The sequence below is a fragment of the Balearica regulorum genome, chromosome 3 (genome assembly GCF_011004875.1).
Source record: "Balearica regulorum gibbericeps isolate bBalReg1 chromosome 3, bBalReg1.pri, whole genome shotgun sequence".
In the NCBI taxonomy this organism is placed as follows: Eukaryota; Metazoa; Chordata; class Aves; order Gruiformes; family Gruidae; genus Balearica; species Balearica regulorum.
In genome coordinates this window covers 25,648,186-25,720,274 of record NC_046186.1, presented here as the reverse complement: position 1 = coordinate 25,720,274, position 72,089 = coordinate 25,648,186, and positions in this window count along the sequence as shown.

The window sequence follows — 72,089 nt, the reverse complement described above, 5'->3', positions numbered from 1 at the left end:
TGTGTGTTTTACTTAGTTTCCCACAGTGTAGAAAAATATTCTAGTCCCTCTTCTTAGGGATTCCTAGCTCTCACCTTGTATGATTTCCAGTACTGTTTGTGGATACGGGTAAAAGAATACATATATTGATGAGCATCTGCTTTGATGAAAAAGGTACTTCAGAGTAACTGGGCCTTTGCAAAATGTGTTGCCTTCTTTCAATCAGAAGGCTTCCTTTAGGTAGAAATTTAAGATACAAAATTTATTTGAAGCCATAGAAGTTCATCTTTACACACTCTGCTCATCATGGCATTGGATATATTTTTGCTGGTCTGTTTGTCTAAAACAAGAATATGATCCATGCATCTCCTTCTAGTATTAATGAAAAGGTTAAGGGAATTGCAGTAACCTAGCAAATTGTGACCTTATGCTTTCAGAACTTCAAATTCATCCTTGCTGAGGAAGGCCATTTTCAGAGCATGTAGCTTGGGTGGTGGACAGTTAGCAGCTGAGATAAAGACAGTCTGTCCTCTAAGACTATTTTTACTGGATATTTGCATAGCTAGGTAAAATTAAGCTGAGATGTACAGTTTCATTAAGAAGTCCTAATCAATCTGTTGTTCAGATGTCCCAGTTGTCTTAGGAACCTGGAGATGGTTCAACTTCTCTTTGTTCCAAGTGTTCACAGATTATCTGTTCTTATCCCCTACAAAATTTTACCAGCTTTGTGTTTGATCCTGACAATACATCCACTTACCTCAGGGGTTACTTTTCCTTCTGAATTGCACTTCTTCCTTATGCCTTTCACTCTCATTTAGGTATCTTTTTTACACAATTTACCAAAGACTATGGATAAATATAGAAGGATATAAATGTGCCTGACACTTGCAGGCTGCTGCTGCCACCAGGAAAAGTAGCTGCAGAAAGGTTTTAGCAGGAGAGAGTAAATAATGACTAGAAAGATCCAAAAGAGGGGAAGAAAGAGGGAGGGCTCTGCCACAAATGTATTTGTATTGTACCAAAGCATTCAAGCAGTTCCGTTGCCCCCTGCTTTGTATTGAGGTGAAGAATATATTCAGAAAATGAAAAGATTTTGTATTAAAGACAGAAAATTTATTTTATATTTCTGTTTTTCTTTATAAATGAATGGAGAATCTATGATGGACAGCTTATTCTAAGCAAGGAACTGAAAGGCCTAATTTTTCCAGCAGTGCAGATCCCAGTGATCACACGATAAAAGTTTGGGAACAAAACTGCTGAAGATTAGTATGCCATGAGAGGAGTGAATAGCCCAAAAGGGTCAACTGAAATTCAAGCTGAAAGTAGCAATGATATTTAGCAGCAGCCTCAATACAATGTGTCAGATGGGAAGCCAGGTGGCTTAATTACAACACTACCTGTTCCCAATCTGAGCTGCTTTTGCCTCATTTTCTATCTATCTTCTCTACCTCTGAAGGCCTATTTTGCAATATCGACATTGGTTTTCACCTGCCAGTTGAACATCTGAAGTGATCTTTATTTCACATTCATGACTGAGTCTCAATTTCCAAATTCCATCTTCAAAAATATGGATGTGCTTGTCCCTGTGATGGAAATGTTACTCTCTAAATGCCTAGCTTTATAACTAGAACTAGTTCAGACTCTTAAAAAAAGGAAAAACAACCTTTTCTTTCAGGTTTTGAAAATGAGACCTGATCTGTCATTAGGTGGTGCGGATTTGGCATGCAGTTCAAGGCATTTTGTCACCTTCACTCACAAGAGCCCTGACTTCTTGTTATCTAGCATCCAATGTAGCCCTTCTCTGTTTCAGTGGCTTTCAGTCAAGTTTCATTATTCTTAGAAGTATATTCAGTCAGATCACCCATATCTCTTTTTATTCATCCCCTGAAGTTGCTGCAAGATGTAGGCTTTGAAAAGAAATATATTTTATTATTAAATACATACAAATAAGAGCATTCTCTCCCACAGTTTGTGTTCTAGTGAATTTTATACCATATGCATCAGTGCAGCTTGAAAAATCTCCTTCAGTCAGGTCTCATCACTGCAGTTAGTTTATTCAGCTGGATCACTCATGTGTGCCACTCAATTTTAGTGGCTTTAAAAGCTGCATGGATTAAAAGAATACTGTATTATGATATAGAGCTACATTGAGAGAGTTTGCTTTCAGCATCTGTTTTAGTATACTAAATTTAATCTATGTATCATGATTAGATAAATTTTATTTCCATGCTATGTTTTATAGTTGTTAGAAGCTGCAAATATTTGAGAGTCCTACAAAGTAATGAGATATTGTTTATATTTAGAAAAAAATTATATCCAAGGATGTCTCATTCAGACCTGAGTTTCAGTGTAAATAGGATCAACTAATATACTTAAGTTTTTAAATTTAAATTTAAATCAACTAATCCTTCCCAATCCCCTTTCCCAGCAAAATTGGATCTGTGGCCTGTTATCAGTTCTCCAGATCGGAAACATTTCATTAACAGATTACCAACAAATAATGAATAACCAGTACTATGGACCCAAAAAATTACTAAATTTTGCAATTTTGCATGTAGTAATCAAACATATTCCTGACAACTCTCAATACCCATTGATTAAAGGATGTACAAAGCAAAAATAAAAGAATACCTTTCTACTATGTACTTCAGAAGCAACAGAAGGGCAAAGAACTGGACCTAAAGAATCCTGGTTTTGAAAAAGTTAATTTACCACCAGATTACTTAGTCTGTTATATTAGAAAGCTAGTTTAATTTTCATTCACTTTTCATAGTGCAACTTCAAAGACGATGTAATTTGGGACAAAAAATATTTCAATACAAGGTATCATATTTAAAAATATTCCTTTATAATGCTCAAATATCAGGATGAAGATATTCTTGTTAGGTGAAGAGAAACATGGATGATATATATGGTATGTATGGTATATATAGATCTCTGCATACATGGGTATACATGGATCACAGGATTTTATAATCCAGTAAAATGCATGAACTACAATAGAAAGGAATATTACTAGAGGCTTCTGCCTTTCTAAAGAATGCATTTGTATAGATAAGTTTCTGCAAGACTTATAAAAAAGAAACTATTGGGAGCTATTTTATTAACATTTAAACTTCCCAGAGGTAGATTAGATAAAAATGCTACTAATAGTGATAGAGCCCATACATGATAGCCAGTTCCTAGATGTAATAACCAAAATATTTTTATCTGAAGTCATCAGAGTTAATATCATTTTAGATGTAATTTTATCAGTTTTAATTGACAGAAGATGTGGAATTGTAGGCAATAGCCTTAGATCAAAAGTTTATGTACATTAGAGGGTCATTTAAATAAAATTGCTCCATAAGGCAGAGGTTTTTTTGTAACAATTTTTGAGCTATTAAAGAAACCTAACTAGAGACATCAACAAAATTTACATGGCTAAGGATACTAAAAACTGTAATGGAAGATTTTCTGTTTCATCAAGGCAATGGGTAAAAATCCTGTATGGAAGGATTCCAGAGCTAGTTAAATGAATTATTAACTGGGAGGAATAAAGATATTAGGAGTAAAGAACTGGAAAAACATGGCAAAAAAACCAGATCAGCAAAGAACACTACATTTAGCAGGTCAAGAGATATAAGCATAGACAAGACCTGTCAAAGATCAAGCTGATTTCAGCCTTGGAAGAAAACTGAGATAGTAAATAAGAACTCTTTAGAGATATCAAGAAAGTAAAAACCCAGGGGAGTATGAAATAGAAATGCCTGAAGTACTCACCACGTGTTTTGTCTCATTGTTCATGGATAAGTTTGTTCTCAGACCTCTGTGCATAGCAGCATGATTTTGGAAAGAGATGGACAGCAGACTAGGAGTATCGACAAAAACTGGATATATTCAGATCTTTGGGGCCATGTGGGTTTCACCCAAGAATGATCACTGTCATTCTCTATGCAAAGTCATGGTGGTCAGGGGAGTTTCCTGATGATTGGCAACAAAAGGTTAATCTTATATGCACTTTTAAGAAAGACAAGAAGACAGAAGCGTGAAACAGCTTCATCTTAGGCTATAAACCAACAGCATATCCTATTAGAAACCATTTCCAAACATGTGAAGGACAAGGTGGCAATCAGGAACAGGAAACATGGATTTACGAGGGCCATATCATGTTTGATCAGCAGGATTGCTTTTTGAGATTAAATGCCTGGCTATGGGGATGAGAAAGAGGGGTGGATGTAATGTAACTTGCTTTAGTAAGGCTTTTAACACCATTTCCTACAGCTGTTTCGTTTGGAAGTTGAGGGACTAAAGGCTAATCCTGTTAGATGAGTTAAAAATTGACTGGACTGCCCAGCTCAAAGGAACGTAACCAATGGTTTGAAATACAGTGGGTGCACAGTGATACATGGAATATCCTTGTGGCTGAAACTGAAGCCAGAATTGTTCAATATCTTTGTCAATAACCTGGATGATGACACAGAACACATCCTTAGCAAATTTACAGGAAAATACTAAGTTGGATGGGACTGACACGGTGTTTAGTGAAACTAGCTCAGTTCAAGTTCAAAACAAGACTTACAAATGACAAGATCAAATTCCTCAGAACTCAAACACAGAAAGAATCATAGAATCATAGAACCATAGAATGGTTACAGTTGGAAGGGACCTCAAAGATCATCTAGTTCCAACCCCCCTGCCAAGGGCAGGGACACCCTCCCCTAGACCACGTTGCCCAAAGCCCCATCCAGCCTTGCCTTGAACATTTCCAGGGATGGGGCATTCACAACTTCTCTGGGCAACCTGTTCCAGTGCCTCACCACCCTCACAGTAAATAATTTCTTCCTTACATCTACTCTAAGTCTACCCTCTTCTAGTTTAAACCCATTACCCCTTGTCCTGTCACTACACTCCCTCATAAACAGTCCCTCACCATCTTTCTTGTAGGCCCCTTCAGGTACTGGTAAGCCGCAATTAGATCTCCCCGGAGCCTTCTCTTCTCCAGGCTGAACAATCCCAACTCGCTCAGCCTGTCCTCACAGGAGAGGTGCTCCAGCCCTCTGATCAGCTTCATGGCCCTTCTCTGGACTCGCTCCAACAGCCCCATGTCTCTCCTGTACTGGGGCCCCCAGAGCTGGACGCAGTACTCCAGGTGGGGTGTCACAAGAGCGGAGTAGAAGGGCAGGATCACCTCCCTCGACCTGCTGGTCACGCATCTTTTGATGCAGCCCAGGACACAGTTGGCTTTCTGGGCTGCAAGCGCACACTGCAGGCTCATGTTGAGCTTCTCATCAATCAATACCCCCAAGTTCTTCTCCTGAGGGCTGCTTTCAATCCGTTGCTCACCCAGCCTATAATTGTGCTTGGGATTGCACCGACCCATGTGCAGGACCTTGCACTTGGCCTTGTTGAACTTCATGTGGTTCGCATGGGCCCACCTCTCAAATGTATGCAAAGAACTTGCATATGAAATCACAAGTCCTGTCTCATGCCTTTAAATAAACCTACCAAGTTTTTCCCAAGGATGGGAAAGAAATAAGCATGTTGAAAAAGGAAGAAGTACTCTAAGCAAGTGCAGGAGCATTATTCAGACCAGAGTAGAATGTAAGATTAAAAAAAAAAAAAAGGAAAAAAGGACCAAAAAAAAGAGAAAACCAATAGCAGTTCATACAAATTTCACTGAAGATTGATTTTATCCAGCTGTATCTTTCTTTCTCAAGATAACTTATTTTAAAGGTGAAGAAATGCAGTAAGTTTGCCCTGTCTGGAATTTAGAAAGTACTTTGTATGGTTACATGGGAAATTACAAAAAAGAGGATGTTGAAGAAGATGAGGTTTATTAGAAGAACTGAAGTTGGGCTAGGAGCTGGTGAAAGGAAAGACAGTGGATTGTGCAAAAACTGGAGTTTTCAGGCAAAGTTTAAGTATTTCTAAATGACTGATCTTGGTAATGATCTTGTTTAATATTTTAATTAATAGTGTAAGCACAAAAAAGGAGATGTGCTACTGAACAACAGATGTTATTAAAAGCTAAAAAATATTGCTAATACACAGTAGGACTGATAATACCATACTGTAAAGTGAATGGCTTTGGGGAATGGAATAATAGCAATGTGTTAAGTTTTCAAAGCATAAAGTACAAGGTAATGTACACAGGGGATAGAAGATAAAATTTCTGATTGCTTGCCAGTTGGACAGACAAAAGAGGAGAAAGACATGGTTAAGTTAGTTGACTAACGTAAGGTTATGGAAAGACTACAAATGACTAACATACATTTCTGAAGAGGACAAAAGTATTTGTAAATTGTATTGTACTATATATTTCTAGTGAACATACAAAGTAGTTATAGATGTTAAGGCACAGTATCGTGGTGAGAACTAATTTTTAATGCTGTATACAGGTCTGATCACACATTTTAAAGAAAGATAGATTCAAGTAGGGATTTATAGAGCAGTGAGGAAATCAGGCTGATGGAGGTAAACCTCATAAAATTACTCTGGCAAAATGAAGGCTCTGCTTCTGTCTTATGAATACATCAAGGGTGGCAGTGGTGTAACAAATGCCAAAAAAGAAAGGGATCTGATCAAAGTAAGGGCCAAGATGAGAATGAATGCCTATAATATGGCAATGTCTAAATTTATTCCAGATATTCAGATTAAGGTTTACAGTCACAGGAAGAATGAGAATCAAAAGGAAGTTCCAGATAAAATCTCTGAATTTCAATGAGAATTATTTTCATGTTTTTAATTTGCTTTTCACTAAAGCTCGAAGTGAAATTTAAGGTGTTTGCCCACAGAGACACAAATTGAAGAGATTAACTGTTAAAGCAAATTTCTGCCATCTGCTCTAACAGTACACAAGCACAAATGAGTAGGAAAAGGGATAGGACATCCTTTCTGCTTGGAGTTGAAGCAAATATAGCCTATTTTTGGTGTGGGATAATATATACAGCAAACTTGGGCAATCTGGAGGTAGAGGTGGGATATGAGCTTTGTGCACAGAGCTGCCTTGGGATTCAGTTTATCTGTAAGAGTAGGGAGGAATTCAAGAATGTTCTGGAGCAGTCAAAAGAAATAATTTGCATATATTTTGTTGATGGAAGATGCTATTTTTTCAAATTATTGGTTGTAGGAATTGGATATTTTTAACTCAATAAGAAAAAATGTCAAATGGGCAGGAAAGGGACAAAATCTTGCTTATTAGGGAAATACCAGTGGAGACATAACTGGATTACTTGGGGACCATTTAAAAAGATGTATATTCCTTGTTCTATTTGATTCATCCCAGAAATTAAACTTACCCCTGCTTAGGTGAGTTTTCTGACCTATTGAACAGGATTTTGACTGTTGTAAAATTATGAACCTCTGAATATCTTCCAGAGATTTTTTTTTCAGTTTGCGCAAACAATTGTCAAATAGGCAGAGATTTGGGCTGGAATTTCCCAGATCCTGAATGTGGGCTAAATTCAGTCATTGAGGTCTTACTCTCACACTTTTTCACATTTGTAAGGTATCAGGTTTATCCTGAAAGAGCACAGGAAACTATTTTGATTCTGAAGACTTTTAAGCAGTGAAAAATGTGTTTTCTGCTAATTCCTTATGGAAGCTCCAATAAAGAGCTCAAGTGATGAATCATAAAACACAAATAAAAATCTCACTCCTTAATTCCTCATAGGCCTTTTATGTTTCAAACATTTGCTGTCAGCCTTGTAAGACACCTGGTGTGCTGATGTGTCATTGATGAACATTTGATATTTCATTTATACTGAGGAGATTATGAACGGTTTTCCCTTTGAGTGAGAAGTCATTGGGTTGAAAAGACTGAACTGTGGGTAGGTATTCAAATACCCCAAGGTTAGATACATAACCTAGCTAACCAGTTTTCCTAGGGTCCCTATATAAACAATGCAGAAAAACATAGTTTTTTCTTTGCAGTTTATTCAGAGCAGGACCTTGGTGTTTCAGGGGAGAACCCTGCCATGGTGATACTGATTATCTTGCAGTAGACGAGTGTCTGGATGCTGAAATTGGTATGTACATTCCCACTGCAGTATTTTAGTTTTGACAAATCAATGTTTTCCGTCAAAATTAGTTTGCTGAAAAATTCCCAGCCAGTGCCAGTTGGCATGTGTTTACAGCTAGTGAGTCAGCCACATACATTGTCCGTTGGCACACATAGCTGTTATTCAGACTGACACTATGATATGATGAGTATTTGGCAGGTTGGTCTTAGTGCAGTGGCAAAGACATGCCTCTGTCATCATCTGCTCCTTCAGCCCCCATCGTGGCCCTGTAGAAGTTACAAGTGTTCTGCATACAGCAGCAGCTCTGTGGATGCAAATGACTGTTGGAAGGACCTGGAAGAAAATGGTTTTTTGATTTAGATTTTTTATTTGACTGGAGAGATTGAGCAATGGTGACCTTCTGGTTAACACAGTGTAAATAATTACTTTTTCTTAGGAGAACAAACAAAACAAACTTTAAAAAATATTTAATCTACGATGAACACTTGCTTTACTTTAACTTGAAGTTTTTTCTTAAATTAATTCTGATAGTCTGTAAAGATTTTTGTCACAAGAAAAAATTGATTTTTGTTGTCAAAAAGAAAAATTGATTTTTCTAAGTTTTCCATTTTTCTTCAGCTTGAGAAACTTGCTATATTTGACCTAAATTCATGAATAATTACTCACTGCATACCACTTCCCTCCCCCATCAAATGACTTCTGGCCATCTGTAACAAAACTGAAGAGAAGACGACTCACTCAGAAAAGAGACATGAAAAACATATTAAATTCTGCGGTACTCCAGTTCCACAGAATCATGTGTATGGACCCACTGACTTCTGCAACACATCCTTGCAATGTATGGTTAGGTGTTGAGCTGATTCAGTGCCCTCTACTTTGCAGGATTTAACTCCAGCACTTCTCTCTGTGATGCAAGAATATTTCATTCAACAATACAAATCTTCCCATTTCTTCCACTTATCTGAAGGCAATGATTCCGCCTACATAACAACCACATTCTTTTTTCACACAGCTGTGCCTTTCACCTTAGTGTTAGTTCAATATTAGGTGGCTTGAGTTGTCTTTTTCTTGTCAAAACACTCTTTCTGAAATGAACCCCATTGCTACAGTCTCTGTCTCAATCACTACTAGCGTCTGTGCTGCTCTTCCTCAATTTGTTGAATGCGTCTTTCATAATTCTCCAAAACCTCCCCTTATTTTTACTGTGACATTTTCATAATGATATGTTGCATAATTCCACTTCTAACCCATCAACCTTATGATTTCCATTGTCTTCCAAGCTTTCCTTCCCAGTTTGCAAGGCATTTCTCTTCCAGAAAGTGCTGTCCCTCTTCCTCTTGCCTTTCCTTTCCAACTACACTTTCTCAAAACTATAGTACATTTGATCCTGTGTTACTAGTCGTGCTGCTTCTTCATGGAGAAAGATGTCTAAATTGTCAAGCACATGTCTTTCCATAAAGGAGGAATTTTCTGACACCTTCTCTGGCATGCAATTCATACATATATGTAGTTGTTAATCATAAGATCATAGAATCACAGAATAAATTGGGGTGGAAGGAATACCTGGAGGACATCTGGTTCAAACTCTAAATAATGCTATTGTTTATCAAAAACAGTAGGATCTATGATATTCCTGTTCGCTTCATGTTCTGCGACCAATAGTGAATAAAAGGGCAATTAAAACTATTTTTCAAATGTCACGCAATACACTTTGTATTCTTTGATGATAAATGCAGTCAACCTGAAGGAATTAAGCGTTTTGGATGTTCTAAGCTGTTTGATCTTGTTAAAAGGAGTGATTATAGGAAGATTTATCACAGTTAGGAGCCAAGTACCGTCACAGAGTATTAAAGACAGCCTATTATAACAGAGTTCTTCAAATGAGGGCAAGTGTGAGCTGCGTCATTTCAAAACTACCTTTAGTTTAGTTCATTTTTTATAATCTGGAATGGACTTTCTTTGAGAGGATCAACTGCCATTTTGGTTTGTAAATTGCTTGTGAGAAATGTATGATGTCTCATCTGGTTAATTGAAGGTTGTGCCAATCATAAGGTTAATGTGAAAATAAGGAAAAAAAAAAAAAAAAAAGGAAAGACTTAGTAATCCCAGTTAAAATGGGAAGTATCTGCGGTATGCCTAATTGTTACTATTTGAAAATTGATCTTAATTCTTTTTTGAAGCAACATTTTTGTTCTAAATTAAGGATAATAATACTTGTTAATATTCTTTTCTCATTGACTACATCAGAAATATAGAGACTTGTTTGATCTTTAGCATATTGCTATGAGATGGAGCTGGATTTGAGATATATGAGAGCCAGAGCAGACCAAAGAGAACTGCAGGGTAATTGCATCCTTGTTAAGGCTGAGGGAAATTTACATTTGACTTCACTTAGAACAGTTATATTACAGTTCAGACTGAATTACAGTCTGAATACAGTCTGAAGTCTTGTGTAGTAAATTGCTGGTGCATCTCAGCTGGGTAACACTTCTAAAATAAAGCAACATGAATTAAAAACTAAAATGACATGTTTTTGTAGCATAAATAGGAGCTATTAGACTCAAAATTTCCTCTTCTATTTCAATGGAAGGCTTGCACACAGTCTTCTGTAACTCTTTTCATGTTCCTTGGAGGTGGTGAGCATTTCTGATTCTGTGTATGCATAGATTTGTCCATGGTTATCTCATGGGACCTCTATATGTACTCTATACACTATAAAATTATTAGTAATATTTCAATAACAAAGTTCTTATGACACATTTGAAATCTATTAGGTCATCTTGTCCATCTCATGGTTAATGAAGAATTGTTTCCCCACTGCATTTTCAAATCCTTTGACCAAGCTATATTTAAATACTTCAGACCAAATGCACTTCTATTGTTCACACCGGGAGGCTTTCATTATTCCACATTACATTAATGTGTGTAATGTGTAGTACAAAAAAAGTCTGCTATTTCACTATTGCCATGAGTATGAGTTTGTTTTTATTGCTCAGCTATTCTTCTTTTATGTAGTATTCAAATTCATAAGAAGATAAGAAACTCAAGGACAGTCTTTTTTTTTGTCTTAAGTACTAAGAGCAAAATATCTAACTCTCATCTTGTCAGAAGGAAAACTTGCCCTGATGTTCCCAGGCTACTGGCACCAGCTTCAGAGTTTGGTAGCAATGCAACAGATGTTTCTAAATTCATTAAACAAGTTTGTGAATACAAAGTAACCCGTGTTTTTAATCTTACAGAGGCAGAGCATTTAATGAAATTTGCTTATATTGATCCAACAGCACAACATTAAAAAAAGATGTTATTCAAAATGAATGCAAGTCACCGGTTAAGAGCATGTGATCTTCTGTAGATCTTTAACCAGAGAACTGGGGAAAATGTACAGTGCTTACTCACCTACCAGGTTTCTGGAACTAGCTAGAGTTGTATGTGCTGTATCAGACAGACAATGGTAAAGCAGAACATTGACCTATATTGCTGAAGTTTATTCCCCTATACATGCTCTTGTAAAGCAGGAGAAGGTGTGGAATTTATGCATATTGTGAAGTGCACAGCAATGCTGCAGAGCTGTGCTTACAGGAGGAGGATCACAGAGGGAACAGTCTCAGCTCCTCCCGTAGCCTGTGGTGTGCCTCAGGCAGCCCTTTGTGACCAGATACTTAAAGGACCAAACCACTTGCTTCTTCAGTGGAGCCAGCAAGGGAAAGGGAGAGGGAAAAAAAAAACTCCAGGAAAATATGCAGGAAGGTTTATGTGTTGAAACTTGCAGAGATTTTCCACGTCAAAGGGTAATACTACTCAAAGGATAAAGAGTTCTGGCCTATAGTCTTTGATCAGACTCTAAATTAAAATTAAATGAAACTCTAGGTAGATGTTGAAATGTATTCCTCGGTGCTAATAAATTTCTAATAAGCTGGATATCAAACTATATAAATCATACATGTAGTCTTCCTGTGTAATAGCACAAAACAAAGATTGAATATAATTTTTAGCACAGTCTTAAGGAAGAGATTGTTCTTTGTAAGCTCAGTTAGGCAGTTTGTTATGCATGAATTCATTACTCCAGCAGACTGGTTCTCATGACTGAGCATATGCAATGGATTCAAGTGTCAGAGTAAAATAGTCTCACACCTAATGCTTACAGAGATTTCCAAAGCAACTGACATTTGCTGTTTTGAAATAATTTCACAGTAGTCGAAGACTCAGAGACAACATGAGCTTAAAAAAGTAATGGAAGGGTGAAGTACATTTCCATCCTGCTCAAAGGCACCACTGTAAACTGGGAAAGGAAGCCTGCACTACATCTCCTGAGTGACCACATTTTGTGTCCAAATATGTACCACTGAGCCCAGGAATCCCACAGCAGGGTGTACTGTCTCTGCCTTGTTTTGCTGTTTCAGAGATGGATGAAGGCATTCTGCTGTTTGCTGCTGGCCTTCAGGGAGGTCTTGTTTCTGCACTCCTGCACATTGCTGTACCGAGCCATGTATAACCCAGAAAGTGAGACAGTTATGAAGAGGTGCCCTTTGCAAGGGCCAGCAGAGAAAGAAAGAACATCTACAGCATTAGCAGGGATAATATTTAATCCCACTAGGCTAAGGTGATATTGTAGGTAAGGGATTAACCCAGAAAAGGATATTATTCTTTTAAAAATGGAGAAAGCAAAAGCTAATTAAAGTAAGTTGGAAAGGACTGTCTTAGTTCTGGAAAGCATTAGAAAATTAATTGCTGAAAGGTAAGTTCTTTAACTAAAAATAAGATGTTCAATTAATCAAAAATGTTTTACAATTACAGAATTTACCTTATGAAAATGCTTAGATTTTCTCATTCTCCCTCTTTCCTGATGGCAAGGTTGATCCTTTCATTCCTTTTTTCATCATCAAAGCAGATCTCTGCTGCATAGCATCATTAAAATGGCAGCTCCTACTGAGAGAAACAACTCTATTTGGTGAATGGAAATCCTGACGCAGTGACAGTGTGTCTAAAAATTTCATTGAATATTTTTGTCTTCTATGTGCATGATCAATTGAGTAAAAGCACACGTTTAGAAGTATGCATGTTTATCTAGAAAATATTGTCTGTGTTTAGTTCTGTAAACCCGTAAAAAAATTCACAGATCCTTTGTTTTCTGCACTATTCTCCTTATCATTAGATTGTCTATAGCATACCATGTCACATACGACAACCAAAACTAATTTCAAAGGACCCAGATGTGCTGCATTGAGGCAGACCAGCATTAGAGGTTATTCAGCAGCAGAGGCAGCTACCCTCCTCTCACTGTAGAACTGGTGGCCCTCTGACTTCTTTCAGCAAAGTAAGTAGGCAGCAGCACATCACACACAAGGTTTGTCAGAAAATAGGAGCTGCAAAGGCCGGGAGGAGGCACGTCTTCTTTACAACAGCAAGATTAGCATCTTGCATTCCCCAGAAGGTTTATCAAGACATGCATGGTCTTTCCCAGTTGACAGACCGGAATAAACTTGTCTTATTCCTGGCACTCACATCCCGGGCTCTGCACTAGGATGCTGCACATTACTTTCTCTGCCCCGGCTATGAGGGAGATTTCTTCTAGCAGAGGAACAGAGGAAAAAAACTGAGAAAGATCATGTCATAGTCTGCTTCAGGTACATTCAATCAGTTTATCGTTGCTCATATTACCCTGCACCTCCCCCAGGAGCTGCATCGAGCTCAATCTTTTCCAGAGTTGTGTCTGGAATTCTGCATCAGACACATTGGTTTATATTTTAGTGAACTTTAGTATATTGAGTACTTCTTGTTCCTTCTTAAATGCCCATTTTTATGCACGTGAAAAACTGAGCATCATCTGTAGAACATGGCCAAGAAGAACAGTTTTTAGGAGGTCATTCCAGATGCATTAAGCCATGCTATTATTTGGACTGTCCAGTACGAAAGGGGCCTTAACCTTGGGTAAAAAGGACAATTGTGTCATGAACTGCTATGTTAGGGAAGAACATGCAGTAGATTAATAGTTAAATATGTCAGACTTGAGGATGATATTACTAGATATTATCCTTCTTTTAAATAGAAATGCCTAGGCTGGAGGTCAGAAAAAAGTATATAATACCATTCATGTTCCTTTTTATTGATATACTTTTAAGAGCTACTTGAACCTGTCACATAGGGCTTCATCTGGTGTTCTTTGAAGTTAATGGAAATCACGGAATTGACTTAAGACCATAGTTCAGGCCTATAATTGATCTAAATGAGGTGCTAATTAGCTATGTATATTAATATCTCTACTTTGACTCCTCCATTTGCTGGCACTACCATTTTACTGTATCTTGTCTTAAGCTAAATTCATAACACTCTGGGAAAAATGACTATTTTCTTTGACAACAGAGCTAACTGGAAAACACACAAGTGAAACATGAAATTTGGAAAAAGGGGCAAAGACAATTTCAAATAATTAGAATTTGGTGGGATGTTTTATAAACTTGTCAACAAAACTAAGAAAAAGTAAAAATACCAGTTATGCAAACCATGAACATATAAACAAGGAGTTCTGGACACCTCAAAATATTTCTCTTTTTTGACCTGTCAGGCAGCAGAGACGAATAACGTGAAGCTGAATACCTCACACTACCAAATCCAATTTTACTGCAGATGATCAAATATTTCTGAAAGTTCCTGAGTTTCTCAATTAAAAACTATGTGACACATCAATGTTAATTTAATATTCCTTCATGTATTTTTTTTTTTCAAGATTTCATAACAATGACAAAGAAACCAAGATTTGAATGTAACTAATGGGCTGACATGCTATTGTTCAAAATGAAATTTTCTTGCTTCAACTAACATTTTTGGAAAGGGGATAAAAAAAAAAGTAAAATTTTAGATCTCTGCACAGATCGTCTCCACTAAATCCTGAACCAGAGTGTTGTATGTATTCTCACTAATTAACAAAATAATCAGCAGTTGTACAGCAGCAAGCGTCTTGTGGGAAGCATATGACCAGGATGGCCAGTTTTAGCAAAAGCAGGGCCTGTTTTAGCAAAAGAGGGGCTCAGCACATCCCTAGTCTGACAATACAACTGACGTGTTGCACAGGTACAGGAAATCTGTCCCTTCCCAGAAGAGCAGTCCCTTTGTGCATTCACAGCACTCGGAGCATTTCCATGGGAGCACTAGACCTGTGTCACCTGTATAGTTCCTCTGCCACCAGCCTGTGCCTGGCTGGAAGAAGAGCAACCCAGAAAAATGGTAGCTGGTGCAGGATGTCAGGCTGAATGCTCTTCAAAGTGGAAAGTCTTTTAAAATCTAGGTTTGGACAGGAGAAAAAGGTACATGGCAGAACAGCTGCAAAAGAAGAAAGACTTGTTCATAAATGCTTTAACTTTCTGCCTTTTCCATGGTATAGGTTTTGGTTGCAAGATAATCCTGATATAATGCAGCCATACTTTTTCTGCAACTTAACCGTCTCTTAATTTAAAGAACCTAAAACAGAAAGCAAATAACTTTGTCAAGTTTACTGTCACAGACTTATCAACCAAAGCTTTTTAGATTACAGCATGTCTGAAAAGAAAATATAAATAGACACTAATGTAATATGGGTTTGTGTTTTTGCTTTTTTTTTTTTTTTTTAAAGTGGAAAACAATACAGTTAATTAGTTAATGAATTATCCAAGTTTCACATGGTTGTATTATGGGCATCTGTTGTACTTAACATTAAACATTATCTAATATAGTCTGCTTTTTAGTTACCATCTGTCTATCTATTGATAAGACTTGAAAAATCTTGAAGGCCTTCACCTGTCCCAGCCCACATTTCACCACTGACTGGACATGCAACTTGTATCACAGCAACAGAGAACTGAGAAAATAAGTGTACACTCAGGGTTCGGATTCGTCAGGCTTTTCTACACGGGTGGATACCCTCAATGTTATAGAGGTCTATGGAGTTTAATGGGTGCCTGTGCAATTACAGGACTTACAGAAAGTTTGCCATCACTGTTTAAAATATCCAAATATCATTATAAAGCTGGATTTTCTCACATTTATTTGAGAAAATAGTAAGAGACATTATAAGAATATTAATAGTAATAGAAATTAATTCATTAATTTCATAGAATCATTTAGGTTGGAAAAAACTTTTAAGATCATCAAGTCCAACTATTAACCTAACACTGCCAATTCCACCACTAAACCAAGTCCCTAAGCAGCACATCTATGTGTCTTCTAAATACCTCCAGGGACAGTAACTTAACCACTTCCCTCAGCAGCCGGTTCCAATGATTGACACCTCTTTTACCTTTTATCCTAATATCCAACTTAAAGCTCCCCTAATGCAACTTAGAGGCCATTTCCTCTCATACTGTCACTCGTTCCTTGGGAGAAGAGACCAACACCCACCTGGCTACAACCTCCTTTCAGGCAGCTGGAGAGAGCGATGAGGTCTCCCCTCAGCCTCCTTTTCTCCAGGCTAAACAACCCCAGTTCCCTCAGCCGCTCCTCATAAGACTTGCTCTCAAGACCCTTCACCAGTTTCATTGCCCTTCTCTGGACATGCTCCAGCACCTCATTGTCTTTCTTGTAGTGAGGGGCCCAAGACTGAACACAGCACTCGAGGTGTGGCCTCACCATTGCCAAGTGCAGGAGGACGATCACTTCCCTAGTCCTGCTGGCCATGCTATTTCTGATACAAGCCAGGATGCTGTTGAGCTTCTTGGCCACCTGGGCACACTGCTGGCTCATATTCAGCTGGTTGTCAACCAACACCCCTGGGTCCTTTTCCACCAGGCAGATTTCCAGCCACTCTTCTCCAAGCCTGTAGTGTTGCATGGGGTTGTTGTGACCCAAGTGCAGGACACAGCACTTGACCTTCCTGAATCTCATACAGTTGGCCTTGGCCCATTGATCCAGCCTATTCTGATCCCTCTGTAGATTATAGATCAACACTCCCGCCCAACTTGGTGTCACCTGCAAGCTTACTGAGGGTGCACTTGATCCCCTTGTCCGGATCATTGATAAAGATATTAAACAGAACTGGCCCCAATACTGAGCCCTGGAAAACACCACTTGTGACTGGCCGCCAACTGGATTTAACTCCATTCACCACCACACTTTGGGCCCAGCCATCCAGCCAGTTTTTTACCCATTGAGGAGTATGCCCGTCCAAGCCATGAGCAGCCGGTTTCTCCAGGAGAATGCTGTGGGGAATGGTGTCAAAAGCTTTATGAAAGTCTAGGTAAACAACATTGCCAGACTTTCCCTCAATTTCTGTAATAAGGAGATACTTTCTGTCTCATGAAATACAGGTCTGTTCGAAGAATAGCCAAACTTGATACAAAACCATAAAGTAATGGAGAGAGCTTCTACACTGCTGAGTCATACACTTTTCAGGAATAGATACAATATTATTACAGTCACAGTTATCTAACAATATTTCATTTAGGAATAGAAAACAACTATAATTGGGTAGATGGTGCCAAAATTCAGTTCCCTTCAGTTTAATTTGCTCAGATACATGTAGAGTCAGAGAATGTTCAGAGGAAGAGTGAATCTAATATTATAGTCAAATTAATATTTAATCATGTATCCTACATTGAATAGACAACAGACTGATAGCTTAGTCATTCTCCTGCCCTATGGGATTCAAATCTTTGACTGCAAATAGTCAGAGGAGGGACTTGAAGCTTGGATTTACACAGCCAAGATGAATAATCTGCTGGCTGGCAGTTTCTGGATGTCTTTTGTTGTTGGATGTTTTGTTATTGTTGTTGTTGTTGTTTTGTTAACGTGGTTTTTTTTTCCTTTTAAATGAGGAGGTGCTGCACAGGTTCCAAAGTTATGAGGATGTGTAATAGGGGAAGTAGTGGTGCTGGGAAAAAGGGGATTCTTTCAGACAGTAAGGCAAGCACAGTCACATTAGAGAGACACCAAATACTTTCATCAAAGGCTACTGTTACAGTGAATAATTTGTCTCATCCATTGGGGATGTCTAGTAAAGGCATATCAGTGTATACATATCAGTGTCTGGGGTCTTGTAATTATACTGTATTTAGTTTCCCCTTTTAATGATTAATTTTGTTTGCAAATTGGGATAATGTTAGGGTGTTCTTTCTCTAAATGGTTATATTTGCATTCATTAGTCTTGGGAATCCTAAAAAAAAGATGAATCTAGGATTTCCCTGTTTGCTCTTCTCCTGACAAATTCTGCAACTGATGACTTGCCTGTTGTTTGCTATTAAAATGACAATCATGCCCTTAGTTTTACCACTCTAGAGAGATTAGATAAAATTTGCACCACTTAATACTAAGACTGCTGATGTAGTGGGCCACAAAAATAAAGATGTCAGTATGTGTGGAACTGTGGAGTGTAGAAAAGAAGTAGTATGTTTTTTAACATCTAAAGCAAACATCAAATTTGTTATGTACATCGATTCCAGAGGAGAGGAGAGACCATAAAAGTAATTTTAAAGATTGTTTGTCTTGCACACAGAGGAAAAATAGCTTGGGGTCTTGGAATACGTATTCTCTTAGTGCAGAAAAACAATCTTTCTAGATTGCAACTTTTTTTTTTTTTTTTTTAGAAGAAAAGGATTTACTTCTCAAGTCGATATAAATCTTGTATTGTATACAAGCAAAGTCCAGTCTTCTTGTGTGTTCTTCCTTCAGATCCCTCCTTTTTTTTTTTCAAGGAAACATTCAGCTACTGAAATTCCGCTTAAAGAGATTCCCATTCCCTAAGGTGGTTGCCTCTTGGGGATTATGCTGCATGGCCTTAAAGAATATATTCTGTTTTCTGGAGTGGCCTTTCTATTGAAGAAAAGTTTAAAAGTCCAAACAACAACAGTGAAAATTTTCCTGGTAATAAGCCTGAAACCTGAACTGCATAAGCCATCAGGATAGTTCATTGCCCACATCTGATTCAGTGCTTGGCCTCTGCTTTAGGAGTGTGGCCAAAGGTGGACACCAGTGCCAGCTGTGCAGCGGTTTTTGTTTGTGTGTGGTGTAGACACCTGTCACCTGGTAACTGAGACCGCTAAATTCATTTCATAGTCCAATGAGCCCCTATTAGAAGTCATTCCAAGACATTTCGGTTTACAACGGAGAAACTTAAGTTACCTGAAAGTGCATCACTCTAGAGATGAGTAACAAAACAAAAACAAACAAGAAAAGGAAAACTACTAGAAACTCAAAAATAGAGTAGGTCAAATGGATAGGACAGGAAAAACGTTAATACAAAGGAGCTTTCACAGTTAAAACCAAGCCTGCCTGTTTAGGATTTGAAAACTTGATGGGTATGTGTCCTTATCTAAGTCATTTTATGTCCTAAGCCTTGATTAAGTTACAGACCTGCTATCTGTATTATATGTTTGGATCTTTCTCCTTTTTTAATTTTAGGAATAGATTTTTCCACCTGCTTAAATATAGTTTATTATCTCTGAATTGTTATTTCCCCTTCATACACACAGAATAAGATCAAAACATTCACTATTACTCAGAACAGACATTTTCGGCCCCACAGTAATAATTTTTACACCTGCTCATGAAGCCCACCTGCAGCTTTTTAAAATATATGTTTAGATTTACTGCCAGCTGTTCCTGTAGCTCCTGTGTTCTTGCTTGCTTGACTTCTTCATCTGAAGTTTAAGATCTAAACACCCACACTTACTGAGCAATCCACCAAAGTAACTCTGCAAGTAGTGATTCACTTTTGCCTTTATTGCTTCATTTGTGCTCTGTAGGAAATGACAACCGAATGCCCACAAAGGTGCTGGTCAGCTCTTCCACCTAGTTTCAGCAAAGGCCATGGCATTCTCGGGGGGAGACCGAGCAGTCTGCAATTCTAGTATTCAAAGCCAGCATTTTGTTGAGTGCTATATTTAGTGAATCTTTGCTCTACCATACACCATCTCAGAAGCAAGAATAAAGACTTTAATACTGCAGCCAAGTATCCACTTGCCTATTCTACCCAAATTCTCATTTCAAAGAGAAAACTTGGTCCTGAAACACAGACCTGTTATTCAGAACTCATATTCTTTGAGAAAAAGTGTTACCCAAAGAAATAATTTGCCCAGCTCTTGAGAGTTTCTTTTGCAGCTGGCATAGTCAAGAAATCATTTTCAGTGCTGTGTCATGCAACGTGCTAGCTGGCAAAATCCAGCTTAAAGGGCTGGGAGCTTCAATCCATTTTGGATCATAAGAAATTAGTGTGTTCATTTGTCATCTCAAACAGCCATGTCTTTGTCCGTGAACAACATGCAAATCAATTTGAAGAGCAATTTCAAAACATAAAAATCTGATGGGAGCGGATGGTTCAAAATACTTGAAGTTAATGCTCAGATGCCACGTTGATAAGCATAGGACAGATCTTTGGAAAAACACAAAAATAAATAACAGGAAACATCAAACAGCCTTTCATCCCTCATAGATCATTAACAACTGAAAGCTGTTACCAGCTGATTAATGTTGGGTAGGGTAAGGTAATAGAAGTCCAAGAAAGACCAGATCCACAAAAAAAGATTTATGACCCACCCATGCACCAAAGTCCCACTTAGATCCCACTTTTGGAGACTAATTTTCAACTTCCAAATCTCTGCTCAGCTGTTGTCTCTTGTCTACCCTGGAACTAGCTAAGCTGCAGAGATACCCCAGATTTTACATTCATTTTAATTGTGTTTTCAGTTCTGTTCTGGGAACAGCCAGAAGTTTCTCGTATGGAGCACTAAGATCCTCATGTGTAACAGTTGTCAAAAACTCCAGATATCTCATCCTTCCCTCTGTCTTCTTAAGGATTTAAGCCTATCAGTGGGTCCATACAAATGCCTGCTGAACAAATACAGCAGTTCCCACTGCTTTCTGTCAGAGGGAGGCAGAGCAGGACCCTCACCAGTTCAGTGTTTCAGTGACTAAGACTCCCAGCCAAAGTATGGGTCACTAGAGTTTTCTTTCTTGAAAGGAATCGAGTTTAGGTTCCTATACCCTCCAGAGCACACCTCTCCCAGTTATACTCACAACCTCACAACCATACTCACAACCTCTCCTCTTTACTTTGGTCCAGGCATTGCATGGCATGTAGAAGAGCCATCAAACCAAATAGCTAACATGAACATAACTCTGCAAGCTACTAGGAGAGCCCATTGTTTTGAAAAGGAAGGGGGAAAAAATTGAGAGCAAGTGCTGTACTGCACCCTAAAGATGTCTTAAGTTTCTTTGACTAAGTGTCTGAGACTCCCATTCTTTCTTCTGCTGAGCCTGGAAGATCCGGTGGGTCCTTTCATGGATCTAGGTCCATATAGTCACATTATAAAGAATGCTGAAACTGCATTAGGAGTCAGAGAAGCAGCTGAAAAAATACTGCACAGGAAGGCTTGCATTTGCCTAATTTACTGATTTTCCTGTCAGACCAGCACCAGGACAGGGTGTATCTTATTGCCAATGCACTGATTTTGTAAACAAAACCAGCATGTAACCTGCTGGAACTCAGCCCACAGAGCTGTGTTCCACCTAGCTTCTGAACAGGACAAATCCCATCCAATAATGTAAACCTTCAAACAGTATTTATAAAAACAAATAGTATTGTCTGTAAGTATTTGTATTTTGTTTTTTATGGGACTGAAGAGAAGCTGAGATGATCACAAAGAACCATTCCTTCCTACTGAGTTCTTATAACTCCTGACAGAGAAAGCTTGTTGGTCACCTTTTAAATACGGGACTCGAAGGGTGCACATAAACATGGCTGTAGCCTCATGCAGTACAGGGATTAAAGAGTTATTTTCAAAACTGATAGAAATATCTACTGGACAAATATTAAATATGTTTTCTGGAGCATCTTAGTACTGATTTCCCATTTCAGCTTTATTTGAATGCTAGATGTTCCTTCTTAAATTTGGTGGCTTCAGAAATCACCTTTCTGGAAATGCAAAATATTTCAAATCAAAAGTCTTTACTTCACTGGTGTTTTGGAATACGCATTAATAGCAGCATAATTCTTGTCTATATTTTCAATTTAATGTATTGCCATTTTTGTTCCTAGGAAGGCTATAGACTGATGCATATTTATTTATTATAAGATATTTATTTTGGTTTACCTAGAAAAAATTCAAGGCTATATTACTACTACAGGAAATTCCCTTCCTGACCTCAAAGGTTTCTTTCTACCGTGGTCCTCTATCAGCTCAGTGTCCCAAACCAGGCAAGGCTAGGAAGAAACTAAAAGTTCCCAAATATGGACTCCAGTGGACCAAACAAAAAATATCTGTTACAAAGCCAATGATTTCTCTTCAGAAGCATGACTCTTGAAGTGAAAGAATAAGCCTCTTCTCTTTTAGCTTGAGTGTCTCAGCTTAGTTCCACTGCTATAGTTATATAGATGAAGGCTACTGATTTTTAATGTGATTAGTGTGGAATCATCATGTCTAACTTCCCAAAGGAATAAAGTGGCCTCTGGAGATTGCATGAATTTATTCTGGGGCTGGAAAACTAATAACATTAAAAAAAAAATCTTTATGCTACACATACATGCTAAAACTTATGTATAGCAACCACTAACATATGGACAAATACCGCTGTATATTTGCCATTTTTAATGCTCCTTTCCTTATCTGGTATTGTTCATTATTGTTGGATAGTGGGCTAAAGCTGGATGCTACTTATAAGCACTTCTATGCAAGCATATGAAGATCCCCTAGCTGTTGCCTTGTAATGGCACCTGGAAACAAGGACTCTTCACTGGAAGATCTTGGCATATTTTTTAAGATGTAGAAGCTGCTTTTGTGCCCTTTAGGCAGTGCCTGACAAAGCTAGGTATTGTCAATAGCCCTCTTTCTGCAAGGCTCTAAGTTAGCTGCTCAAAGGCATTGGGAAGAATGAATAACGGCACAGATCTGAATGTCACTGACATACTGGTGTCACAGCTGCCTATACTCACTCACAAACCTTGCTGCTGCTGCCATGTGTACCTTAACTTCTATATGAGAAAGCTTTATTGGTAGAAGACCAGTCAGCCACTTCTACGGACCTCAGAGAGGTTTTTCAAAAGCAAAGGAATGAAATCATTCAAGTGTGACTTTACTCCTGCCGGAGTTTTTTACTGTTTTATGAATTGTCATGCATCTTATCTTTGTCCATTACCAAGTTCAGGCACAGTGTACCAAACACACTGCTAAGCCATTTTAAGCCAAACAGCCCAGGAAACTTCAAACAGTGCTAGAATCAGTTTACCATGATTAATTCCCTCTGCCCGCAAAAGGAAGCTTTAGGTACATGATGAAAACCCAGTTTGAAATACTGTCAAATTTAAGGAGTTTTTTTAGCAAAGCTTGCCTACCACTCTTGTCCAAGTAGTAACTATTTCTTATTCCTCAGCAGGCAAATCAAGCATACATCTGACTGACAGAACCTACCCCTAGAGCTCCCAGACTTCACCAGGTGGTATTGGCTGAAATTTAAGTAGAGAAGATTGGATTTAACCCCTAGGCACAGCTCTGCTTCCATGGAAGTAGCTGGTTCAATCCAAATCTGAATATTCATATCCAAAAAATAAATGGAAATTTCTTCTCAGCATATGTCAATTCAGTCTTTTCTGACTATCTGGCATAATCTTCACTATATCCAGGAAAAGGTATTTTTTAGCCCTAGCATTCTGGATAAAAAAAATCCACAGTAAGTGGAAAATTTACCATAAATTTACATTAGCGCAGTCTTCATTCACATAGAACGGCAGACGAGTGCAAATGATTGCTGGTTTTTTCTGATATATACAGTCACATTTGCAAAACACTGAACAAATATTGACTAATGACTCTGTACTGTAATTAAGTCAGGAAAGATACAGAAACAAAAGAAACGTTTTTGTATAACACTCCCCAAACATCACCCCAACAGTCTTTGTCATTATCCTGATCTAAAAAGAAGATAATTAAGAATACTTAATCTGAAGTTAAGGGTAAGGAAACCAGATTTCCCGTTTCCTCAAGGTTGATATATTAGATACCTAAAAAAATTAAGGCTTGATTGAAATTTCTGTTCTATAGCTTTCATAAAATCCCTCTCCTGAATGGATTCCTTGGGGTTAAATTTAATGCACCTGATTTATGGGCCCAGTTTAGACCTTACTTCATTGAAAATACAAGATCATGAAGCAGGGAGAGAGGGGAATGCAGCCAGCATAAACTCCTACAGTCCTTACACTGCTGACAGAAAGAAGCAAGTCCCCCAAGAGACCTTCAGAGGGACACAGTCCACCTAACTTAGTGCCTCTGTCTTCCTTTAACAAGTCAGGGCTTGCACAGGACAAGCCAATGCATTTAAGTGTTTCCTTATGGAGTCTACAAGACAGATTAAGCATCTACATTTGGTTCATATCCATTCTAAATGGATATCTTCTGAGGTGATTGTAGAGGTGGAGAAAGTTAGTTGTAAAGGACTACAGTCCAGACTAGGTCACTGTAGTTTGGTGGACGTGACCTCTCCCTTGTTGTCCCTCACTGCCAGCTAAAGGGATGAATTTACATTGCAGGCTTTCCTTCACTAGAAGCATTAACAGTGTCTCCTTCCTCTACCCAGAGGCCAATTTTTATGTTAATAGCTTTGAGAGTTTCCCCCTCCAGACAAATTCAGTTTCAGCAGCCAGTAAGTTCAATAGTTATTAGAGGAAAAGTAGATACACCTACAGAACAAAAACAAGCCTCGGTAAAGCAAATAGAATCTGATTCACTGAAAGACAGGGTAGTCCCTCAACCTCCTGGCAAAAGGCTTTAGGAAATATAATTTAGGGAAGCAACAGTTACCAAACTCACTAGAGAGCAACAAGAACATTATGTGGCCTATATTATGAATGTAGACTAGAATACCTGCAGTCACATCTAGCCTTTAATCCATGACTGTGGAGTCATAGATCAATTTGACATTCTCAGCTGCTGCACACGCACTCCTCTCCTCTCCTCTCCTCTCCTCTCCTCTCCTCTCCTCTCCTCTCCTCTCCTCTCCTCTCCTCTCCTCTCCTCTCCTCTCCTCTCCTCTCCTCTCCTCTGTTCCTGTTTTCTAGAATAATGAGCCAAGTTCAAATTCCCACTTAAAATAGTTTTATTTTTCTGAGCCAAAAATGTCTAAAAAGATGATTAAACTGTGGGTTGGAAATGGTGGACAACAATTTAATTCCACTGGCACAGTGAATTTTCTCGTTAGAAAAATCTCACCTCTGTTAGAAAGATGCTTTCTGTGGGAGTAGAAATGAACTCTCTCCAGAGATTAATGACAGTATCACACCTGATTATTTTCTGCTGCAATTGCCAGGTATGGTCCTTTGGCAGTCATTTTCAATATAAATTCCTAACAGTATTTTCATTTTAAACAAACAAACAAATGAATGAACAAGAAAAAAACAAACAAAACAGAGAAAAAAACCCCATAGGAACCAATGTTCACTGAAACAAACCCTGCACACCGCACATAGGGAGCAGAAGATGAGAGATATTAGGCACTGCTTAATACACGTTGGAAGTCATTCAGAGTGTTTGATGAGGAACTTGGTATAAGAATATGTACATAGAATATAATGTAAGATCATGTCTTGTTGGATTTAGAAGTATCAGAGCAGAATTTCCTTTCATGAACTCAATAAGATACAGAATTACATGACCAAGATTCTCATCAAAGCACCTGGACAATACCGATGAACCTGTGGCCATTTAAACAAACAGAGGAACTACCATATATAAACTATGAGAAAGACCAAAGCAAGGGAGGATCAGAAATCCACTGAGGAGGGAGGTAATCTAGCCCGCAAGGGAAGAGGTGGGCATGGCCATAGATCAATGAAATCAGTGGAACCTTGAGAATGAGTCGGATAGTCGCTAGGAGCTCAGTTCAGCTGCCCACACATGGGCATCATGAACCTCGTTGAATGCCCTAGGGTGGTAGTCAAGGCCAACCTTGTTGGTCGTTGATTAAATGGGGATCAAATCTCCATTGATTATAATGGGGGCTTAGCTACATAGTGCTTCTTTAGATAACTATACAAAGGCACCTATATTTATCTGTCTTAATGTCAAGAGGAAAAGGTAATTGTCTCTTTCCTTGGATTTTCCTCTACAAAATAAGAAAGGAGGGGAAAAATGGCACACACGAGCATACCAGTATCCAAATAACTGACAATCTTCCCTGAGCCTTATTCTTGGTACCATAACATTATGCAAATCATGGGTTAAAGCTTCTGGAAAGCTAATGATACTGTTTGAAGCTTTTACTTCCAACAGAAGCTTACGCTGTATTTGTTCTTGTGCTCTGAGGCTATTGCACTCAAAATAATAAAATAAAATTTCAGTTGTATTCAGAATATTTATCCAAATTCTCAAGCACCAGAAAATATAGTAGCTCCCATTTTATGGGAGGGAAAAAAAAAAAAAAAAAGAAAGACTTTCTATTGATACAGTCAGAAAGAATGGAAAATGCAATTACTATCTCTAGAACTACAGAGGAGAACTCTGCAGGTTTCAGTAGACTTTTTCCAGATTACATTAAAAAAATCTTATTGAAAAAATTTGATCTTCATGTTTTACTTGGAGACTCAAAACCTTTGAAAACCCCTGATCACCCAAATGAAGGGTTCAGCATCACAACATATTCTATTAAATTACACACACACAAAAAAAATCAAATAATAAAAAAAAATATACCCCAAACCCAAACACTATTTCCCAGAAGGATCTAATTTGCATCTCTCCAATGGCATCCTAGTCAGTGCTGTTAAATCATCAGGTATGCTAAAAATGCACTTTGTTCTTAATGTTGGCTTGGACTTCTGAAATCCAAATAAAAGACATCTTTGGACTCTAGACTCTAAAGGTGCTAGTCAATCTGCCAATTTCTAGGATCAGAGACAGATATGAAAATTACCTGGAAGGGTATTGCAGTAAAACTCTCTGGCAACCATAGCCACAATAATTTTATTTCTTCTCAGTTTGCATAGGTTCACTCTTTACTTTAAACAGAAGTCAGATTATATAAGCTAAAAATATTACAGTATATCTCATTATATATATATTCTTGGCATATGTTGAAAATATAGTTTTTGTCATATTCTTACACTTTACAGATAATACATATAATGCAGAGAGTATAGTATCATTACAGTACCATACAGTATCATTGCAGTATCATATAAGTGTCATTATAGTATCATGTAACCGTATAGTATCATTACAGATAATGCATATAGTATCATACATATATCCTCATGCAGAAGAGGATCTGCATTCTGCTATATATTTTTTTGAAAATCACTGTAAGCAGTTTTAAGGTTATAATTCAAGCCAGAACAGTTTCTGGGAACGCCAGTACTTCCATCATGCTACACAGAAGTCAGGAATGCAGTGGAAGGATGCCTGCAGCTTCCACGAATACCAAATACTGGGGATTGCAGATACAGTCAATTCACATTGGGGAAAAAAATAAATTCATGCTTGAAGGTCTTCAAGTATGACTGATCCTTATTTATGTAGACAATGAAAAATCAATAGCCAAAGACTCTGTTTTCTGCTCACCATATTATAGTACTCACCAGAAACAAATCTTCTTATTGCTGTGGGGCCCTTATTTCTCAGAGGAACAAACTCCCTCAGAAAGTAGAGCTCTGTAGGCCAAAGGCTGTAGCATTTACCACAGAAAGAAGTTCTGCTGTACGCCAGTGTTTTTTATACTAAATACTTTGCTGTAAAATGAAGAAACAGTACTGTGAATAGGGACCAAATTTGACTGTTTCTCTGAGGAGATCAAAACTCTAGAGAGTGAGATGTTAAATGCAGGTAGAACAAGAAGACAATTGCTACCTCAGAACATTACATTGGAGTAAGACCTTAGAGAGACATGGAAAATAGAGATTTATGAACAAAAATCTCTGGGACTAGCACTTGCTCTGTTTGGTGAAAGTGAAATGCATTTGGGAAAGTAACAGAAAGTACATACGCATTTCATGTTGACATGTGAATTGGAGATTAAGAGATTTTGAAATTTCCTTTGAAACTGTTGCTGTAGCTGCCTTCTGTCTATGCCAGCCAAAGTTCCCCTTTTTCACAGCAAGGGGCTGAGGTACAGTATGTAAAGAAGGACGTGTTTCTTATGAACAGCTTCATCAACATAGACTTTTTTAGTCATTTCCTCAAGCAGGCAAGAGACGGCACTTTTGACAGCAATAGGACTCCATGCGATGGAGATCAGGTAACATCAGCCTCACACATCTGCTATTTTCCTCCGTGTTTGTGGACAGCTTTCTGTTATTCATAGAACTGCTCAAGCATTCAGCATATGCAGTAGAGTTCCAGTGATTTAGAACCATCTGCTTAAGGTTTTATTTTGACAAGCTGTTCTGCTGCTGAAGTTCTCACAGGGTTGTTCAGGCTTTTACCAAATGACTACTAAAAGCCACTAACCACACTTGCAAGCTACCTTTGGTAAATGTTGTGTTTCTTTCTTAAGAAGGGTCATGCTAATTAATATGACCATGTGATGGGAAAAAAAAAAGAACACAACAGGGTCAAAGTGATATGCTTTAAATACTTCTCAGCTGTAATTTGGTTTAATGAGTGTTTTTACCTTAATTCATATTTCAAATAGTTTATATAATAGCCTCTAATGTTGTACCACACCATATCCTTTAGTATTTTATTTAATTTGACTTACTAGTTTCATTCCATTTTGTATAAAATTGGTTTTAGCTCTATTAAAGCTTTTAATTGCCTGGTGTTCAACCTGTTTCCATGCATTTATCTACTTGTATGGCTAGTATATGTATACTGATTTATTTCAAAGGCTCTCTGTGCTGATTTACATTGAAATGGCACTGACATTGCTAGCCAATACCCAGGAAGCTCATTGAGCCACTCAGGTCAGATTGCATCATTTACAGGAGACTCCTTCAGGTAGTTCTAGGGTCATTTCCAGGCAGAAGTATCCACCTGTGAAGTCATCTCTTCACCAATCTTCTTCAGTCACCCAAACCCCATTTTCTTTCAACAGATCATCTGTCCTTGGACACTCTTGGTTCTGATAACATTCCTCCATTTTCCACTGAAGCAAGCAGGTTATTTTTCTTGTCATACCAAACCGAGATAGTCTTCAGCCTGCTGGAGGAGATCTGCCACATCATTTCAGACACTCTTACCCAGTACAAGGGAGCAAAATATTGCCATTTCAAAATGCCATGACAGGATTAAATTCTGGCAGGTTACCCCTTGTTTTTCTTTGCCAATGCTTCTCATTTGACAAATAGATTCATAGTCTTTATGTGCAGACCATTATGCTCACTTGGTCTATAATGTATATAATTTTCTCAGATGCTGAGTCAAAGCATGTTTTCCAGAAAGATATCTAATTTCATTTTACAGACTCAGAGCCAGAGTGCGTCTATTGCCTTTCCTGATAAATTGTTAATTACATTTACTGTCTCTGTTTCAAGGTTGAATGTGCATATCTTTTTATGCTTTTGTCTGTAAGACTGATTTTTTCCTTTTTCCCATGATCAGATTTCATTTGAAAGTAGAAGTAAGTATCTCTATATGGCAATCAAATCACCTTTTAACCTCCACTTTGATTAGTTGAATAAATTGAGTCCCAAAAGGCTCTGATTTTAAGGGTTGTTTTTCAGCTATCACACGCTTTTTCTAACATCCTCTTTAAATGCAGTCAATGGGGACAGTCCCAGTGCTATAGTAATAGTCTGACTAGCTGTGTCTGCAGTGGCATATTCTTACTCTACGGTCTCCTTTTTGTGCATACAAAAGTTGTATTGGCATATTAAGACACTCATATACTGTGATTCCAGTGTACCTTCTGAATGACTGTTTTCCAAAATAGTGTTCCCATCTTTTACCTAGAACATTCATTTCTTGTCCCCAGATGAATTAGCTTATCTTCAGCTCTTTGAAAACACGCTTGGTTTGAGAGTAGCCATTTAACTGAACAATTCAGATCACTCTGTAATGGTAACCTGTCCAGTTATTTACTGTCCTATTCATCATTGTGTCAGTTGTAAACTCAGCCAGAAAAGATTTTATATTGTTGTCTACATTCTTAATAAAATTATTGAATAGCACTTGACAAAGTACCAAAACCTTGAGATATGTCCCCACAAATTGATGGATTTCCATTAACAACTGCATTTGGGAAAGCCTATTTTAGTCTTTCTTATTTTCATATAATGAAGATTTTTAATCAAGCATCAAGTGGAACCAGGTCAAATATTCTGATGAAATTCAGATCTACAGTTCTGTCTTGCTATTGTGTTCCTTGTGAGTAGCTTGAACAAGAAGGTGGTCAATATGTACATCTGCGGTGGGTTGGCCCTGGCTGGAGGCCAGGTGCCCACCAAAGCCGCTCTGTCACTCCCCTGCTCAACTGGACAGAGGGGAGAAAATATAACGAAAGGCTCGGGGGTTGGGATAAGGACAGGGAGAGATCACTCACCAATTACTGTCACAGGCAAACCAAAAACAGACTCAACTTGAGAAAATTAGATGAATTTATTACCAAACCATAGTTTTCCCCCCACCCCTCGCTTCTTCCTCGGCTGAATTTTACTCCCAGTTTTCTCCGCCTCCAGGATTTTTCCCTGCTCTATATTTGCAGCAGCACAGGGGGACGGGGAATGGGGGTTATGGTCAGTTCATCACACGTTGTCTCTGCCACTCCTTCCGCCTCAGGGGGAGGACTCCTCACACTCTTCCTCTGCTTCAGTGTGGGGTCCCTCCCTTGGCAGACAGTCCTCCACCAACTTCTCCAACATGAGTTGTTCTCACAGGCTACAGTTCTTCATGAACTTGTCCAGCATGGGTCCCTTCCTTGGGGTGCAGACCTTCAGGACCAGACTGCTCCCATGTGAGTCCCCCATGGGGTCACAAGTCCTGCCAGCAAACCTGCTCCAGCATGGGGTCCTCCATGGGCCGCATGTGGATATCTGGTCCACTATGGACTTCCATGGGCTGCAGGGGGACAGCCTGCCTCACCATGGTCTTCTCCCCGGGGCTGCAGGGGAATCTCTGATCCAGTGCCTGGAGCACCTCCTCCCCCTCCTTCTTCACTGACCTCGGTGTCTGCAGAGTTGTTCCTCTCACATGTTCTCACTCCTCCCTCTGGCTGAAAAAAACTGTTCCTAGGGGTTTTTTCTTCCTTATTAACTATGTTACCCCAGAGGTGCTACCACTGTTGCTGATGGGCTCGGACTTGGCCAGTGGTGGGTCCGTCTTGGAGCCGGCTGGCATTGGCTCTATCAGACATGGGGGGAAGCTTCTAGCAGATTCTCGCAGAAGCCACCCCTGTAGCCCCCCTGCTACCAAAACCTTGCCACGTAGACCCAATACGACATGCAATACACTTTTTTTAATGACATTTTTGTTTTGGTGTCCCATCACATGCTGATGGTAGCATAATGCAGTATCAACAATTGGATTACAGCTGAGTGGCAGATCTCAAGAGGCATCAAGGAAAGTGGAATCCTTGCTGAATAAGCATGTTTCTAGTGGGGTTCTGGGTCGACCATAAAGAATATTGATATCATTCAATATTTCTAAATGAGCTAGAATTTGATGGGGGGGGGGGGGGGGCGGGGAAGAGGCAAAAAAAAGAAAGCTGGTAAGATTTGTGAGTGATTCAAAGACCTGAAGAATGATGACGATAAAGCAAGGCCAGTTACAGAGTGTAATCTAGATAGTATGGTGAAGTAGTCCATTCAAACAAGTTAATTTGAATACTATTAAATGAAAATATAGTGATGTGCAACATAGAGGAACTTGCTTATTGGAAGAATAGGGAAGCTTTTGGATGCATTAAAAGGGGGACAGTAAGCAGCATAAGTAACAAAGCAGATGCTATGTCAATGGGCAGACTGATACGGGAACAAAGTTGTGTAGCCAGTGTCTACATTTTTAAAAGATTGCATAAAGCTTTAAAAACTTCATGAAGTATGTGAAATAAAAATGAGATGCAGTAAGATGGTGTGACTTGTTTCATATAGTGTATTAATCCATTATATATGACTTCAGTAAAACTGAACAAAGTAGGTTGAGAAATTGCTATTTTGTAGCACTTGTATTTCAAACAGCCCACAGGCTTTTACAGTCTTGATTTTTCTCCATTGTTCTGTTGTCTTCCCATGTTTAGATAGCCCAGAATCAAGCACGGGCTACTAGAAGATAAGGAAGGACCAAAGACGGTTCTAATGTTGACACTTGGCTCTTACGTGGTCTCTGTGTGCCAACTCTAATGTTACTAAATATCTTCCCTGGATTTAAAACGTTTAAAACAGGTGTCTTTATGTTGCTGCAACTGGGATCACTGATTTATTTCTAATTCATTGAGAGATCATGCTCAGTTAGTTATACAGGAAGTCACTTGCAACACTGCTATAATCAGTTAATCTCCTGAATTGAGATTGATTACTACTGGAAATGAAATCTAGACCAAGTTTTCTGTAAGCAGGTGATCTCATAGACCAATGCATGAAGTGGAATTTAGTTCTCTTGCATCTCATGGTAAATGTGAGAAGTATATAGATAATTTTACATTTACTTTTTGGTCTACTCATTGCACTCTCACAGATTAAATAAATGTATGTGTAGGCTCTAAATCTCTCTTATCCATTCCACGTGCTTGTGCTTATTAAAGTAATAATTCTGTTTTCAAAGTGCTTTTGACAATCTCCTTTTTAGAATTTTCAACGAGGTCTTTTTAACAAAGAGAGACCATAGTCATACAAAAGTCTGATCTCCTGTTAATTTAGTTTACCATAGAGTTACATCCAATTGACTGGGTACTACCTCCTTATATCTAATTAACTGGTTGGGCCTTTTTCTATGACTGCGCCTTTGTGCTTTCCTTCAAAAATTGTCCTGCCTGTCTCCAAACAGTTTCCTCAAGAAATCTTTTCTTTAAAAGTCAGCCAGAAAAAGGTTAACTTGATAATGCTTGTTAAGTGTCTCAAGTTTTTCTCTCACCATTCAACCGCAATAACTCACGAGTATGTGTTTTCTATTGTTATCATCACTGAAAATTCATCAGGATTTCATTTTATAACCAGTACAAAACCAAGCATGGAATTAAAAAAAAAAAAAAAAAAAAAAATCTGCTGTGTGGTACCCTTATACTTAAAACAAAAAGGGAGAAAAAAAAGAAATCTCCCCTTAATGTACAGAGGTCAGTTTTGCCAGTTCAGCAATTGTTATGTTAATTCCTTTCACTTAAATTGCCACCTGATGGCTTATTGGTGGCTGCAGCTAATGTCGTGCAATTCATTTCATTCTGAGATGTGTTGTTACCAGCTCAGAAGCATAATGGCTGACTGTTAAAGAAGAGAAAATACCCAGGGCTGAATTCATCCCACCTAATTTGTTTACAACAGCATTTGTCTAAGGATTTTTAATCTGCATATTCATGTGCTTGGATTAAAAAAACCCAACAAAACAACAAGCAAATCAAACTAAAAAAACAAAACAAAACAAAACAAAAACCCACAACACCACCAAAAAATCGCCCACAACACTTCCAGGGCATGATTCATCTCATTTGAGCAGTAATATGACAAGTTGCTGATGATCCAGATTTATTTAAGATTTATAAAAATGAAAGCTGACCATGAACACCCAAGGAAGAACTTTATAAGGATAAAATTCCTCTCATTGACATAACTATCCGCAATGCAAACATATCTGAATCAGTCCACTTGGCAATCAGTGGACAGAAATAAGCACCACAAGAACATAAGCTTTTTTCTCCTGAGGTAGGTAGGTAACATTAGTCAGGTGAATTTCCGCAGATGGCTAAAATAAAGATGAGACAAATCCTACCCCACCCACTCTATAGATGGTATAGACCTATCTTTGAAAAGCTGCAGCTATGCCTATAGCATCTGTAGAATTCTCTGCTGTAAATTTGCAGGGCTTTATCATAATGAAAAATAAACAAAACCAGCATTCAGACTTCACTTCCATGGTGGAATTCAGTCTGTCTCAATGCAATTATTCAGGTAAGCAGAGACCATTGTAATTGCCACCATTTAAATAAAAAGTATATAAGAACATGTGCAGTCTTCATGCTTTTTTATCATTCACAAAAAGGAAAAAAAGTACATCTACATTCCCAGGTTAGAATATCTCTTCAGTAGCTGCTTTGCATGGAGGATTTTGCTTGTTAATTTCTTCAGGTGATGGAACAGTTCAGTGTAGTGTGTGCTGTTCCCAAAACACCAGACTGAAATCAGGCATTCATTCTTTAACTATTTTTACGTTGCTTTGTGCTTTTCTTAACTTTATCTCTGCAAAAACCTATTTCAGCTCACTCTCACCATCTAATTCCTACTCATATACAGCTCCTTCAGTGCCTGATTCATTCTGATGCTTCCTTGTTTAGTTGGTATCTGGCTTTTCAGCAGAACTAAGGACAGGACTTAGTCCAATGCTTACTACGTTTGTGTTCTACCAAACTAAACCGATTAGATAATACATGGTGGAGGGTTTGGAGTTTTTCCCCCCACATATTTATTAAATGTGCCACAAGCACCATAGACTTTATGCTACTGATTGACTTGCCCAGCATCTCAATGGCATGACTTTAGTCACTGGAATGGTACTCAAATGGTGAAGAAAAAGAAAGAGAAAAAAAGAAAAAAAAAAACCCCAAGAGTGAACTTCCTATCCTTCTGAATGACTGGTTATAGTTTCAAACCCCTATGTTATCTTAAAACAGCAAGACAACTCTGAAGGAATATATTAAGCTCCATAGTCTAGACTCTGATACATGAATGCAGCTTCCTCTAATATCAAAGTGAGCTATGGAACTGAGTCAAAACAAGGTATTTTTTTTAAACCTGGTCTTTTTTTATTATTATTCTGGTAGATCAGAGAATTCTAACATCCTCCAGCTCCAATGTCTACTGTACATATTTTATAATGAAATAACAAATTGAGTTTGTTCTCAGATAAATCAATACTAGATATTTATACTGGGAAAAGACCGTGTAACTCTTCTAGGACTAATGTGTTTCTGCTGGTGAGAAAAAAAAAAAAAAAGAGGAAAAAAAAGATTAAGAGGCAGCTAAAACTAGCAAGAGCTAATCAGCTTCCAGCTCAGTATTTCAACACTCAGTGCCAATATGCAAAATCTACAATTCTGAAACAACCCCCAAAAAATGCATCTTGCTTAAATTGCAGTTCAGTTTGCTTAGGGTAATAGAGTGAAGGTTTCCAGCTAAATATATCTTTTTATGGAAAACAACAGGAATAACTATTCACGTGTTAAAATGTACTGCAATAAATAGATTTTCAATGGTGGTTTCTATCTCAAAACACACAAAAGATTAACAAATATCTTTGTGACCAATTTCTGGGCAAGCTTCACTCTGCCTCAAGATCCACATTATCATGCAAGGACTGAACAACTGTCCCCATGCCCAGGGAGGTGCCTGACGCCTGGGGCTGGGGCTGCCCCACTGTCCCCCCACCGCCCTGCTCTGGGCACCCAGGGAGCTCCTGGCTCCTGCTGTGCCCTGATGTCTCCTTCGTTAGTCCTAAATATCCTTCTTCTGCTGAAACCTGCTGAAAGGGACCCTTACGCTCTTCATGCACTTGCACCCTGAAGCTTCCCATTCCCTCTGACCTTGTCTGGCCCCTTTGCTCTTATTTCAGTGCTGCCTTATGATCCATCCAACTTTGCAATCCCCAACCACTGATGGTTCCGCTTCCAAAACAGAGTTAAACGCCTAGCACTTAAACTTTAAGTGCTAATTGCCTAGTAATGAAACCTTTAATCATCAGGTGATTAAAATTTTAATCACTAAAAGTCCTGTGGAAATCCACTACATAATGCTGAAGATTAATTTCTAAGTTTTTTCTAACGTGTGCTTCCAGTGCAAATTGCCTTATGTTGTAGAGATGTACAGTGCCGCATGTGAAATATGAAGTTCTTCAGTAACTCCTGTGCTGAGACAAAGGTTGCAAAGAATTGAAAGATACAGCTGTAAATGTAAAATATATTTAATGTTAGATTAATTATTTTAAGAAGGGGATTTTTTTCAATCTTCTGGTTTCTAAGTCACTAGGAAAGAAATATATTCTTGCATTAACCTCCTAGCAACTAGACACAGATTCATGAAATCTGCTTTTCCAATCAAATGGTAGAGGAGAGCTGAAAATCCAGCTTTAAAAGATATCTAGAGGGAACTTTAACTATTTTTCCATATTGAATAAGAAATAGTAGCTATTGTGCATAGAAAGCAAATCTTTTCATCATAAAATTTTGCAATGAAGTTTAGCACATGGATTCCAAATTAACATGCTAGACAGTAATGACACTACTAGTTCAATGAACCACGAATGAAGAAGGATTTACCAGACAGAACGAGCCATCTGCTACAATCTACTGTATCCACTTTCAAAAAAAAGTCTACATTCGAAAAGTTCCCTAAACTCAGAATGGTCTGACTGCACCAGTTCTTGTCATTTCATAACCATCCATTAGCTGGTGCAGAGGAGTGGGAAATCCTTTGCCAGTCACAGAGACTGATGGAATGGATTTACAAATCTGTGTTTAGAAACAAGACAGGTATCTCTGAGGACTTTCAACATTCTTCCACAAAGGTATATTTTACCATGCATTAATAATTTGGGGTTACATTATACTAGTAGAAAGAAAATATAAAGAAAATGCATCAGAATGGCAACATCTGACATAAAGGCAACCACAGCTGGTACAAGGCAGAGAAGAAGTTAGTCTGCATTTCTGAACGTCTCCAAATTAACCTTCCTGAAATCAAATTCCCTGCATTCCCTTATTCCATGGTTTCATTGCTTTTCAGGCTCATAGACTGCTGTTTCTCATGTTTGCCCTTTGCATTTCTAGCAAAACAAGTGCTTCACGTACTCTGCTATAGCTCCCTGAGGTCATGAGCATACCAAGCAATTCAGCTGCCAGGGGTCCTATTAAGCATAACACAATTCTGGGCGAATATATAGGCATGTAAGGGAGATATTGGCTTTGCAGGCTCATGAACATTTTTAATGTATCAGCATACTGCTACATCATTTCTGTATTGTTTAAAGCATTTTCAGTCTTTCAGATGAAGACCATGATGATGATTCTTTACCTCCATGGTACTACAGAAGTATCAGGAAATAGAAGGGAAGTAATGGAGCTGAAAAGAATGGTTTGCTATGGTCAACATGCAGCTTTGTAGAGACAGGTATTCAAGATCTACAAAACAGAGTCTCACACATCTCAAAAATAACTGTATAGATTCACCTTAAAATAAATCTGGAAATCAATTAAAAACACATAGTTTTATTTCATCTGTAAGAAACAGAATAGTTTTAAAACCAAAGGAATGAACTAGTGAAATGAGTTACATGTGAATTTATGCCACAGTTCAGTGTATTCCTCGCCCACAAAATGAATTCTGCAACATTATGCTTTAAATGGGAAGGGGAAAAACTCTCAAATACAAGTGAAAATTGGTTTTTCATTTGTAATCATCTTGTATTCAAGGTAATATATGTACTGCTGCCTAATTTACAACTGTTGTTATATTTGTCCACACATTATCTTCATATTATTATTGGTTTATCAGTGATTGGAGACATCTCCTCAATGAAAGACATTATATAAACTAAATTCCATTCTATTCTGGTCCATTTGTAAAGGTCAACTCGGCAATGAATCAATGCAGTACTAGAAGGGGGCAGTTCTCCTGAGACTGGAGATATCAAAAGGGCTGACAAACCGTGGTGTTTTGCAAAATCAATTCACTACAAGAGACATGTTATGCCAAATCCAGGCCTCCTACACTAAGCTGATCGTATTGCATCGATATCAAGGGAGTTGAGCCTGCTTACATCAGGTTTGAATTAGACTCAACACAACAGTTGTCTGGGATACAAATTCCCCCAAATAAATGGAGTTACACCAAGGATCAGCCTGGCCACGTTGATTAGCATTTCAGGTTACTTGTCTAGTTGTTTGTGTCATGACTGCTGGGAGTCATAGGCTGCAATATAATAGGAACTCACTCTTTCTGGATCTGGTCACAGAATTTTCACCTTCAGGAGCTCCTTTGTCTTCTTTTACAGAAATCCCTGGAGTCAAGTCCTTTGAAGAATAGGCCAGCATTTTAAATTTTTGTCTCACTTATGATCTGTTTACTTTTACTAGATCAGGTATAAAGCAACAGGCTGACAAATTAAGACAAAAACCTCCCTTGCCAAGAAACACCATTTAAAAAGATGCCATTACATGATCATTCTATAAAACAATATGCGTTGGGGGTTAAGGGCTTGTTGAGCTATGCCATTTGGCATTTAGTTCCTTGAAGCACTAGTCATGAAAAGTGTATCTGGTACTTGAGGTTGAAGCCTCTCTAAGTAGCTTTATTTCTGCTTTTTCTTTATTAAATTTCTTCAGCTTGCTTGTGAGGCCAAATTCAATACTGCTTTAACTATGAAGCTAACACTTTGATTCCTCTTTTTCATTTTGTTATAAAATTTCTTATGTAGCTTTTCTGCATTCTGATATCTCAGTATGTATGCAATGAAGTTGCAAATGACCTGCCATCTCTGAAACATTTTAAAATACTACACACAGACATACCTATGATTAGAACCACCCCTCTGAAGAGTTTTTTACTACATTTCATATTACAATCTATTTTTTATAATGGTCTAGCTGTATCCTTGGCTGATTTCTGTCTTTGATTATATTAAGGATTGGAGTTGTATTTGGTATGCCTGGCTCTTTTAGTTTTAGACTTTCACTTCACATCTCAAATATTCTTTCTGTTTTTCACCCGCTTTAGCATGCCCTTGATTCTCCCCACCACTCTTACTTGGTGCTCTGACCTAAATTCTGCTTAAGCCCTTCCCTGGTGGAGAAAACAGGGTTGTTTGCAGATTCTTTTTTCTGATCTCATGCCTGTCGTAGATTTATCTAGAAGCATGTGTATATCAGTGTTTGTGAAGTAATTTCATTTGTTCGTGAAATTCGAACTGAAATGTAACATCCCGTCTTTTTTGCTGAAATCGTGGTATTCTTTTCTCCTTCATCCTTTTCATCTCCCTTGCTCTTCACACTGCTTTAGATTGTCCCTCCTGAGGCTCTTGTTTATTAGTGCCAGCTATGTTATCTTGATTTTAATCACACTTCACTTACCTAGGAGTTCCTGATTTCTGACTGAACCAGCAGCTCCCGTCGGTGATTTCATCCCTCTCTCCAGATGCATACTTCCTTCTGCTTATGGGCATTGACAAAATGCTGGGCAATCAGACCTTTTACCGGCCAGACTTCAAACTGCAAATACCTAATCTAACTTTAATGGTTAAAGTGTGTGTGTGTGTAGGGGGTGACTGAAATGACTTTGTTTTTCCAATCTATCACTACCTTGGTTACTCAGCAAGGCTCTTAAAGCACTACCATATTGTCACCTGAGGGAAAGCCGCATCAATACTCAGGTTTACAAGATGTGCAACCTGAGAATATTAAGTATATTTAGTATTTTGTGATTTTCCAGAGAAAAATGAGTGTTGAAAAGAAAATCTCTTTTATGCTGCAGGTACAAATGAACAGCAGTAACAATTAGGGGTTCAGACGGAACCGACGTAAAGAAATCTAATTGGTATTTCTTGATCATATCTCAGAAATATGAGTAAAAATAAACAAAAAAAAAAAGTCAGGAAAACGTCTTTGATATTACCAACATGAATTCAGTAGCAGCTACTTATAATGAATAAAGAACAAATGGATGTGCAAATCGCTTTCCATTTCAGTCCCAGCCAAATACTCAGACTGAACATGTGCTTAAATAATTGAAAGGATCTGTTGCTTTTGTGCATGATACAACCTTCCTAGTGTCATCTGAAGTGACATAGATCAGAACCAATTGTATAGACATAAAAGGGTGGCTAAAATTCTGTCCTTATTCCTGAAAAAAAAAGGCAAGGATCTTCTTATTTGATATGTTTCCTTATTTCTTTGAACAAGCTATTCAACTTTATAGTAGTCTGTTTCTGCAATGACCATCATAAAATGTAAGTGCAAATAGATACCATAGTTATATGCTATCATAAGTACAGGAAATAATATAGGAAATTTGAGGTATCACAACTGCTACTATATAGTTTTTTACATGAAATATTGTACTGTAGCAAAGGTTATTTTCTTTTTCAACTTTACCGTACATTTCTGGCTATTATGCATCTGTCAATCAATGTAATGAGTCTGGATTAGGCAACTGAACATACTACGAAGATAAAAACAAAACTCCATGTCCTCAAAAGGAAAGAAATTTTCTCATATAGGGAAGAATTTCCTGTTTCTGAGGGAAGGGGAAGAGATTGCACATTCATGTCTAAACTTAAGGATCATTTGAAAGACATGAAAGGAAACTGTAATTTCTGTAGTGAAATATATGCTATATAGAAGCCATTCAGAAGCGGGGGCAGAGCAGTCTGATGGCAGTCTGCAGATGTGGTGGGAGCATTTGTCCCTCTGAGCATACTGTCAGCTGCTTATGCAAATTATCAGGCATTTTTCTCATACCTATGGGTATCCTCCCTTATGATCTGTCTGCACCAACTAAAACCATATTCTCCAGGTACCCTGACACACAGCACTCCGTGAAACACACATATGCTTCTATCATCAGAGTTAACAGGGAAATTTTAATGCATATGTATCAACTGTCCACTGCTAATTCAGATGCAAGCGAGAATGAAACCAAAATTAATTAGACTTGGAGGAAGACTTTGTTTTGATCTCAGTCCAATATGAATCAGAAATAATTCAGCTGAAGCCAGCAAAGTCAGCCTCGTACTGACACAGTGTGAGACCGGCCCAGGTCCGTGGTGTCTGTGATAAGAGTCTTTACTTTTGCCTAGCTGACTTCATCGAAGCACTCGCTGCTCCTGGTTTCCCTGCCCAGAGAATAGGGATTTCATTACTTGAAAGTGGCAACTGTAAAGATTTTAATAGCTATCACTGGATATTTGTGGAAACACACATTTGTCTCCTTTACCTTATCTTAGCTACTGATTAATGCATACCAAGTTACATAATGCAGCCACCAAAGGGAGCTCCAAATGGAGCTTTCCTGTGCCGGTAGCTCTGCCGAAGTCAGAGCACTTGCACTTGCAGAAAATTCAGCCTTTTTTCCTTTGTTTGTCCAACTGTTTTTTTTTTTTGTTTTTTTTTTTTTTTTTTTTTTTTTTGTACTGGGACTAATAGGTTACTCATTCAATACCATGTAGTGAACCACCTCCATAACTATCTTGTTTAGGAGACTTTAATGGTGGCTGGCTATCCACAGATATGTAGGTGAACTGAAGCACGCAACAGTGCACAATACATGTCACTAGATCGTAGGAGATTTGGTGTCTCATATTTCCTCTCCTGAGCACAGCTACAGAACATTGTAGTTGTAACACAGCACAATACCATTAGCTCCCATTTACCACTTTGCAACCCCTGTAAGATTTGAAATTGTATTTAGTCAGAGGCAGAATTTGGTCATCTGTTTTTAGCACGTGTCAAGGTTTTGCTACTCGGTTACCACCAGGTGGTAGCATTTGAAAACGTTGCTCATAATTTAGAACAGCTACCCTGTATTATTTGGCAATTTTTCTGTGGTTTCTTGCAAAGGTTAGTGTTAAGGAGGTTGGCATGGTAACCTACTTAGAGTGGATCAAATTGTCATGCGGAGAGTTCAAGCATGAATTAAGACAGAGATATGGAAAGGCTTCCATCCCAGGAGACTGAAAAGACTGGGATTGTAGGGTGTCCCAGTTTACATTTTCATAATAAAGAAAAAGAGATTTTGGTACCAGGAAAATGTACCAGAAGAAACTCAGGTAAAAAGAAAAGTTCATCTTGCTTTTAACTTGAAATTAATTGACATAAGTTATTTTACTGAACTCGGTAAAAGTAAAGCCAATTTTTAACATTACTGAGAATATTTACCTTGTATATAAAATACATTGTAATAGAGATATCCTTTGATTTTTCAAGGCATAAGTCTAACCATTAAATGCCCTCATAACTGACATTGCAAAATTCCTTGTACCTGCCATTAAAATGTTTTTGTACATTGATTGAGAGAAGATAGTGTATTTGATGGATCTCTTACAGAATTTATGTCCACTGAAAGAGTTTTACATTGGTAGCTGATGAGAAGAGATAGAAAGTTACTTTCAACGACTACGTTGCTGACTGTACTGCTTATGTTTTAGATTTGTTTGCTGTTTTTTCCTCCCACCTACACTATGATCCCAGAGAATAATAAAGCTTTAGTAATGAAAGAATAATGAACCAGAACTGTAACTAGAAATTTTAGTACTTGGAACACCTTTCCCATTTTCCAGTCAGCTCTTCCTTGCTTTAGTCTGAATACTTTTTAGCAGTTCTGACACTCCAACCCCTTTTTTTGCTGCTGCTTAGGTACACCTTCCTTCTGGTTTGCGCTCTTCTTCCTAACATATTCCCTTCTCAAACTACAGTTCTGAGTCCAATGAAAGTCATCCACTGGATGCTTCTCCAGATGCCACTTCTTCATAGTTTATTTTGTTAAGCCAGTGGTGAACCTCTCCTTTGTGACATTAGAAATAATTTATAATGGATAAATGCACAACATTTGAGCTTAAAATGTGACTGCTAATGTTTACAGGGGAGACCAGATAATAACTGATGGATGATGCGTGTTCAATAACAGCTACAGTCCCCAGCCTACAGCAGTAGGACATCTGTTCAATAGGCAGGATCACAGCTCAGTTTCTGGGACTGTCAGGGACTCAGACCAAAGAAGAAATACCAGCCATATTATGCTGATATATGTTGTTATCTTTTCATTTTTTATTTATCTTCTTGATTCCAGTTTGGGAACAATAAAGTCTGGATCAATCTACCTTACTTAGCACTTAGCTTGTCTGTAAGTTTTCGGTGCCTACTGAAGCAATCTATCTTATGTAAGTGCATCAGTTCAATAATATTTCCCAGACTGGCACCTTTCAAAGTCTTCCGAAGGGATTGCGGTGCAGCCATGCTGAGGCAGAAGCCATTTAGATAACAAAGGATGAAATGCAGGCCTCAACTAAGGAAGTAAAATTCTGAGAGTAATAGGAAATCAAAATACATTATTTACATAGTATGTGCATAGAATATGCAGTAGGCAGTAGCTGTGCGGGGATAACCTCAGACTGTACGGCCTTGCAGAGTAGAAGACCATGTTGTGACTTGCAGGAACATTTCAGAGGAATGCCTTGCAACTTGGGCAATGATTATTTTTAGTGGTAGACACAGTGGCATTGTTATCTGAGAGGATTTATTCAAATACAAATAAATAAATCTAACTACATTTTGCTAAGTCTAGCTTAAATCTAATGAACGCTGCTTCTTTTGGCAATAAAAAATGTATAAGAGGGAAACTGCCCATGTCCTTTGACTATTGTTTTGCATTCTTTTCTTTCTGTTAGGATAATTTACTCCATTTTTGAAGACTACTATCTACTTATTTCTATGATTAGCTGGGGATGAAAAAGTGCTGTTGAAAGACAAGTAACTATTTCCCAAGAACACAGTTCCATCAGAGCTGCAGGGCACCACCTCTAGAGAAGCTTCCCCCCCACCCCCACCCCCCCCCGATTCAAACTCTTACACAAGCCAGCAAGAATTTTGCTCCCATACCAGAATTTTTCCTCCTTAAAAATAAAATAAGGATTTTACATATATGCATGTACCACAAAGTATTCCATTTTCCTTTCTCTCTCGTCAAGGAAATTCATTTCACTGTTAGCAAATTTAAAATTCATTTTACACATTAATTAGAAAAGAGTGTAGCTCTTACTCTGCATTAGGATAAAATGGGTTTTGCCCTCTTTCACTTTTTTTTTTCAGTTAGGAAGCTGAATCTTTTAGTGCGGCTGAAGGTCCTGCCTCCTGTGTTGCTGCTCCTGGCTCGATGGGAATGCAAAAATGCTGCCTTGGAATTGTATTCTCTTTGCAAATTTGTAGAATCCTTAGCCTTTCCTATAAAGAAACAAAAATTGGAGATTAAAGTGCATTCAACATGTGCATATACACTAAGTTTAATTAAAACTAACTTTCTCACAGCAGCAAAAACACTGTAAACTCAACCTTGGTTTTAATTGGTATATGATTTCTTGAAATTTCTATTTTAAGTAAGATAAAAAGGTCCCTTACACCTTTACTGTAATGGTTTGGGGTAGACTTTCAAGTAAATTGTTCATTGGATATTGAGTGATCCTGATGGATGTGGGAGAACACTAATTTCTCGCTGATATTTATCATACATATTGAGTGGATTTAAGAGATTTCAGATTGAGTTTAAGACAGAAGACAGGTCTTATTATGTAGCAGATACTATTTTAAAAATAATTTAGAACTAGAATTAAGATTCAACTCAAAAACTGCTGATAATTCATGTTTGTGTTCTGTTAAAGATGTGTTGTGTATTTTTTTCTCTCTGGGTAAATACAGATCTTTTGTTATGTAAAATAGTCATCAAAGTAATACTGAAATTTTCTTTTCTTTTTTAACATATGTATTAGAGGTAGGTGTCCCTGACAATTTGTAATACTGATACTATAAAAGGGATTTCTGCTTACTGATATTCTCTTTGAGAAATTATTCAGAGAGGTTTGTTGATTTTTTCATGGTTTTTAACTTGCTTCTTGAAAACTAATTAATCAAGTATAATCATCTGGTTGTGTGCAATATTTATAAACTGTAATTTCCATTGCTGGAAATGTTCTTCAGCATCTCAGTATTGTCTCATAATGACAAGAATAAGGGGAGAGAGAGGCGTATGTATAGGGATCATTTATCCCTCTCCTCAAACCAATGAATTTTGGCTATGAATATTGGATTTCTATAGAGAATACTTTTAAGATGTTGATATTTGAAGGTTATACCACATTTGGCCTAATTCTCTTAGGTATGCTTTTTGGCTTTTTTGGCAAAAAGTTTGGCAAGTATAATACACAAGACTGCAAACTCCACAGGAAACATTGACTCCAGGAAGATTTTAATTAAACTTGACAACAAAAGAAAGCTCTGATTCTTTCTGGCTAATATTAGTTCTCAATGTCATGTTGATGGTGTTTGAAATCATTAGAAAGCTACAGTTTGGAGGTTCCCACTTAGTTTCCTACAGTCTCTGCCTGGCTATTGAGAACAACTTATTGAGAATAACTGGAATAACCCTGGATTAAGATAAGCCACTTTTTACCCTAGGAAGCTATTTAAGAAAACAGCTTAACTTTTGTGGAAGTGCCAAAAGAATTTTTGGAGGTAAAAGGCCTTGTTTTGACACCAGTCTGTTAGTGTGAATGAATTTTAGATAAGCAGAGAGACAACACTGCTGTGAACAGTAAACAAACTTGCTTCCGTTGGTGAAGACTAATAGAGGCTTGTCTGTAATAAGAAAATCAGAAAAACAAACAAGAAAATGGTGAAATAGAGTGTTGTACAGTCCACATCTGCTTTGTTTTCAAACACATGACATCACAGGCAAAATGGTGATACCTGAGTTACAATACAGATCATATCCATCCAGGAGTGATCAACAGGGAGGGGAGAAGGTATTTCAGTGATGATTGCTCATTTACATTTACTAGATGGTCTGATTTATCAGCTGACAAATGTCAAAATGTGTGTAAGAAGTGTACTGAAGCAAATTATGTTGCCTAAGAAACCTCAGTGAAGGAGAATTTGCAGAATTAAAAGAACAATTCTGTTAAGGTCAAATAAAAGCAAAATTGAAATGTCTTGGTTATTCTGAGGAAAAAACAAGGAGAAGTTGATAGAGATGTAAGTAATTGCAATTTTAGGACTATTTTTTAATCACCTATAAAGAAGCAGCGGTTTTGTTATTAACAAAAGAAAAAGCCTATTGTGTTGGTTTTGTGTGGCAAGGTTTTGGTAGCGGGGGGGCTACAGGGGTGGCTTCTGTGAGAAGCTGCTAGAAGCTTCCCCTGTGTCTGATAGAGCCAATGCCAGCCGGCTCCAAGACGGACCCGCCGCTGGCCAAGGCCAAGCCAATCAGCGCCTCTGTGATAACATATTTAAGAAAGAGAAAACCAGTTAGAGAGCGCTTTTGCAGCCAGAGAGAGGAGTGAGAAGATGTAAGAACATCTGCAGATACCAAGGTCAGTGAAGAAGGAGGGGGAGGAGGTGCTCCAGGCGCCGGAGCAAGATTCCCCTGCAGCCCGTGGTGAAGACCATGGTGAAGCAGGCTGTCCCCCTGCAGCCCATGGAGGGAGGATGAGGGGGTGTAGCGATTCCACCTGCAGCCCGTGGAGGACCCCACGCCGGAGCAGGTGGAGACACCTGAAGGAGGCTGTGGCCCCGTGGGAAGCCCGCGCTGGAGCAGGCTCCTGGCAGGACCTGTGGATCCGTGGAGAGAGGAGCCCACGCCAGAGCAGGTTTGCTGACAGGACTTGTGACCCCGTGGGGGACCCACGCTGGAGCAGTTTGCTCCCGAAGGTCTGCACCCCGTGGAGGAGACTCACGTTGGAGAAGGCCGTGAAGGACTGTCTCCCGTGAGAGGGACCCCACGCTGGAGCAGGGGAACGATGAGTCCTCCCCCTGAGGATGAAGAAGCGGCAGAAACACCGCGTGAGGAACTGACCGTAACCCCCACTCCCCGTCCCCCTGTGCTGCTGAGGGGGGGCGGAGGTTTGAAGCCGGGAGTGAAGTTGAGCCCGGGAAGATGGGAGGGGTGGGGGGAGGTGTTTTTAAGATTTGGTTTTATTTCTCATTCCTCTACTCTGTTTTGCTTAGTAATAAATAAGATGAATTCCCTCTCTAAGTTCGGTCTGTTTTGCTCGTGATGATAATTAGAGAATGATCTCTCCCTGTCCTTATCGCGACCCGTAAGTTTTTTTTTTCATTGTACCTTTTCTCCCCTGTCTAATGAAAGAGGGGAGTGATAGAGCGGCTCTGGTGGGCACCTGGCCCTCAGCCAGGGTCAACCCACCACACCTATGTATTAATAAGCAGTAAGAGAAGTAAAAGAAGCTAATCAAGCAATGTATTAATTAGTTTCCTTTAGTTTCCCAGGCTCAGCTCCACACATCAGTTACACTGACTTAAGTGACTTTTTGGCCCTTACTAGATAATTTAATAAATCAGACAAAGCAAAAATTCAACATTTCAGTGACAATTTTTTTTTTTTTTTTAAGTATCGGTGGATTTGCTCTTTCTAGTGCAGCATATTTCATTTAGTGTCAATATCTGACGCTTTTATACTCACTTTCAATCATCATTCTATACATGCTCTACTAATCATGTGATCAAATGCAAACATGTATGCAAGACAACCATGAGTTCCTTAAGGGTGGATTGCTTGTGGTAACAGCTGCATTGCCAAACACAAATAAGCCTAAACAATGCATTTAGTATAGAAAATTAGGCAGGCAGCTATTGAAGTCATTGTTACCATGTGTTTCTCAGAGTCAAGGACGTTAGTGTCACTCTAACGGGTTTGGGTGAATCAGTGGTAAGGGTACAAATGACTGTACTGGCATAATTAGAACCTTTTCTCAAAAATCTGCAGTGTCAGTCAACAGATGAGCAGTTAGTGTCACAGTCAGCCTATTGTGTAAAACTGCTGCCTGATAAAAAAAATAAATAAAAAAAATATTCTGGTACCAGCATTTATTCTCTATGAATGCCTTCATGTGTTGTTACAAGACTGGAGATAAAGCTCCCTGAAATTACTGGAAAAATTCCTATTGGCTTTAGTGGGCATTTGATCAGGCTTTTCATGAAATAATTGGTTTCATGCTTTTTTGGCAAACCTTCTTTACTAATATAGCCTGATAAACCTCTCATATTAGTGAATTACCTTTATCCATGAGATGAATGTCTCCATTAATTTCAATCAGTAGATGACACAAAGATTCCAGAGTAATGTTGCTGTAGTTTCATGTGTCTTTTGTCTGGAAACTCTTTGCCTATCCAAATCAAACTCTTCTAATGTCACGTTTGTTTTACTGTCATATTTTCAATTCTATCTGAGAGTCTAATTTTTCTTGTTATCTAGTAATTTTGTTAACATTGTTTTGCAGAACTGTAGTAATTTGTCCTACTCTTTAAAGCAAAACTCAGATAATTTCTTTCATTCTATTATGCATTAAGACCTCCATTCAGTACAACTTATTAGCATATATTCTTGGTTTATAAAAATCTACATATGCCATTTCAAAACAATTGCATGAAGTAGTCTTGATTTTCATCAGGTAGAAATGAATGAAGTTGCTTTAATATAGATAAGGCAACTATATATATAACACTGATACATACAGAGTATGTTCAAGATATACACGGTATATTAGGATGTGTTTGCAGTTGGAGCTTTACATTCTGAAAAAAAAAAATGACAAAGCAAAACATTGGGAAAAATGGTTTCTTCTATTTGTATATGTCTGAGATATAGATAAAGATTTTTTTTTTCCTGTCTTAGAATTTTAAAAATTGATCACTTTCTGAATCATACAAGTCAAAGTCATTTCAGCTGAAAAAATATTGAACAGCTATTATTACCTTACATCAAATATGCTTTAAACGTGACTTTCTAAATACATTCTTTTTTCCATGACAGCATGGATAATTCAAGATGGATTTTACAATTTTTAAAATATGCTTTAATCCTACCACAAAATGCATACAAAATATTTCACTGGATGTGTATAAGTTAAATTATAAGAGGTAGGAAAATGTTTCTTGTGGATTTGAGATGAAAAACAGTGTCAACAAACCTGAATGGCTGCAGATCAAAACACTCAAATGTAAATGAGTATCTATGTTAAAATTGCCTTTTCAATCATTAGTCTTGTGCATACTGATTTAATATTCCTAACCTGCTCTCTATATCTGTATTTCTACCTATGATACTTTTCCATTGGATCTTAGTGCAGGTAAATAAAGAGGCTGTGATTAATCGTTTATTAATCATTCATTAAATAAATCTCTGCTGCATTTGCACATCACTGGCATTATCCTCAATATGTACATACACTGAACGTATTATAAATGTGATGGAAATGTATCTCACATGGTCCTATTTGTACTTTACTGCTTCAGATATTTGTTGCTTACTCTTTAACTTCTACATGATATGGGGTGAGCCAGAGTAGGAAAAAACTCAGACTATGATCATGCGATTAATTCATCCCCCAGTACACTGGTGCAGTAGGGCAGTTATGTTTTGAGAAAGCTTCTTACCTTTGGAATACCTTAAGCACAAGCTTGAAAGCTTTCAGAATTAGCAGAAAATTTGCAGGAAAAATATCAAAAGAAGAAGTGTGTAGAATATTCTAGTCCAACAAGTCTGCTGGACATGCACTCTGAGTATGACAACTACAGAAAAGAGGTGGCTGGTGTGACATCATTTGTAGCTGTATTTAGGTTATGTCAACATTATGATATACGGTAGGATAATTTAACTGTTTTTCCCCTCCCCCCACAAATTACTGCAAAAATACTGAAAGAATTTTGTGGAAAAAAAAATGTTTGTGGAGGTAGGCGGGTGTGTGTGCGTTTTTACCTTGGTCTGGCAGCTGCATCCCTACTCATATGGAAAATCTAAGAGGAAGGGCTGGGATAGATTGTCTCACCCCAGGAGCAGCTCAGCATATTCAGCAGGGAGAAGCTCCAGGCGAGCAGAGCAGGGCAGCAGGAGGAGAGGCAGCAAAGAGTAAGGTGCTGGGCAGCAGACAGACAGGATGACTCTGGAGGGAAACAGAAGTGTTATGGCTGAGGGGAGCAAAGTCAAAGCCAATACTCAGAGGAGAGGGAAAGAAAGCAACCATCCTGGTAATGCGAGGAGTCAAATTCGTGTCTGTGCTGTGCAGGAGGCTGCAAGAGCTGCTGTGTTGGAAAGCAGTGCTGCAGAGAAGGGACAATCTTGTAAGGACAGTGGGCAGAAGGAAGATATGCTTTCATATGTTTAGTCTGTCAGTTGTATCAGATGTAAGTTTTCCTTATGTAGGGAGGTGTCTCATTGCCCATTCTTTGTATGGTTTAAGAAGACACAACTTTAGACATTAGCATCATGTGGTGCGCACTCTTCAAAGAAGTAGCTGTTTGAAGAGATATGTTGGGATGGCTATGGGAGTCAAGCAGCCTCACAAGAAAACATCGTGAGACCCCTGCAACTGCTGGCAGCAACCCATCACATCAGCTGAGGTGCCAATGACACACAGTCCGGACGTGAAGCAGTGATTCAGAAGTTTGTTTCCCCTTTCAGCTGTAAAATCTCACTCCTTCCTTGAAGCCTTGAGGCCCTAGCTGATCAAAAAGAGAGAACACTGTGGTTGGTTCTTGTAGAAAGACATACATTTTTCTCTCTAAATACATTCACTGAGACTTTAAAGAAACTCAAAATGCTCCTCTAGAATGCAAATATTCAGGGAGCTTTAAAAATAGCCATTGCTATGCATTGCACTTATAATTAAACTTTCAGAATTACAAAAGAGAACTCCAGGACTGGTCAAGCTACTTCAGCTGGGTAGAGCCCCAGAAGTCTAAAATCTTGCCAAGAAGTCACTGGAGTGATTGCCCATGCCCAGTGTGCTGCCCATGCCCCCTTTATCACAGCAAAACTTTCTATTCTGAAAATGGGAAGATGACAGAGAAATTGGTTGTGTTGGTGCTCTACATTTGCTAGAGAAATTCCTACACTTGAAGAGTTGCCTGATGCCCAGTGGCTTTCTAACTCCTTTTCTCTGAGATGTCAACATGAAACACTGTGACCATTTTCCCAGCTAGAGCAAGCAGATAGAGGACAATACAAATTCTGATTCTGTACGTTCCCTTCTCAGTTTTAATATGACTTCAGAAGTGTGGAACATGAGCTCTGAAGTCTGATATTTAGAGAGACCATTCTGAAGTTTCAGTAGTAGAATTTGGCTCAAGATTAAAACACTTAGAGTTAGGAGTCAATTTGTGTGGTTAACTACTGCCACACTGGGTAGCTCATCACCTCATTACAGCCACTGGAAGCCAACTTAGTAAATCCAGAAGAGGCTTGAAAGCAGTTCAGCTGACCATATCCAGCCTCATGTCTGATTTGTGCACCAGAAGGTCACAGTCCCTCCCGAAACCTTCTGTTGTACCTGTTGCCCCCCCTGCAGATGTCTGATAATATTGGACATCCTAGTGGATGCCTGTGCTAAAACAAACAAATTGCACAGTGGTTATGATTAGATTTAGCTGAATTACTCTTTAGGTTCCACTGATTACATTAACCAGTGGCTTAATTTAACTGCACAGACATCTACGGTAATTTGAGATACCCTAAAGTACATCTGTAGGTCTGACACAAGGCATATGTGGGATTCATCGCCTTCAAGAAAGGTAGAAACAGTTGGCACAGGAGACCCTCAGGCATGTAAAATCTCACTGGACAAACACAGTGATCCTCAGATCTCTCTAGTGGGAGACACCTATGCAGACGCCAGTACGTAGACAGCTGAATCTGAAGTGAATTTTTCCTCTTCTCTGGCCTTCTCGATAACATGAGCCACCAAGTTTGAACATGATTTGAGCATCAGCCTCATTACTTTTCTGTGCAATGTGGTGATTATTCTAGAAAGATATGAACCTGTTTAAATTTTGAGGTGATAGAAAATCCTTCCTTCATGGGGAACATGACATTAGACAAAAGGTTTTGTGAGCTTTTTTTGAAGCAATGTTTTCAAGATATCTGGGGATAAAATAATTCATCACCTAACTGTCCTGGTTTCAGCTGAGAGGGTTGATTTTCTTCATAGTAGCTAGTGTGGGGATACGTTTTGGATTTGTGCTGGAGACAGCATTGATAATATAGAGATGTTTTTGTTCTATGGACTTATTGTTGAGCAGTGCTTACACGGGGCCAAGGCCTTTTCTGCTTCTTGCACTGCCCTGCCAGCGGGGTGGCTGGGGGTGGGCAAGAAGTTGAGAGGAGACACAGACAGGACAGGTGACCCAAACTGACCAAAGGGGTATTCCATACCATATGACATCATGCTCAGTTTATAAGGAGCTTGGGGGAAGAGAGGAGGGGGGGGCAGCAGCGTTCGGAGCGATGGCGTTTGTCTTCCCAAGTAACCTTTACGCGTGACAGAGCCCTGCTTTCCTGGAGATGGCTGAACACCTGCCTGCCCATGGGAAGTGGTGAATGAATTCCTTGCTTTGCTTTGCTTGTGTGTGCAGCTTTTGCTTTACCTATTAAACTGTCTTTATCTCAGCCCACAAGGTTTCTCACTTTAACTTTTCCAATTCTCTCCCCCATCCCGATGTGGGGGAGTGAACGAGCAGCTGCGCGGTGCTCAGCTGCCGGCTGGGGTAAAACCACGACACTAACATAAACAGAATATAGTTAGTTTTCTAAGACTAAGCAAGCTATCATGGTCTCCTTCCATAGTCAATGTAAAGAAGTACATGCAGAAGGAGAATCATTTCACAGTAAAAGAGGTTTATGGACTAGGCCAAAGGAATTACTCTTTGGACGTGCCTACTTTTCTGTCTTCATTGGAAAAGGACACAAATTTTACTATCTTACACTAGCCTTCTCAATTTCTAGGTGCCAAGGTTAGGTAAAATGAATCCCATCTTTACTTTTTCTTTAAGAAGAGCAAGATACAATGAGAGGGCAATCTGCGAAGATTGTTTCTTACAGACAGGGAACTTTCTGTCTAGCTGTTTTAACATTCTTTCAAAGGTACATTCGAGCAGAAATAGGCTCAAAGACCACTTTCAGGCATTGCAAAAATAAAATTCATTTTTTTTAGTAGAAACAGAAACAAAATGTAGTGTTTAAGTTCTTTTGGTCACATCACTATATGAATTCTAAACTGTATTGGAAACTTGAGGTGGTCTCTGCCCAGCTCCCACAGGTTAGATGTAATAGACAAATACTCCTATCACAGAAACCAGTGTCGCTGCTGTTTGCCATCCAGCTGAGACACTGAAATTGAGCTGGCAAAGAATGAGCTATGGTACCAAGGACAGGCTTGATAAACATTGCATTACAGGTACAGCGTGAATAAGCCTCTATGGTGGCTTTTCTACTGCTGTCCCCACTCTATGAGATGGAGGGCATCAATCTCTAGTGTTGTCAGCTGAACTATTGCATCATATCGTGTAAATCATAGATTGAGTAAATTGCATTTCTACTTGTCCTTCAGCACTTCAAAAACATAATCAGACCATTAACAAGAGGTTGTGCTTGTTTTTATTGTTATTTTTTATTAGTGCCTTATGGCTGGTATTGAAATATGCATTTAAACAAGAGAGCAAAGAAAAACTTGCAAACGAGCTGGGGAGAATGGAAAACGCATTTCTGTGTGATCGTTATTCCTTTTTAAAATACATTCTGAAATAATCTCTTCCAAACCCTGATTTCAACAGGCCACATAATAACCTGCCAGAGGGGATGCCTTTGATTTCTTCAGAAGGATCTGTTTTGAACATTTTGTGTAAGGTAGAAAAGGAAAACTCATACAATCAGCAACCACCAATATAATGCAGCAATCTCATGCAGGAAGACTATATTTTAATATCACTTTAAATATTCCCCCCAATATATCAATAATTAATTGCTAACACCTGGCAGGATCCATCTGGCAATATCCCTTCATTATTGGTTGACTGAATACTGATTTTGTTCAGCATTCAGATGCGACATCATGTGCTGATGGTTTCTACTGAATATGTAGAGCCATGAATGTCTATATATCAATATCAAAAGCCAGGTGTTGCTCAGACATATGTAAAAAAAGAACTAACCCTGCAACCAGTGTCCCAGTTGAATATTTCCTTTCAATTAAATTAGAAGTATATCTATATTTACCGTTATATTCTAACAGTTATTTGTATTCTTTATTATATATAATTTGTTTATGAGAATATTTTCAATAAAGGATGTCTCCTATTTTATATCGAAATATTCATTTTCTATTATACTACCCTACACTACATATTCTACTATAAATCACAAACTACTGTTTTTGTAGACAGATGAAAGACAAACCTTATTTTTCAGTAAATGGCAGTACTTCTAGGTAGTGAGAACTTACCTTGGATAATGAAATTATGTTAATGATAAATTTGCCAATTAAAGGATGATTAATTGCACATATCTCATCCAATATTCTAGGGAACTAGTTTCCAAACTCACTACCTGCCACAACTCTGCCAGTATTTTGATAGTAATATTTTATTTTGTTCCAGCATCTTGATTCTTAAAAAAATACTCTGATTGTATAAATTATACAATTATTAATTTGAATTAGATGTGAACGGTAGTTTGACACATTTTAACTGTACTACAGGTTTGCATTTTGTTGAATTATAGAACATTCATGTTCAGAAAGAGATGTATTAACTCTTTCTGAGTATGGGTCCCAACTGAGAAATTAAATAATTGAAGTTGAACAGACTAATGACTTGGAATATTCAAGGCATTTACACAGCCTTTAGTTTCCTGCAGTTTTTAGCCTATGACCATCCTTTGGTCTTCATCCAGCAGCCTTATCTTTCTTTTTGTAAGAAGTAAGCCATTTAATTTTCCATTTTACAGAATATCCAGCTACCCCTGCAGTCTACAGTTAGCCAAAAAAACTTCTTTCTACCCTTTCTGAACTACAGAAATAATAAGTAGGAACAATCCTGTGCTAATGGACCAAGGCCTGGGTAGCATAATTTTTCTTTTCTCTGTGCAATTTCTCTACATTTTCATAGTTCTGATGATCAGGCAACAGTCAAATAACAGCAGAGTGGTGTTATGAAGCAATAACAACATGCCACAGCTATCAGTCACAAAAAATATTCCTGGAAATCACTGGAAATTAGCACAAATATATTACATCCTTCAGTTTCTGTTTTTCAGTCTAGTTGGCTGTCACAATGAAAAGCTAAAAATCTTCATTCTTTGGCAAAACAAATTCGGTTGAAAACCAGTCAGTTTTCCAAGCTTGCATGGTGATTCAGAAGTATTTGGTTATGAAATTCTTTTAGGAAAAGCAGAAGGGAAGAACTCTTTGTAAGTTCTGCAAATATATGATTTTCCCATTTGCCTTTACTCACTCATTTTGTTTTTCATTCTTAGATGAACCAGACTCATTCCGTGAGTTCTTGTCAGTTCTTCTCATGATGCCAGAGATGTCACCAAAAAGTAGGAAACCACAGGACATGTAAAGATAAAACTCTAAGCATTGACACTACAAAGATAATTTTCTCTTTTTCACCCAGTTCTGGTTTGATTTCACTGATGATAACAACAAAAGACTGTTTAAGAAATAACTACCTTGGGGAAATATTCACATGTCTTTAGGATTTTTCTGTCAATTAAAACTTGTATGAAGTACTAGTGTCTTGCAGATACTCAAATTTAGACTTTTGAGCTTTTGTGTCTTTATATTGAAGTCCTTAATAAAAGTGGTGTAATTATAATTATTAATGAATATATATAAAGACAGTTAATGTAAAAAAATTAGCCATTTTATTTATCTCACTGAAGATTATTTTAACTAATGTTTTTGACTACTTAATAGTTCAGTAATATCAATAATGTAACTTCAAGTTGTAGAACTGAACATGGACTATGGATATCAAATTATAAACTAAGCAAAATGACATTCTGCCTTGTATCACTATCCAGTTTATAAAGTATTGTGTCACAGCCCAATTTATAAAGTATTCAATGATAACAGAGATAACCCTACTGTTAGTATGGGTAGCTGTGTAATACGTGTCATACAATCATGCCGTCTGACAGATAAACTGAAGTACATACCTTTACTTAACTGAATTTGGTTAAAGTATTTATATTCAGCATCCTATGTACAAATATGACTATTTAAAAACAACCTTTGTAATTATTACTATAGGTTACTTAGTCTGGCATCAGACCAAAGGAAAATATTGAAAGCGTTGATTTAGGATTTAGTCAATAAATAATGAAATTATAGGAATGTCAGTACTGTAAATCAACAGGGTTTTAGTAAAAGCAGGTCTTAGAAAAACCTGGATATTGTATTTTGCAGTCATAGTAATGGTTATGATGGCAGTTACACAGATGTAAAGGGGTTTTGTAAGGTATTTGACTTGATATCCCGTGACATTGCAGTAGTAAATTAACACTTAACAATTATAACAGAACATACATTAAATGGATTAAAGCAGATTCTCTGACAGTTCCCACCAAATGGTATGTTTCTGTTTGAGGTTTCTCAGGACTCAGTGCTAGGGTAGATGTTAGTGAATGTTTTTGTGAATGAGCTGGAAGTAGATATAAAATTGCTGCCATTGAAAATAAAATGTATTTTAAAGTAATGTTGGTGAAATAAGACTTTATAAAGTGACAAATAGCAATGAATCTATGTGGCCATATTGAACCATCCAGGAATTTTTCAATAACTGGGAGCCTTCAAACCAAATGTGTTTTCAAACAGTCAAAGCTATACATCTAAGGCCAGTGACTGCAGACTGTTGTGGGTTATGGGTTATGTACCCCAAACAACAATGACTCAAATGGGATATGACAATCATAGTGGCCATGAAGCACAACAAATGCATCTAGGGTGACGTAATGGCAAAAAGAAGGATGCAGACAGGAAGTATACAGGCAGTTCAGTGATTTAGCAACATCTACGGCATTGATGATCTACGTAATAGAGCATTAATGTTCTGGTGACCAGAATTTTTTAAAAAATTCTTGAGAAATCAGAGAAAGTGTAAAAAGTAATCTGAAACATGATTTCAGAGCTAGAGAGAATGTCTCAAAAAGAGGGAGTTACAGAACTTTCACACTTGCAGCAAAGGAAATTCCAAAATAGATATAAAAAATACTTTCACTGTAAGAATGAGCAAACATTGAAATAGGCTGCCAGGAGAGGTTGTAGAATCTTTGTCCTTCGAGATATTAAAAACTTGGCTGGACAAGGTCTGACCAATCTGATCAACATTGTTGAAGATACCCTTGTTTTGAGCAGGTTGTTGGACTAAATGAGCTGCAGAGGTTCCTTTCAAATTAAATTCTTATATAATTCAGGGATTGTATAAACTTATTCTTTATATGTTGTGAATAAAAGACAGAGAACTGATCTGATTATTACTTAAATATCTTCATAGGCAGAAAATCCTGTATACAAAGTGTATCTTTAATCTGACATACAAAGATAAAAGGAGATTCATGGTATAGAATTAAAATGAAAAATGTCAGACATTTTAAATTGTAAAGGTGATCAGTAGTTACAAAGAACATCATGGAAAATGTGGAACCAAAGTATCTTAATATTTTCATAGCAGAAATGGATTTTCCTGAATTCACAGCATACCCATGCCTCAATCAAACACCAGCTATTAGGTTTCAAAGGGAAATACCTGCATGCAATTCAGTAAATTCCATTATTCTAAATCTGTAGAACAGATTAGGTAACCTAAGAATATCTTCTGCCTTCAGAGTTTATAGGACTAAAGAATTTTTTGTTAAACAGAGTGTGAATCAGTACCTAAGGAGCACAAGAGTTTGGAACCCAATTAACATATGGAGTGCTATTCAGGTATACAGTGATCCTCGGGACTTCAAAGGGTACGCACTGGTATTAGTGTGACACGAGAGAAGAGAATCAGAAGATCTTTTCTGCACAGAGGAAACAAAAACTTTATTAACAAAACAGAGGTGGTTTGTGGGTAGGACCTGTTTCGCCATCCCCCTAGTCTCCAAAGGGTGTTTCAAAGCCTGAGACTTTGAGACATGCAATAAAGCATCGTGGTCTAGTGGAGGGTGTCCCTGCCCATGGCAGGGGGGTTGGAACTAGATGATCTTTGAGGTCCCTTCCAGCCCAAACCATTCTGTGATTCCGTGATTCTATGATTCTATGAAAATTCTGTACTGATGGGCCAAATATGAACATGTTAGGGACTGTCATAAAGAATGAGCATATCCAGACAACAGCATTTTCATAGCTTCAGTCTTTATCATGTTATCATGTTCTCTCTGTAGTGCTCCTGTTCCGAATACTGCCTCTTTTCCCTTTCAGACTCAAAATCACACTATGTTTCAATGTGGCTTCTGAGCACCTTTCTTATGAATCATCATGAAGTTTGGTTCCCTGAACATTTTTGCAAACAATTTTCATTTTGACTCGTATTTGTGGAAATCAAGTAAGGAGGAAAAGGTAATGTAGTTGATTCAATATCTTTGGGAAATGTTTGAAGTTTTACTTGTTTGGCATATATTGAAATTTTTCTGTAGGAAACAGCATTTTTATTTGTAAACAGATAATACTTGCACGTCTTCTGAAGAAGTGTAACATAATTTTATCATGCTACAGTAGCAAAACATACACTTTCTAAGAGTCTTTGCATGCATTTAGAGTTATCTCTGTGAAATGCTATTATAAATAATAAAGTTACTATTTTTGCCCTTCTTAGGGACTGGTACCAATTAATTTGACTAGTAACCTCATCCAAAAATGGGAATTAAACTTATGTCAATGTTTTCTAAAGTGTGATTATTAACCTCTGTACTAATTCAGCTGGCAAACCAATAGAGTATATGCTGTACTTCAAATACTAATTTTCTTTGAACTTTTTTTAACCAAGTGCTGCCTTTGGGGCTGTGTTTAAAGTTATAAGGGTTGGGTTCAGCAGTCTTAATTAAAAGTATTCAATTAACCCAAACAAAGCTGACTCTGAAGCTTAACATTTCCAAAACTGGTAAATGATTACTAAGTAAATAACCATTGAATTACGAATAATTGATTTTTCCCCCCCCTTGAAATCTGAAGTCAAACAAAATTTCTTTCTTTATTTTCTTATTAAATAATTAGGTAATTAAAGAACTATTTAACCACTGGACTGACACTTGGTAATTAAATGGAACAAGACTGTAACATCATTGCTGTGGAAGGCATGAGTATCCTATGAAATCTTTCTGAAAATTCTATCATTTTAGGATGAGATATTATACTGCAGCTTTTCTTGTGAAGTCTTAAATCTCTTAAAGCTTTTGTACTACTACAAGGTCAGGTAGTTTATTTATGACTGGATATTGCCTCACAAGACTACATTTCCTAGACCACTAAGTAACGTGCCCTTCAGCGCGGGCAGCCTGGCTGTGTGCCCTTCACCATGCACAGCCTGTCCAGCTCCTGGGGCGCGCTGAAACCCCCTTTCCCACCTTGGAGGCCCAGTTGCAAGGATCTCTGGCTCTCTTCTACTTCGTTATCTCTTCTCACCAGTTTCCCAATCTCATGTGGCTGTCAGGCATAAAATGCTTGAGGAATTTGACTTGTTTCCGTAGGAAAGTTAAACATGATGAAGAGCAAACTTATTGGAAATGGTTCATGTGAGGGAAGAATGGGTTCAGTAGACCATAGGAACGAGACATGACAATAGGAGACAATGAATCTTCTTCCTAAAATTCTTCCTCAGCTCCCTCTTAGAGCTAGAAAGCTTTGTTTGGGAAATGCTTCCATGGAGAGAGGCTCATATTCTCTGAAATGCAGAAACCAGGAGAGAGGTTACAGGGAAGGTAAAGAACAGAAGCAGACTTCTCCTCCTTTCTAAAGTCACGTTTTCCTGGTTATAGTTTCACAGGTCCCATTTTTCTGACTTGAGCTTTAACTGTCCAACAGTCCGTGCACAGTGCAGCTGGTGACACATGGCTGTGCTGGAGTGAGAAATTAGCTGATTTGGGGAACTGTGTGTGCTAATCCTTGTGTGGAGAGATCTGAATAGTGAATTGATTAAGGGGATTAACTGTGTGAGATTAATTATAACAAAGACCCATGAATCTAAGAATATATTGGGATGTGTATTTGTGTCTGAAGCTTGGAGCACAGAGGATGGTAGTAAATGAACACAAGGAACTCTGAAAAATAGTAAGGAAAAGAAAATAGTTGAAACATCACTTTTAATTTTTCCCCCAGCAAAAGGATGGATTTCACATGCAAAATATATATTTAAAATTCCACTGTCCCCAAGGGTCATCTTCAGTTAAATTTGTACTAATTTTTTCCTCTTAATGGGTTAAATTGAGAGATTTAATCCCACTTAAATTCAGATCTCACTGCTGCATTAATGTTAGACCTCACTGCCACAGCTAAATCACCACTTTAAAAAAGAGAAGTATTCATTTGATTTTCTCCAAGGCCTTTCTTAAAAGAACTACTCTAGCTTTTCAGAAACAAGACAAACCCCCAAAGCTTAATTGGTTTCTATAGGGAAGCAGGCATTTAGGATGCAAAAAGACACCAACTACAGAAATGAAAAAAAAAAAAAAAAAAAAAAAAGAGTATGACAGTACTGGGCTATTAGCTAACTAACTCATGCCAGTGTGAGCCAGTAAAGACCCTAATTGCCTTGATATAAATCCTTTCCCAAGGCAGTAAAAGTTGTAATGAGAATATACTGTGTTGAACTCAGTTTTTTTTTTTTTTTAAATTTACTTTCCAATTGTAACTTTTTTTTACAGACAGCTGTCTGCAAAATAAATCCCATTTACTGTAACAGATTTTCTTCAAAATTGCTTCTTCTCCTTCAAAGTACTGATATATTGACTCTGTTTGGAGTGATACGCATTTTCTTGCACTACACGCAGTGTCTCAAAAATTGTCATGAGGGCTATCATTTCAACAGGCCCCATGCTCTGAAGGGGTTCAAAAGGGACCTTATTAGTTCTGCTGTACTGAAAAGCCTTTAAGATTTTTCTGGACAAGTAGTCTTATACCAACTGAGTTATGCCTTTAAAATAACGGTTTATTAAAAGTTCCACCTAATTTTTTGTAAGATCTTGTAAAACTTTGTGCAACTGCAAAAAATGATTAGAAGAAAGTATTTAGTAAGCCTACCTCTGTTCTGTGCTTTGAAAAATCATGCCCTTCCGTATACTGGGAATTCATCTTCCTGAAATCTGTATGCTGCTGAAAAGAACAGAATATATTTAGCTACCTTTTTTCTTGGAGAAAAAAAGGTACATCTTCAGTAAAAGGAGGTCAAAAAGAGGTTAGAAGTTACAGCTTTGGGAGGTACTTTATGCTAATTCAGACATTAGCCTGGAATTTAGTTCTTTCATATCACAGAAGTGCTCTTTAATTTCTCAGTAATATAGAACTATCCAGAGAGGGAACAATCTTCTGTTCTCTGTTAAAGCTCTTGTCTTACAGGAAACAGAAGGCTGGTGCTAAAGTCTTAGAATTGTTGCACAAATGCATGGAATAAAGTACAGAGTAAACAGTCCACCTTGTACTCTATGTATTTTTAACTCTTCCAGGAGAAATTGATGTACACTTTGAAATCTCTGTCTTTGCACATTTCCAGCTATCTGCCAGGTGCTGATAGTGAGACTCAAAGATTTCTGCTAATGGAAATTGAACACTGTAGGCATCATGCTGGAGTTTGAAATCAGGTTTAAAATAAAAATCAAGTAGCAGATGTGGGTCTAACCAGGTTTCATTATGCTTCATTGAGTTTTTCCTCTTCAATATTTTTTTCATAGACCACTCCACAGTAGAATATAAGCCTGAAATCCATGAGGCATTGGGCTACAATTAGCACTCTTAGAAGAAGGAACTAGAGTAAAGAAGATAATACTGTTGGGCCTAGAGGATTGTATTGATCCACCTAATGCCTTGCCTACTCCATAAATCTTTCAGTGGTGTCATTGAGCTTGCAATTAGAGAACATGATTACTTATGCCAAATCTTCATTTCCCCTATTACATTACAGTCATAAGCAATCATGCTAAAAATCTGCGCTATTGTGCAATTCATATTCCACTACCCTGAAGCACATACAAATCTACTTTTTGTTCTGTTTAGGTAGAAAGACTACTAAAGTATTAATTGTCTTCTAAGTTGTGTCTTTCTGCCATCCAACTTTAACACAGTAAAGCTTCATGACCTGAGGCATTTCTGAAACAAAAAAGTAATTTTATGCTTTTGGTATATCCTATAGATAATAAAATTGTAAATAGAGAAGTTGGTCTGGTTCTTGTAGTTTCAAGTTTGCTGAAAACATTTAATATATTATAGGGCTTTATTGTTCATTATTATAACTGTATTTGTTGACACTTTAAAGCAAAATGCCACCCATTCCTTTGGTATGTGTAACAAAAGCAGGCAGAAAAGTGCTAATTAATTCTTACACCATATTAAGGTAGAATATCTTAAGCACGTTGGGATGGGAAGGTAGAAGGTGGGTCTAGGTACAGAAGCCTCAGCTAAAGGAAGCTGTATGCATGTTGAAGATACGGCTCCTTTTCAGAGAAGCAAGTACTTTTCAGTGACTTAAAACTAACTTACATCAAGGACCATTGAATACATGAAACTGGACTTTGGTAATGCCAAGAAAGAGAGATTCTACCTCACATTTCCAGTCTTTGCTGAGCTATATTCAAGCTATAACATTCAGGTTCTCAGCCCCAGATTTACTGAGAAAGGTACTTTACTGATGCATCACCACTGCCATCCCATGAGGAAAATTCGGCAAAAACTAATGCTGTGTAATTCTTTTTTTTTTTTTTTTTTCATATTGTGTTGGTTTATATTAAAGTGTTACATCACCCTGAAGCAATGAAATGGACTAGATGACCATGTAAGGTCCCAATTCTGTATTTCTATGTTTATTAGAGCTATTTAGGTAAGCATATTTAGGTTGTCCAGTGATGGTTTTGTTACAATTTAGTAAACAGTTTACCAAAAAAGGAAATTCAATAATGTATCAGTCAATTAGCTGTCCAGTTGTCAAACAATATCAAGGATTGATATCTATCATGAGAGTTAATTTCTTTTTTAAAATCGAAAATATTGCTGCCTGTAACTGTAATAGGTCGTAGTGTTCATTCAACAACAATATTTTGATTCATCTCTAAATCATTACTCTACCACTGTCTTTCTCTATAGCTGTAAGTAATGATAAATAAAATATTGTCTCATTAATTACCATTAACTAAGACAAGAACAGGAATGGCAGTACAAATGCAGATTAAATATTCCTGGTTTTCTGTATCGGACAACAGCAAGTGGTGGATGTCTAAGAACAGAAGAACAGGGTAAGTTAGTAATACTGCCCAGCATACAATTTCATATCACTATCATTTAGCTTTTATCTTGCTGAAACATTCTCAAGTCTATAGGTGCATTCCTTTTATAAAATGTATTCCCTCAAACCTTATCTAACAGGGAAAACTTGTTCCTAATGAAGACATTAAGCCATGCAGTATTTGCACATAGGAGTTCTGAGTCTATGCAGTCTTCAAAGGTCTCTTTCTTATGTTAGTGATCTTTAGGAAGGAAAACAGGCCAGAACGGAAATCAGTAATATCAGGTATCTGATCCCCAACACAAACTCTGTATTTTTAGTTAGAAATAAATCACATGTTCAAAATAACACAGCCCATACTTTATATCTAAGAGTAATACCTCATCAAAACTCCTAGGGTGAACAACTCACCATCAATTTAATTTTACATCACTGATGAAAATTGAAAGGATCGAAAGTCATAAAGTTATTAAGTCTTTTTTTTGGTAAAGCTAGGAATTCAGAAGCAGCTCCTGGATTTAGCAGGTTCATCTAATGAATGATGCAATGCATCATGATTGATGTTGGCCAAATATTTGCGCTAGTTTTCTACTGTCTCTACAAATACAGACTTTTATGGAATGAGAAGTATTATGTGGAACAGTCTTTATTACTTCATTGAACTATTTTAGTATGATCACAAAGAAAGAGGAAAAAAAAAAGATTAGTTCTTGAAGCACAGATACATTTAAAAAGTATATTAACAATTACAACTCTATCAAGAATTAGTAAGAAATTTTTCAGAAAAAATAGGATCAACTCTTTTCTACACAGAGATAAATCTGGATGACCTATTACCTTAGATTTACATGCATGTTTAAAGAACGTATAGCACATTTCCTTGTTTTTCTTAAACTGCATAAATTATCAAAGCTTAGATACTGCCTAGTGCTTAGAGTAATAATATAACCATTATGACTTTACTTCTCTCTCCCACTCCCTCACATCAAATATTAGGCATATACTTTAATTACCTGGTGCTTATGCCTGTAAGAACATTCCCAATTTTTGTGTAAAAGGGTATGAATCTGATGCGTGGCTGAGGGAGGCCCTCCCTTTGAGTCATCAGGTTCAGAAAGGACCCCCTTGCTTTCTAAACTCCTTCTCAGAGAGGAGCCTAGGTGCGGCTAGGTCCCATCTTACTCCCAGGCTTGGTCAACGGTTTATGTCTAAAGGATTGTGTGTGTGACCACTTATCAGAATCAATGTTTGCCTGTCAGAGCCCCCTAAAGGACTTTCACTGAGGCAGTTTTGCAAAGTCGAAAAAGGATAGGTAATGTATTAAGGCAACAGATACAAAAAGTTTGGAAATGCCTTTGATAAGTACACTTACTGCAATAGCACTAATATATTATGATAGTGATAGCAAAATGCTATCCCAGGTATGCTTCACCAAAAGGTGAACGCACAATGCTTACCAAGAAGGCATCTCTATCTTGGGTGGAGGAGAAGGAGCCCACTGACTGACTCTTCTGGGTCTTCAATCTCTTCTGTCCCCACCAGGGGTATTTTCCTCAATATTCTTTATACCCCAAACTTAGCTGTTCCCCTCCCTGGGGTGACATTTAACATGATTTGGGTGGAGAGTCAAGTACTATAGTCATATATGTTTAGCATGTACTTCTTTTAGCTCATTATCATATTCAGGAGTGTCAACTTAAATATTCATTTCACAGATAATTAAGCAAAAGGTCTCACTCCACGCACTGTGGCCTTCAAGATTCTGTGCTGAAATCATTTATCTGTTTGTTCTGCATTATTTAGCCAACCCAGGATCATCTTGCTGCCATAAGGCTCCTTCCTTTGACTGCTTCTCATGCAGACCTTGCGGATCTCCACCCACAATGTTTACACAAGAGATAAGAGGACACCAGTGTCTTCAGTCTCTCAAGTTCAATTCTCACACCAGCCACTGTGAATCATTTGTAGCCAAATCTGATAGAGACATTCAAGGCTTCACGCATAATGGTATGTTATCTCACCATACAGGTTACTAGTAGAGTCCAAACTCCCTGAACCTATAGACCTGAGCCTCTCTCCAGCTGTCATCTGAATGCACAGAAGGGCTTTTCAGGAAGGGGCACCTGGCTCAGACCTGAGTTCTGCTTCTCCACACAGAGGCACCTGGTAGTCTTCTGGTTGTGAAAACTGTATCTCGCATTCAAGTGTGCTCTCCGTCGGTACAGTCAGGGCAGAGAGGGTGAGGGACAGAAAGAGGCTGTCCTCCCAAAAAATTGTTCCTGAGAGAGGTGAATGCTGAATGCTACTGGAGAGGCATGATGTGAAGACGTGTCCCCTTCATTTGATTTCTGCTATATTCCAGGAAAATGGGTTTATACCTTCATAGGAAGTAAGCACCAAGAAAGAAACCCATACTTCCATGACCAGTTTCTCTTCCTCATTGGAAAAGCCTATATAAAACCTGAATCTGGCTAACTTGTCAGATGCAAAAAAGGCCAACAATGTTTTTTTCAGTAGGAAACCACTGTGTTCTGCATTAGTTTTATCTGCTAAAGTTAGCTTGTTTTTCGTACATTACATATTGCAGAATGCAGCTTTTGGTATAAAGACAAAGGCATAGCCAAGCTGCAGATGTTATTGTTAAATGCAGTGCACATTATAGTGTTCCTGCTAGCTTAATGATAGCCTAAAAAGTTAATTTAACATTTAATTACTGGGAGGATAATAGAAAGAAAATAGTAATTCTTAAAAATATACAAAGTCTAGTGCATAAATATGTGTTGAAAAGATGAGAAAAAGTTAATGGTAAGAGAAAATGAACAGATACACTATTATATTAGTCTTAGGTTTTACAGAGCAGAACCTTGTCTTATACCAGGCAGAGGAAACACTCAAGGGAATAAAATATTGTTTTAATATGAGAACAAGAAACAGAGAAGACAAACTTAAAGGCAATTCAAGCTTGTAAGCTAACTGAATTTAGCAGGAAGTAAGGAAGAAATAATATCTGTTTCAGTTGCCTGCAACAGAAGCTGGTTATAAAATGGACAATGACATTGTCAGAAGCCATCGTTTCAAAAATCAGATATAGCTGAAGTAAATTGATGTCCCAGATTATAGCATGAGAACTTCAGGTATTAACTTAAAAACTTCTGTCATATTCTCTTTCCGTGGTTTTTCAAACACCATTTAGAAAACAGTCAGGCACAGGAGCTAAATTTATTAAAATATGCATGTGAAAGATCTAGAGGTCATTAAAAACATAAAATTTCTAACACTGCTTGCATAATAATTATAGAAAAGATCTTTGTATCTTTGTATATTACATATGATAGTTTACTCAACTTGATATGAATACTAAGGCAAATAATTTTAAATAGCATTAATATGCTCTCTCAAACCCCTAGCCAACTGAATTGTTTATTGTCTCTTACAATGGCAACTCAAATAAACATTGCTTCAGAAAAACATTATAACCGCTATTTATTTTAATCTAAGTTTATATATATGCATGTATATGTTTATTTTACTTTGTTTTTAAAATTCTGCCAAATTCAAAGCTCACCTGACATTTATTCCTGCTGAAGAAATACCCATGTGTTGTGACATGTTTCTATTTCAGCATAGAGGCTCTACTATACATACGCTCAGTTGTGAATATAAAACCATATAGCAAGTCTTAAAAAATGTTTTGAATAGAAGACTCTTTTTACTTTGCCAGTGGTTGGCTTGCTTTCTTTTAAAACCTTTAAAACTCTGATGACAGTGTTATTTTAAAAACTTTCCAGTGCTTTGCTTATATGTCGACCTATTTGAAAAACATCGTGACAAGGACTTGGGAGACAAACTCTGAATGCTGCAGGTCTGTGAATGGGACTGGCTGTATTACATTTCTTATGTTGAATGGATGGTTTCCACTTGATACAATATTTTCCCCTCAAATATCAGTTCATAATTGATGTCTCAGTTGTCTCAGATGTCTACTCTCTTGCCCTTGACTGAACCTGTAAGCACATGGTTCAAACAGCTCAGAAAATGCCAGGTCATTGAAAAAAAATGGCCAGACTGATGAGTTCCTTGGCACAATGTCATGTGTCATCAATGACTGCTTAGAAAGGGAGCTGGCTGGGTGGCTTTCCATAGGTTTCAAAGATGAATATGCAACCTGGCTTGCTCTATTATTTTGGCAGAATTGTGTGCACTTCAATATCAGGCTCTTTACTGAATGTGCATATCATGTTTCTTCTTCCAGTGGTGTTGAACAGAAGACAGATCTTGAACAGAACAGATCAGGACAGATCTTGGACAGCCAGATCTGGAGTAGAGAGCTTTCATTTTGCTGGGCTGGACAGAACTATCGAGAAGAGCAAAAACCTGCTAAGCACCAGACATGGAATAGCCTGCACTGACAAACTGGCACGGTGGAGTCCATAGTCTAGTCACTACCACAGGCCTCAGAGAGATGACTGGATTTATGTTTTGGCTCTGAACTTTTCTGTGATCTTGGATTAAGTTGCTTCATTCCTTTCACAGTTTCTCTACCTGTAATAAAGAAGGACGTTAGGGATCATGAAGTTTCATCCTTCGGTGACTTACAGCACTGGGGCAATAAGCTGCACAAAAGCACAGACCTTGATGCCAGATTTAGCACCCTCAGTGTCTTGTCTTGGATCCAAGCCTGGCTCCGTGCTCTCCCACATGAAGCCCTAAGCTGTGGTGCAGGGGGCTCTGCCTTGGCACCAGAAGTCTGAGCTGGCCTTTCCCCACTGGGTGCAGTTCACGGGGGAACTGGTCTAGAGCTGCAGGCACTCAGCAATTGCAGGCACCCAGCAATCACCGATTAAATCAAGCAATTGCTTTCCTCAATCTTATGACAGGAGATAACTGTTGTGATATAAGTAAGATTCACTTTTGATTTTAGAGCTGAAAATGTATGAGAGCTTATTTAAATTGAGATGTATTCTATTTCAGTGTTGCCAAATATAGGATTTGGGGTTTAAATATTCATCTTGGAATAAGCTTGGAAAAGATCGATTTCAATCCAGATTTGATAGAAAACAAATTGAAAAATTACTCCTAGTTTCATATTTTGTCCACTCCTATCTAACTGGTTGCTTATGATGGTAAAAAATCTAGACAAATTCAACATTTACCCTTCTCTTTTTCCTTAAACTAAGCTTCCATGAGCTGAGATTTTTTGTTTTAAGTAGAATTAGACAGACACAGGTATTGAAATTGCTCTCTAAAGCTAATTTGCAGACTATTCACTTCCTCTATCCTTATAAGAGCTCTTGATCTTTTAATTGCACTTTTCTTAGTAATGGTGGAAAAGGAAAAAGAGAAAGAAGATTGAGCTTTGGTGTTATTCAGTACCGCAACTGTTTTCTGTACTTGGCAGTCAGCAAGTGACACTCATCTGTTATTTAAAAGACATGCTCTTTTGATAAATGGTACCAATGTAACATTGGAGAAAGCTCTATCTGCTGAAGTGATAGTATACACTTCTACCTCAGATTAGGCTGATGAACAGGAGAATGTGTAAAACCTGCACTTTTGTAATTTTAAGTACTAGCTGTGTCCAGATTTTCCTTTGTCTGTTTTCTGTTTTTCAGATAGTTTGATGCTGAAACTGTCCTACAGCATATGGCTGTGGGTCGGGTAGATGAGTCTTCAGAAATACTTAGAAAGTCTCAAGACAAAGCAAAACTAAAATGATTGGTTTGGGAAGGTGATTCCTTTTTGGTGAGCTTTTAATAGTTGTTGCTGCAAGATTATCAATATTCTTAGCACAGATAATCACAAAACCATTAACAGCAGTCTGTTTATCCTAAGTCATTTATCCTTAAAGAGAAATGATGAGTGTATTCAATTTGGTGTATTTTAAAAGGAATAATTTATATTCATTCTCTGAATTAATTTGCTTGTCCTGGCAATCTAACTTCTAGAAATGTAATCCTGAGACCTTTAATAGCAAAAGAACAGTTAGATTCCCATCTCAAATATCTAGATTTTATTAATGTTGATTATTAAGTCTGTGGCCATGAATTCATGTAAATATTGCTCAGATAACTAGATTTTCTACTGACCTCCACCACCAGTAAATAATTTGGTGGGAAAATCTCCTAAAGTGTATCAGCCATTGCATTAAATGGACTCTTTCAGCCTACAACTCTGCCCATGAAAATTTCTTACTCTGCTTCATATATGTCAATCATAGGCACAAGTGAGGAAAAGCAAAATGCATGAAGAGGGTCCCATCAGCACATGTCATGTTTCTATGAAAATTTCTGTAAAGTCTGAACTAGCCAGCCTAGAACTAGACAGGCCATCTGAGCACTCCAGATTGTCCCTGCAATAAATTTTAACATATTCTGCAGAAAATGAAGCTTTTTCAAATGAGTAGGAATCATCACAAGTTTATTGCTCGAACCTCTAAGCTGATCTTCTGAGATTTTTTGTTGTATTATGGGTAAATATATATCATAAACCAAGAAATTTCTACCAATATTTCACTTCATGCTCCCTTTGCTTCTGGCTGATTACTGCAAATCAGATTTCATGCTAACTCACACAAGCAGTTAGTTCCCTGTTAGGATCTTGGTGACAAGCAGAGATTATGGACTATGTGAGGTATCATTTTTCTGTTACTTTTACTAGTTTTTAAGTACTCATTTTTCTTAGTCTCAAATACAGTGTAATTTTTCAAAGAACTGCAGAGCTTTTGATAAAACAAAATCGAATCCATGTCTGTGTGCTGAAGCAGATGGGAGAACTTTTGTAAAACAGCAACAAAAGAGCAATTCTGTTCTTATTAACTTTTTATTCTGTAGATATCATGGATTTATCCAGACAGGTTGTGATGCTCTAGTGCAGTGATCATAAAATGCATGGCAATGTGTCTTATATTTTGTGAAGGAAAAATGTAGGGTGATTTGGATTATTTTGGGCTTTTTTAAGTCTTCATATAAAAGATATGAGCTGAAATTGTGAATTATTTTTATGAACTATGAATGATGAATAAGAAAGGAAAATCTTATTGAGAAAAAATCTTTGCTAAAGTCTATTTCTTCTACATACAAGAAATTAATAGACTATCTACTTACCAGAGGACTTTCCAGTGTCTTCCAGGAAAAGAAATCAAGAAAAATATGCTAATATGGTTGCCTACATATTCCGTATCTCCTACAACTTCAAAATAGCAGTATTTTAAATTGCAGAACAATAAAAGAAATGTGATGCTACAGAACCAACTCAGAAAAACACTTGAGTCAATGTTTAAAATAAAATGTACTTCCAGTAAATTTTTTCATGCCAGAGGTAATCTCTTATATTGAGTTTACTGATATCTGGCTTTTTAGTGCCTCATTTTTCATTAAAGAATACCAGAAAGCTGTAGAAACATTATCTAAATTCTCATACAGAATAATCCTGTGAAGAATGTTATGTTACAAATAGAAAAATAGTATCATTTAAGCTGAAGGATTTGCCGGAGCTCACAAAGTGTTTCGGAAGCAAAGGAGGGAACATTTCCTGGGAATTGTCATTCCTATTCAATATTTTTGATATATAATAACTGAATACATGTCAAAATGTGATATAGCACCTATTTATTGTGCTTTATACATATATCGATGATCTCCTGTATAAGTTAGAGTACACTTGGAAGTTTTAATGCTTACCTACAAAGTCTTAGGCATAAATAGATGATTCATTCTCACCTGTTTTCTTGAACCAATTCTCTGTAAGTTTCTCTTCATTCTCCTTTGAAGTGAGACATTTTCTGTTGTCCTATCTCCTAATGAATCCTGCTTCTGCAAGTCTTTTCAGCCTCTGTGTGTGGTTTTTTTTAAATTCTGCTTTTTGTGTATTGATGATTGATAAATCAAGACTTTTGAAAAGACAACATTAAGAATTCTTGTCATTTTTACCATGTGCATCTGCACCATACTATCATGAAACAATATATTCAGCTCCCTCTTCAGTGAATCTGAGTCAAATGCATTATTACAAAACTGACTAAAGTATTTTGAGTGTGGGAAGCACATCCTTAAGCCCGGTGGATTCAGCAGCTGACAAGAATGAAATTTTAAAATGTGAAGAAGGTTGTAAAGCTTTGTTTTTGATTATTACTTTACCAATTACTTATTGATCTTGTCCTCTCTTGGATTTGTTGTGTACTAATTGCTGATGACAAAAAGGAAATATTAGCTTGATTGAGATTCAGATCTACCGAAAGGGCTCTGGAGGTTTTAGATTCTTCTCTTTTTCTTTCTGCCATTAATTCCTCTCAGTTTGGTGTGGCATTATAAAGCGTATAAAGCTCTTACAATTAAGTGTCTGCTCAGACCCCCAGCTCTGTTGGAACTAGTCCAGATGGGTATTTGTCACAAAGTTAATCAAATAGTAAAATCTGTTAGTTAAGATTTCATGTAACTATGTCCATATTTCTAACGTAGTTCAATAACAGAACTTCCCCAGCTATGATACTAATTGATTCAACTGATGATGTAAGGTGATGTTTGTGTCTCATCAATTTCACCTGCCAGTATAGATCCCCTCTTCTCTTACACTTGGTTTACAAACTCTCTGAGACAGAAAACTTTTTTTTCCCTGGATTTCTATCATGCTTAGCACACTGGTTCACTTTTGGCATTTTTAAACTTAAAAAAAAAAAAAAAAAAAAAAAAGCTTTTGTAAAGTTACCATGGTCTTGAGGATAGAAAGTCAAGAAATGTTGTTGTGTAGGTTCTTATTTCATGGTCAGCTTTCTGCAAGCCAAGCACTGAGGGCTGGCTTGACAAAATGGAAAGCAATTTAAACTCTTTGTTCTATAGCAAATACCTTGTGTTTTAAAGTTAGAATGCTCAGCACAGCAGGAATTATCTCTTACTATGGTATTCGACAACAAAAGTGTGAAAAGGAAGTAGAGTATAGCTCAGACATGCATGACTAAAGTGGATTCTACAGTGCTCTATTAGCCACTTACAGTCCCTACACCTCCAGTGAAGAGAACGGGATTCACAACCCATACTCTCTGTGTAGAAAGATGATTGCTTTTATACAATGACT